Source organism: Myiozetetes cayanensis, unplaced genomic scaffold (genome assembly GCF_022539395.1).
Source record: "Myiozetetes cayanensis isolate MyiCay16 unplaced genomic scaffold, myiCay2020 scf165, whole genome shotgun sequence".
NCBI lineage: Eukaryota > Metazoa > Chordata > Aves > Passeriformes > Tyrannidae > Myiozetetes > Myiozetetes cayanensis.
The window spans coordinates 2345-74433 of record NW_026087326.1 but is presented as its reverse complement, the minus strand read 5'-3'; the positions used below and the strand labels follow the sequence as shown (position 1 = coordinate 74433).

Here is a 72089-nt window from a genome sequence, read left to right as displayed (position 1 = left end):
GTGACCATGAAATAATAGAGTTTGCAATACTCAGGGATACAAGGAAGGCCACCAATAAAATCTCCACACTGGACTTCTGGAGGGCAGATTTTGACCTGTTCAGAAGACTGGTCCAGAGCATACCCTGGGAAAAAACCCTTGAAAACAAGAGAGTACAGGAGGGATGGACATGCTTCAAGAAGGAAGTCTTGAGTGCACAGCAACAGGTTGTACCAGTGTGCCAAAAGGCAAGCCGGTGGGGTAGACGACCAGCTTGGTTGAACAGGGAGATTCTGAAGGAAATCAGGGATAAAAAGAGAGCTTACAGACTATGAAAATAGGGTTGGTTACTCAAGATGAGTTTAGGAGTATAACTAGGTCATGCAGAAAGAAAATAAGAGAGACAAAAGCCCAATTTGAAGTCAATTTGGTTACTTCTGTTAAGGATAATAAAAAGCACTTCTTTAAATACATTAATAACAAAGGGAGGGGCAAGGAAAACCTTCATTCCTTGCTGGACTTGGGGGGAAACATAGTTAACAGGGATGAGGAGAAGGTTGAGGTACTTAACACCTACTTTACCTCAGTATTCACCAGTGGAACAGATGGCCCTTGGGACAACTGTCCTCTGAAGCTGGTAGACAAGGACAGGAAGCCAAACAGCCCCCCTGTATTCCAGGGGGAAATAGTCAGTGACTTACTGAGCCACCTGGATCCACACAAGTCCATGGGACCTGGGTTAAGAACTGGTTGGAGGGCCAGGCACAGAGAGTGCTGGTGAACGGGGCTGCATCCAGTTGGCAACCGGTCACTAGTGGTGTTCCCCAGGGATCAGTGCTGGGCCCAGTCCTGTTTAACATCTTTATCGATGATTTAAATGAGGGGATTGAGTCCATCATTAGCAAATTTGCAGATGACACCAAGTTGGGAGTGTCGACCTGCTAGAAGGCAGGAGTGCTCTGCAGAGGGACCTGGATAGGTTGGAGAGTTGAACTGATTCCAACAGGATGAAGTTCAACAAGACCAAGTGCCGGGTCCTGCACTTTGGCCACAACAACCCCATGCAGCGCTACAGGCTGGGGACAGAGTGGCTGGAGAGTAGCCGGGTGGAAAGGGATCTGGGGGTGCTGATTGACAGGAAGCTGAACATGAGCCAGCAGTGTGCCCAGGTGGCCAAGAAGGCCAATGGTATCCTGGTCTGCATCAAGAACAGCGTGGCCAACAGGAGCAGGGAAGTGATCCTTCCCCTGTACTCAGCACTGGTGAGGCCATCCCTTGAGTATTGTGTTCAGTTCTGGGCCCCTCAGTTCAAGAAAGACATTGAGGTGCTCGAGCGGGTCCAGAGAAGAGCAACCAGGCTGGTGAAGGGACTTGAGCACAAGTCCTATGAGGAGAGGCGGAGGGAGTTGGGGTTGTTTAGCCTGGAGGAGGCTCATGGGTGACCTCATCACTCTCTATAACTACCTGAAAGGAGGTTGTAGCCAGGTGGGGGTCGGTCTCTTCTCCCAGGCAATCAGCAGTAGGACAAGAGGGCATGGTCTTAAGCTCTGCCAGGGGAGGTTTAGGTTGGATATTAGAAAGAAGTTCTTTACAGAGAGAGTGATCAGGCATTGGAATGGCCTGCCCAGAGAGGTGGTGGATTCACCGTCCCTGGAGGTTTTTAAGATGAGGCTGGATGTGGCACTGTGTGCCATGATCTAGTAATCACAGTGGGGTTGGATCAAGGGTTGGACTTGATGATCTCAGAGGTCTCTTCCAACCCAGTTAATTCTATGATTCTATGAATACTGGGAACATGGCCTTGGTTCCTTGGTTATAACCTGGTTACCAAGGAAGGTCTAGACTCAAAACCATTACAAAGTGGTACACCAGTACCTGTCCCCTTTCTCACAATTTCAGCTACTATGAAAATTTTATCTGAGAATGTCTGCTCACAACCTTTCTCAAAGATGTTTTGTGTGCCCCCTTTTCTGAGCACAGATCCATATTCTTTAATTTTGAAGCACACCTCCACATACAGTTTTTCATACCCTTGTGGAGTTTTGAAATGTTTGCATCCACATTCACATCACTGATAGTTCAGTGGAAGCTATAGTTTTCTCTGTTGGGGTAAGCGGCGGTTCTGCAGAACCCCTGATGAAGGATATAGAGGTGAAGGACACTTTGAAGCCGTTTCCCTGAGAAAATTCACAGGGACCCTGAAAGACTTGAAAAGGTGCCAGAACTGACCAGTGAGAAAAGAATGTAAATAAGAAGTGAACATCCAATTATATGTGAAGGTTAGTAATAAATTATAGATAGAAAACTAATAATAGAATGGCATGTAAAGTTCTGTTAAAAGTGTGAGTGCAGTATGTGTGAGAAAGAGAAGTATTAAACTGGACGAAGCAATAAAAGTTGACTGTTGGACCATCATCATAAGGGTGTCAAGTTTTTTATTTTGTGACCGTCCTAACTAACTACATTTCTCTCTTTATAAACTGTGACAACACATCAATATAGTAAAAATGTTGCATGCTGTAAAATATCTCCACATCTTGCTTTTGAGCATCCGATTGAAATGTTCTATGACTGAGGCTTTTACTTCATCATTAGTAATGGGTGAACATTACACTGCTTTAACAGCTTGTTTAAAGGCTGGTTTAAAAATTCTTTTTCTTGGTCAGTCTGTAATGTCTGAGTCTTGCACCCCCCTGCTAAAAATTGTATTAAAAACCCTAGCTATTTCAGAACTTGTTTTGCTTGTTTAGACTCATGACCCTGAGCATTCTTGGATACTATGTCTATCACCATTCAGATGTACTTAACAGCATTGTTGTGTTTGGAAAAGTTTGCACATCCACCAAGTCTGCTTGCACTGTGCATCCACCTCTGCAACAATCACCTTACTTCTTTTAAAGTGCCTTCTTGTAGGCTTGTGTAAGTTGCAAGCATCCTGGTTTGCAAACCAGGTGGTTGCTTGCCTTCTTTTCAGATTGGCAATTTTCTTTTTAGCAGCTTCAAAAAGGTGATTTATACCCCCAAAGTTTCCCACCTCCCCAGGAACATAGTAAATCTCTTTTAACAAAAATAGCAGTGTAGACATGTCTACTGACATGTTGCTACTTCACACATGCACAAAATGAAACACTGGACAATCAATTTAACTCAAAAACACAGAAACTTTATTAACAGTGTAAATGGGGAGTTAGTTGCCAGGTAGACTTCTCCAGGTTTTTTCCATTTTTTCCCTTGAATGCATTTGTCACTTCTATGCCCACTTTCTTTGGTTGATGCAGGCCCAAATAGGAAGGCAGACCAGTCACAACACACTCCAGACTTTTCAGTCAGTCAGATGGAGCTTTATGAAGCATTCTATTGGCTATTCTAACTATAAGGAATCACATATAGCACCAGGCCTATATCCCAGAATGGTCTTACAGGTAGCTGTAAGATCTGATGCAATGACTGGTAAAGGTAGCTGCCTCCCACCACCAACCCTCTGTGTGGCTCTTACCTCAAAATTCAGTTTGCAGATCATGGACTCATTGGCCAGTTGTTCTGGTTTGCATGGTCCTTTTTGGGAATCCCTTAGGATCTTTTCCTTGTTGCCCCCACTCACATGTTCTTCTCGAGTTGGCATTTTGTTCTGGCTTTTAATTTTCACAGCCAGAGTTGCCTGTGTCTTGCAGCACTGTGCAAAGCCCAAAGTCTGCTCCAGTAATCCTGCATGGTCATCCTATTGGACTGGGGCCAGAAGCAAGGCCCTCTCAGTCCATGTCAATTGACTGACCTCTTTGCACATGAAAGGGTTTGTGCAGGTGGCTTCTTAGTGGGTCTCCTAGGTCTTTCCATAGGCATGTTCCATTTTGTCCATGTTCCCCCACTCTTTGGTCACCCCTCTACCCTCTTGAAGTTCTCCCATACCCCATACATATCAGGGTTTGTCTTGTAGCCTGGTAAAGTAGGGGTTTTTTACTTTTGTTGAATTCCTTTCCATTCACATTTAAACTTTATTCATCCCACTAGCTCTTAGTAAAATGTTTAATCCATTTTGCATGTATGCTTTTACTTGGAGATATATATATATATTCTATAGCTTTATTAAATGTGTATACATATAAATATACACACATATAGAAGTACATATATAAAAATGTACCAATGTATGAATAAATAAAAAATATATATGCATTTGTATGCTCTTTTATATATATTTCTATATATGTATATATGTTATTGTATATAGTTTATAGCTGAATACTTCCTGGTCCAAAGGAAACAATCAACCAATCACAGTGATGCCTAAAATGGAAGAAAAATTCTCCAAACAATATTAGTATAGATAGAGAGTAGTCCTTTAATGAAGGTCTTCAGGTGCACACAACACATAGGCGCAACCCCTGTGTCCAGGGATTCTACAGTTTTAAAGTACTAATCCATCCAATCCAAGAACTATATGCCCTCAGATCCTCCCCAGGTCTACCCCCCTGGCAGGCCTCCCCAGAATAGAGTTGGAGGTCTTAAGACCCCCTTTTTCCTCATCTTCCTCCTCTCACAGCATGCAGTCTTTGGAACTTCTCCAAGGTTTCTGGGCCTTCAAGATTGCTTTGGCTACAATGATATCTTATTATCCTGGTCCAGGTTCATATGTCATAAACAAGATGTGTTTGATAGAGTCTTTTCCCTTGAGAAGAACATTAAGTAAACCTAAAGAATTTAGAAATTTAGAAACTTCAATATGAATCATGAGAGCAGGGTTTGGGAACTGTCAACTGCTATTCTAAAGTGTGAGAAACTTTGTAGTCATACTAAAAATCCATATTTGCCACAAATCTTAAAAATTCTAAGGCATCAGCAGGGTTACCTGACTTTCCATTTGTGCACACTGAAATTGTGTGATCCTGCTCCTCTACTCAGCCCTGGTGAGGCCACATCTGGAGTACTGTGTTCAGTTCAGGGTTCCTAAGTACGAGAGGGACATGGAGGTCTTGGAGCAAGTCCAGTGGATGATTAGGGGACTGGAGCATCTCACTTACAAGGAAAGTGATGCCTTAGAGTTTTTGACTTTTTAATTTTTATAGACTTTAGAAGTAATTATCAAGTGAATGTAGATTTTAAATGTAGCTGTATTATATTTCTCACAGTATTATATCTTTTACCAGTATTTTCCAGTAAAGGTAACGGCAGTAGCTTAACAGTTACACGTACCAAACCCCGTCCCATATCAATCCTTCAAAATTCCGTTAGTGGTTTAGTCTTCTTATCAAGGTAGAATTACAGAAAAACACCTTAACATCTGCACCAGTTGTAAACATAAGCATAACGGCCTTCAAGCCTGGAACTTTGGAAGGCCTCCAAGGACTCAACATGATGAAAGGAGGATGAAGATGAGTAAAAAGGGGTCCCAAACTCCCCCAGACTCAATTCCCGAGGGGGTGTGCCGAGGGGCGGAACAGGGCAGAACTGAGGATTTTGATGGAACTAGGTCTGTTTAGCCTGGAGAAGACTGAGAGGAGATCTTATTAATGTATATATTTCAAGGGAGAGTGTCAAGAAGATGGCGTCAGGCTCTTCTTGGTGGTGTTGAGCAATAGAAGGAGAGACAATGGGCAGAAACTGATGCACAGAAAGTTCCACCTGAACATGAGGAAGAACTTCTTTATTTGCTGGGTGACCAAGCACTGGAACAGATTGCCCAGGGAAGTTGTGAGTCGCCCTCACTGGAGATATTCAAGAACCATCTGGATGTAATCCTGTGCCATATGCTCTAGGAAAACCCTGTTTGAGCAGGGAGGTTGGACCAGAAGACCCTACCAATGGTCCCCTCCAACCTTAACCATTCTGTGATATAGACTTTGAATTAGCACCTTTCACATGTAAAGCATACCCATTGATGAAATGCAGCAGAGAGCAAATCGGCCAGTGCAAGACTGATGGATATTTTCTTCTTTAAAACAAACAAACAAAACCACACAAAAATACCAACATCACAAAACAAACTCCTTCTCATTCTTTTCATAGTTGGACCTTCTTTACTTCCCTTTTCTGGCCTTCTTTACTCTTCTGTGAGGAGACAATACTCTTCTGGAAGATTTCACTAGGAAGACATGGTTATTCACTTAAGAAAGATTTCCTGCCTAAAAGAAACATCTTTCTCAAAGGCAGTTTTGATGTTTTCTCCCCTCTGCATTCCAGAGGGGCTCTCAGGTTCTCTCTCTGGTATGCGAGGAGAGAGGTAACACTTACAGACATGTTACAGGCCTCTGCAGCCAGCAGGGAGGGTCAGGGAGGCCAGCAATGATAAAGCCTGAAAAAGAGCATGGGGTGTGTCTTTTCTCAGGCCTGGTGTGTTTGAAGTGCTGTTAGGAATTCACTTCTAAGTCTAGCGTTCTTGACTTTGGAAATAAATTTTCCTGCAGTCCTTCCACCGCCTGGCATTCTGGAAGTACCTGCGTGTTATCTTACTTCACAATTGGCATAGTTGGCTACTCTCACCAGAATAACCATGAAATGTTTGTGGAGAAGGTCGAGGACTGGGGAAGCCGTGTTGGTGATTCCCTGTGTCGTCAGATGGCCTGACGATGATTGTTGGATCCCTGTGGCCACCTTCTTAGTGACAATGACTCCTCTGGAAGCCTGGCTCTAAATACAGTTTGCGACAGAGACTGGTCTGCAGACGATCAAAGCAGTTCTGTGTAAGCTGCCATGAGACTCAGCATGTAAGTCTACTCCCATGTTACTAGGCAGAGTGGGTTGGTTTCTGCTCACTTGACCAGGAGATTGTGGTTTTGTGGGGCCAAGTGGCAGCCCTGGAAGAGCAGATCAGTGACCTGAAATATGCATGGAGTTTGGAGCAGGTTGTGTTGCCTACTGACGAATAGCACAGCCAGGAGTTGCAATGAGTCATAGAGTGCTTTGTATCCTGCATCACTGGTACACAGCCAATGGAACACGGTGCAGGTATGGTTTTGCCATCCCAGGTTCTTGCCCTTATCACGGGGTCCTGGGAGGTGGGATGGAAGCATTCTGATGGAGTCTTCGGACTCCGAATCTGAATTTGAGCCAAGCCCAGAAGATGATGGGCTAGTGCAGGCCCGATCCCTAATGCGGCAAATTTTGCTTAGCGGGGGCGGGTCCTCTGAGGCAATTGAAACAGTTGTTAGACCAGTGGGAACTTAGGGAGTGCATACTGGCATGGTTTTGGTAGGCGGGGGAATGGGTCACCACATTTGAAAAGTTTTGCCACCAGTAGAGGCCGGAGTCTGCAAGGAAATGTAGCCCCCTGTCGTGGTTTTGCTCTGGGTCAATTTGCTCTCACACCCCCCATACAATTACTATTAGTTGAGAGAAGGTTTATGCAGACAAAAGAGACTGGATTTGGGGAAAATAGTATGAACATTTACTACTAGTAAAATAAAAACTACTAAAGAACTACATCTATAACAACTCTATTTAAGTAAAAGTGATATGTATTTACAGAAAATCCCCCCCCCTTTTATCAGTCCAAGGAGGAAAAGCAGTTTCTTTCTCCGTTCTCGGAGCTTCAGGTCTCTTCAACAACTCTGCAGCACTCTCGTCGCAGCTGGAATTCTTTTTCTTTCTCTCTTGCTCTGTGTTAGCCTCCAGGGTTGGGCTTACCCCCCTCCTGGGCTAAGACTGGAGGTTGGGGGTTACCCAGGCCCTGAAGATTTTCTCTTCCATAGTTTTGCAAGGGGACACTTGCTTACCATGGATCTTCTTCCATGGGGTTACAGGGGATAATGGCTTATGAGTCCACCCCTGTTTCCCTGTGGAGGTCCCTCTCCACGGAAGAACAGTCCTTGATAGACCTCTCCAACATAGGTCTAGCATGGATCCCACACATGGATCCCAACATCCTTACCCGAGACGTTTTCTGCTCCGGCGTAAGGTTCTCTCTCTCTCAAGGTCACAAATCTTCAGTAGCAGCAGCATGGATCCCTCACTCAGATCCCAAGCTTTTTCTTTCACTCTGGCATAAGCCTCAGGGTCATAAATCTTTAACAGGACTCTGCCTCATTTCAGTCCCTCTCATGAAGTCTCGGTTCTCTGGTACATCCACAAGCTCCTCTTTGAGCTGCATGGGGGGGTCTCCTCACCCCAACAATCTTCTACAGGTGGTAGGGATTATTTTTCAGTTTTCCTGGTGAAGGGAGAGAACAAAAGGGGGAAGAAGCAGCCCCCCCCTCCTTTGAACTTTCCTTCTCTCTCCTACTGCAGCTCTGGCCTTGAACATTTCATTATCTCTTTGCCGGAATTCTTTTGCTGCGGTTTCTGTCCAAGTAGTCAGTCCTTCTCTAAAGTTTTTTCTTCACTCTCTTACATGAGAGAAGGGGGTTTTCAGTGCTACACCTGCCCCCGGCCCAAGGTGGGGGAGGAGAGGGCCTGGCCCACCTCGGGGCCCACTGCTGCCTCTCCTACGTGGCTGCTGCTCCTAATTTTAACTGCCCTACCAACCTTCTCTTCCGTTTTCTTAAATATGTAATTAGTAAAGGTGTCACTAAGAGTTTTAATTGGCTTCTTATCCAGAAATCCACCTGGAGAAAACCATCTTCAGCCCTAGGGGCTGGTTGTTGGGCAAAACCACGACATCTCCTCCCCCCATCCCCAATTCACATGCTGCTACAGCTCTGTTCGAGGGGGACAGCCCTGTGGGGGAGCCCAGCTGATTCTGGGCTCTCAGTAAACTGAAATACTGAAGATGGAACTTCTTACACCTGGCAGAGGGTTAACCACGGACAGTAGGACTGTAACACAGAGTGGGTTTCCTGTTAACCTATTGTGTTAAGACATGTGGTTGTGTGTCCAATCATGAGTTGTTATGAAGTGGTAAACCAATGCTGTGTGTACATGTGTCACCCAGAACTGCATAAAGGTAGCTGTACTGTTGCAATAAAAAAAGTTGGTATCCTGAAACCTATGCCGCCTCCCGCCTCGACCACGACATATGGTGACCCCCGACGTGATTGTGAAGGAAGATAGAAGAGAACTTGACAACAAGAAGCGAAGGAAGAATCACTCGTGCAGGACCTCGAGAAGCCTCTGCCGGGAGGGTCAGGTGGTCACTGACCCCCCCATTCGTTTCACCGCTTCTCAGTCCAAGAGATCGTACGCCGCTGAGCTGCCTTTCACTACTACTGAGATCCTTTCGTTGCTGCTGAGACTTTTTTGCTGCTACATAAGTTACTGACCACTTTGTTATCAACCCTCCTGCCACGCAACTCCGCTCTACCTCAGAGCGTTCGTCATCTCGCTCCACTCCCAGCCTTCCCACAGGGCTGTCCCACTCCCCCCTTGGAGCATTTGTTATCTCGCTCCTCATTCCAACTGCAGCCTTATGGAAACTGTGTGGCTGCGTATGCAACCAGTGTGCTGCTGTACATAAACTGCGTAGCCCCACTCCTGACATCTCGACTCAGTGTAGCGCCCCAACCTGCTCCATGCCTGGTTTGCGTCCCTCCGCTATCACCGGACATCCCTGACTGTGGGCGGAGCAGCTGAGACCGCACCCTAAACGCGCCCTGGCTCGGCAGTGCTGTTTGTTCCGAGCGGACCCTGTTTCGTTACTCCCGCAGCCTCCGGGCAGGCAAATTCCTGCTTGCCGCTCCCCCGCTTGGCTCGGAGTGTTGCGAAATCTCGGTATCCTAGCAATCGGCGTTTATCAGCTCTGGGTTGCTTAAAGGCAGCATTCCAGCCACCGTTCAGCTTTGCTTTTTGTTACTCTGCTTGTAACTTACATTAGTACCTCCTGAAGCAATCTAGAAGGTTTTCACGTCCCGAGCAAGGACAGAGAGAGACAGCTTAGAGATAGTTGTAGGGGGCGGGAAACCCTGGTGTGGTTTTTGGGAAGCGACAGTAGAAGTCGCAGATGGGGTTGACCCACCAAAATATTTTTGAGACAACTGTTTAGAACAGGTGAGCCACTGGAGCATAAGTGGGTTCCATGTTATCTAGTGAGGATGACTCTGTCGTCCAGATGTGGCAATTGCTGCTAAAGAGAAACATGGAATCAAGCTAGATGCCCTGCTCCTGCAAAAATGCTGATATGGAGCAGAGACTAAGGATACCAGTCGACTTCTAAAGTTGCTTTCAGGGGAGTCATGGAGTTATTAACTTCCTGACACCTGCTTTTTGAAGCACTGAAAGATTTTAAGAAGTCAAAAACTACCAGTAATCATATGAAAAAAAAAAAGAAAAAGAAAAAAAAATTAAAATAGAAAAAAAATTTTAAAAAATGGGGGGGAAAAAAAAAAAGGGAGGATACCTGTCGGTTCAGTTGATTTTTGAGGAACAATATTCTTATCCTCCAACAGACTGCTTTCTACCTGCCTGTTGCACACGCACAAGCTACATGGACAACTCATTTATGGACATTCATCACTGAGAAGAAGGAATACCATTCTTGTGGACTGATGAAAGAAGGACTGGTTGATTCTTTGCCTATGTGTGTAGTTGTATTGTATTGTTGATATTGCCATGTTGCTAGTGTATTAGTTGTTGCTGGTATTTTCTATAATACAAAAAAGGGGGAATTGTTGGGGAACCCAGCTGGTTCTGGGCTCTCAGTAAACTGAAATACTGAAGACGGAACTTCCTACACCTGGCAGAGGGTTAACCACGGACAGTAGGACTGTAACACAGAGTGGGTTAGGAATGTTAACCTATTATGTTAAGACGTGGTTGTGTGTCCAATCATGAGTTGTTATGAAGTGGTAAACCAATGCTGTGTGTACATGTGTCACCTAGAACTGTATAAAGGTAGCTGTACTGTTGCAATAAAAAAAGCTGGTATCCTGAAACCTATGTCGCCTCCCTCCTCGACCGCGACACAGCCCCACCTCCACTCTCCAGGCTCAGGTTGTTTTGGCATTAGGAGGTACCATTTTGTCTATGTTCAGGGTGTTTATTACCCCCTTTAAAGGCTTTATTTAAACTGCTGATGCATTGCAGATGGTTATCTGTGTGTCCTGCATTCCAGAAAGAGGTGGGGTGGACAGCAGCCCTAGGCAGGGAGATAAAAATTCCTTAATTCCTTGACTGTTTCTACTGGTTTTGTTAAGCCTGTTCAAAAATCATATAGTATAGGGGGAACAGCTGTTAATTATGACCGTTTGGACACAGTCCACCATTTACTCTCAGCTAAAATATCAGATGTGTTTACCCCACCACGAGACGGGAAGAGAGTATTTAAAAGAGAAGATGCGGGGCCCTAATGCATTATATATCGTCCTGGGCTACTGGAGAATCATAGAATCATAGAATTAACTGGGTTGGAAGAGACCTCTGAGATCATCAAGTCCAACCCTTGATCCAACCCCACTGTGATTACTAGATCATGGCACTCAGTGCCACATCCAGCCTCATCTTAAAAACCTCCAGGGATGGTGAATCCACCACCTATCTGGGCAGGTCATTCCAATGCCTGATCACTCTCTCTGTAAAGAACTTCTTTCTAATACCCAACCCAAACCTCCCCTGGCAGAGCTTAAGCTCGTGCCCTCTTGTCCTACTGCTGACTGCCTGGGAGAAGAGACCGGCCCCCACCTGGCTACAACCTCCTCTCAGGTAGTTGTAGAGAGTGATGAGGTCACCCATGAGCCTCCTCTTCTCCAGGTTAAACAACCCCAGCTCCCTCCGCCTCTCCTCATAGGACTTGTGCTCAAGTACCTTCACCAGCCTCATTGCTCTTCTCTAAACCTGCTCCAGCCCTCTAATGTCTTTCCTGAACTGAGGGGCCCAGAACTGAACACAGTACTCCAGGTGTGGTCTCACAAGTGCAGAGTACAGGGGAAGGATCACTTCCCTGCTCCTGTTGGCCACACCGTTCTTCATGCAGGTCAGGATGCCATTGGCCTTCTTGGCCACCTGGGCACACTGTTGGCTCATGTTCAACTTCCTGTCAGTCAGCACCCCCAGATCCCTTTCCACCTGGCTGCTCTCCAGCCACTCTGTGCCCAGCCTGTAGCGCTGCATGGGGTTGTTGTGGCCAAAGTGCAGGACCCGGCACTTGGCCTTGTTGAACTTCATCCTGTTGGAATCAGTTCAACTCTCCAGCCTATCCAGGTCCCTCTGCAGAGCACTCCTGCCTTCTAGCAGGTCAACACTGCCTCCCAACTTGGTGTCATCTGCAAATTTGCTAATGATGGACTCAATCTCCTCATCTAAATCATCGATAAAGATGTTAAACAGGACTGAGCCCAGCACTGATCCCTGGGGGACACCACTAGTGACCGGTCGCCAACTGGATGCAGCCCCGTTCACCGGCACTCTCTGTGCCAGGCCCTCCAGCCAGTTCTTAACCCAGCACAGAATGCCCCTGTCCAAGTTGTGGGTTGCCAGCTTTTTCAGGAGTATATTATGGCAGACAGTGTCAAAGGCTTTGCTGAAGTCCAGATAGACTACATCCACAGTATTCCCCTCATCCACCAGGTGGGTCACGTGATCATAAAAGGAGATCAGGTTGGTTAAACAGGACCTGCCCCTCCTAAACCCATGCTGGCTGGCTCTGATCCCTTGTCCATCCTGTAGGTGCTGTGTGATTACACTCAGGATGATCTGCTCCATAACCTTGCCAGGCACTGAGGTCAGGCTGACAGGTCTGTAGTTTCCCGGGTCCTCCTTGCAGCCCTTTTTGTAGATCAGCGTGACATTTGCCAACTTCCAGTCATCTGGGACCTCCCCAGAGAGCCAGGACTTTTTGTAAATGATGGAGAGCGGCTTGGCAAGCTCTTCTGCCAGCTCCCTCATCACCCTAGGATAGATCCCATCTGGTCCCATGGACTTGTGAGGATTCAGGTGGCTCAGTAAGTCACTGACTATTTCCTCCTGGAATACAGGGGGGCTATTCAGCTTCCTGTCCCTGTCTACCAGCTTCAGAGGCCAGTTGTCCCAAGGGCCACCTGTCCTACTGGTGAATACTGAGGCAAAGTAGGTGTTAAGTACTTCAGCCTTCTCCTCATCCCTGTTAACTATGTTTTCCCCCAAGTCCAGCAAGGAATGGAGGTTTTCCTTGCCCCTCCTTTTGTTATTAATGTATTTATAGAAGTGCTTTTTGTTATCCTTAACAGAAGTAGCCAAATTGACTTCAAATTGGGCTTTTGTCTCTCTTATTTTCTTTCTGCATGACCTAGTTATACTCCTAAACACATCCTGAGTAGCCAGTCCTATTTTCATAGTCTGTAAGCTCTCTTTTTATCCCTGATTTCCTTCAGAATTTCCCTGTTCAACCAAGCTGGTCGTCTACCCCGCCGGCTTGCCTTTTGGCACACTGGTACAGCCTGTTCCTGTGCACTCAAGACTTCCTTCTTGAAGCACGTCCATCCCTCCTATACCCCCTTGTTTTCAAGGGTTTTTTCCCAGGGTATGCTCTGGACCAGTCTTCTGAACAGGTCAAAATCTGCCCTCCAGAAGTCCAGTGTGGAGATTTTATTGGTGGCCTTCCTTGTATCCCTGAGTATTGCAAACTCTATTATTTCATGGTCACTGTGGCCCAGACAGCCTCTGACCACTATATCTCCCACCAGCCCCTCTCTGTTTGTGAACAACAGGTCTAGTGGGGCCCCACCCCTGGTAGGTTCATTTACCAGCTGGAGCAGGAAATTATCCTCTATGGAGCAGGAAATTATCTTTGTTCCATGACTGGCAGCATTACTGAATTACTAACAAGGATTGACCAGGATGAGCTGTTTGGCAGTGGGCCAAACAACAAAAAGCTTTGAACATTTGCAAGAATGCCTTAGATAAGTGTGCCCAATTGTACTTAATTGTATTTGAGGAGATGTCCTAGTTACAGGGGCCGGGATCAGTTTATCACTATGATGGTATAACCAAAACTGTGTATTCTATACCCCCTATGTTATTTCTGATGGACTGTTAATAAATGGATCATTTGCAGCAGCTGCCCAGGGCACACCTGACACCTCAGGTTACAAGCTGGGTGTTAAAGAAATCCTGCAAGGCAGGGGAGTGTTTCTTTGTCTTCACACCAATGACTCAGCTGTGATAACACCTCTCCAGAGAAGCATTAGCCTGAGGGGGCATCTCTGCTAATGGGGCACAATGGACTGGCATAATAGGCAGCTGACACGACCTAGACCTTTCAAAGATTCCAAAATATCCCATGACTCACAGAGTTTAATCACCCATTGTGTAACTCCCTGCCCTGAGGGAGGTACTGGGCATTCCCACCTGAACCTAAGCATATATGATCTTTGGGTTTTGGGACTTCTGGCACCACTTGTCAGATCCAGAGGAGGACCAGAACTACAACAGGACTGCGACTGCCACTCTTGACAAGACTGCGATCATTACTTCAACAGAACTGTGACCATCATCCAGACCAACAGCTTTCCTTTCCTTTTACTTTGCACACAGGGTGGTCATGTGGTGCTCAGCACTGGGGCTAATGAACACTGTTCTGTTCTTGTCCCAGGGTGCTTGGTTATACGTCTGTTTTTGGGGGTGAAAGCCAGTTTTCTCTGTATCATTACATTTATTGTAATCTTTTTAGTAAATTGTAACTCTCACTTGTAATCTCTCTTGAACTGGGTTTATTTCCTCCACCAGTTTACTTTTAAACCAGCACAGGAGATTATGTAGACCTTGAAGGATATTACAAGGGGGGGTCAGTAGGTTTGCTTCCTGGCAGGTAGCTGCACTGACCCCTCTGCCCCTATCAAGGGGGTGGGGATATACATTCACAAGCCATGGGTATAGTGTTGGGAGTACTTCTGCTGCATTCTCTGCTAACGTCAGCTTCTTGAGTTAATGTGTTTCGGGTGTTTTCCGCAACCCCCAAGGCCTTCTCCAAGAGGGGAACCACTGGACCTGTGGTTTGGGTTTTGGGCTTGCACTCCAATTGACATCCTGCTGAGCAAGACTGGTTTGTGCCTCACTAGTCTGGGTGGGCAGTCACCCCATCCCGAGCTATCAGATCTGGGTATATCCTTGTAGAATTATCCTGTAAATACTTGAGTGTAACAATACCTTTATTTCTGTTCTCCACATAGTAGATATAGAGCACCTGCAGCATGTTTGCACCTGAGAACTTACCCAGTCCAGTTGCTGCTATGTTGCCTTCTGTCTCACTGCTACACAGTCTGTTTGAGCCTAATGACATGTGCTGCTTCCACATAGCTGCCAATCCAGCTGCACTGAGAGGGACTTTGACATCAGCAAGCATCTTTTCTCAGGTCCGGTGTGTTTGCAGCACCATTAGGAACTTGCTTCTAAGTCTAGTGTTCTCAACTTCAGAAATATTTTCCTGCAATCCTTCTACTGCCTGGCATTTTGGGGGTACCTGTGTGTTATCTTACTTCACACTTCCATCTCAGCCTATACCCAGTCCAATATATGCTTATGAATAGGTTTTCATATAGTTGCTTTAAAACCTAAGATCAAGCAACTTCAAATATATATTTCAACATTTTTGTGATCAGAAACTTCTAAATATAGACAGTTACATAATTCACAAAATTTAAGGTTAAAATCCTCTTTTGAATTGCCAAAAGGTTTTTTTAAGTCCTTGTTAAACAAGAGATGCCTCTTTAGCTTAACTTCATGATAACTCTGTAGATAGTTTATGTTAGATTCTACAAGTCAGACCTGAACAGAATCATCGTCATATACAGTTAGCATAGATTATTATTTTTAACTTTGCCATACAAATTTAGTCACTATGAAAATTAAAGCAAAGGCAACCTCTTGTGGTACCTTTGCTTTTAATGAAGTCTTCCTATTTTCCCAATATACAATTTTACAAGCAAAGAGCTTTTCTAATATACCCACTATTAAATGCAAATTTATGCTCACTTTTTTTTAGACACAATATAACTAAATAATTCAGGAAACTACAGTGATAGGAAAGCAGTTGCATGACATATTTACCAAGTAGTAATATTACATTTCAAACCCTTATAACCAAAAAGAAATTGGACATTTTCAAAAGTGAGTGCCTAAAAGACTAGAGAGACAGTGGTGAGAGAGTGTACAAACATTCTATTATGCCATTAAACCAAGTGTGATGTATCTTTTATTATTGAACACAATACGTTTTTACCCCTATTACAAATTTTGTTTCATCTACTACCACTTTTAACAATTAAGGTCTTCTACAAAACCAAAAGTCCTCCTACACTGAATATGTCTCAGTGTTTTACCACTACTCAGTTACTAATTGTTATTACTAGTTGACAGTAGTTACATAGTTAAATTAATTATTAATTACATCTCAATTAGTAAACTTAGCTCAATGGTTCACTGTACAGTTTAGGTAAAATTCTACTTTTTCTTAAATTCTAATAGAATTTAACTTAAAATATTGCATCTCTGTTTTACTTACATAGGTGAACTGGATCTTGTCTCAAAAGAATGTTCAATGGAGTTAAGATTCAGTACCTTAGCAAAGCTTGGCAAAAGTGTCTCCCCTCCCTACTTCAGCTTTTCCCTTTCCATTTGACAGTGGCCTTTTTGCAAGTTATGGATTGTATTCTTAGAAGGATATACCTTCTGAATGACTAGATATCTCACTTTTTTAAAGCAAACTTCCTATAGGGCATACTATAAGGTCAAGTTGAATTAGTTACTTTGAAGATCCTAAGAGTAATTGTTAAAAAGTCGTGATTATTCTACAGAAACTACTTGCTATCGCTTCCTTAAGAGCCTCATACTCAGTGCAGTGAAAGATACTTACCCAAACAGAAGGCACTATGAAGGTCTAGTGCCTTGCAGGTTTACTATCATTGACTAGGAAACAAAAGTAATAATTTCCTACCCAAACTTCAAGTATTTTTAAAAGCTTTGATCATATAAAACTCAAATCACCATGAGATTCTATTTTAATTGTTTCATTTGTTTAATATTCTATGTTGCTTATCTATGCGATTTTGATCTAGAGGCAGAGAGGTCTGCCAACCAATATATTTTCTTGAACTTTATGCGGCATTGTGCATCAGCAGTATTTGATCTATTTACTTACTGCTGAAGTAAGAGTCAGGATTACTGGACAGTAAAAATTTCTGAGAGAAGAATACAACACAGTTACTCCCTGTAAAATCTGCATGCTTGGCTTTGCCAAGAGTTTTATTAATTTCATTGTATGTAAAAGAAAGTGTGCTCAATGCCCTCCTTTATATCCCATTATAAATTTGTTTCATTTAACTTATTAACAATTTTGAGTCAAGGTCAGTAAGTTTAAACCATTTGCAAACAATGTTTTTTTTAGAACAAACTGGCTTTATATATGTACCAAAAGATTGTTCAGATGAAGTGTCTAATGAAATACAAGAATTAAATTAGAATGTTCACAATTACACTGACACCAAAGACGAATAAAAAGCAAGTGCTATTCTGTAACACACAGAAGAATGCTTTATTTCACTACTTTCACTTTATCTAAACAGTCTTCAATATCATATGAGCCTTCCTCTCTGTCCTCCACTTTATACTCTTGTCATAGTTCGTATTTTTAGCAAGGAATTTTTCTTTCCTTTCCTCCTGCCATGTGTGTGTGCTCTGTATATGGGCCATTAGTTGAACAAAAGAATCGGCTCGAGTCCCTAATGGCCGAGATTTGTTTCCTTGACAACAAAGGGGGGGAGTTGGCTGGTGTGTGACTGGAAGGGGTGGAGGCTGGGGGGAGAGGGGAGTCTCTCTCTCTGCCAGGGTGAGAGGCTGCTGCGGGCTGCAGACACTGCCAGGTTCCTTTGTCTCTTTCCTGTCGGAGGGGAGTTCTGGCTGCTGCTCTTGGTTCAGCTGTGGCTGGTTGCAAGCCCTGCTTACAACAGACCCTAATCAGCTGAAGTTTCTGAGTTTTCTTCCATTGGGAGAACTTTCTGTTTTATTGCTGTTGTTTTCCTTCCCCTTCTTTCCCCCCCCCCCACCTGGCGGCAGCCAAGGATCTCACAGCGTCGCCTGGTGACGGGCACTGGACATTACAAGTTCTACTCCTTCAGTGATCCAACAGCGCCACCTGGTGACTACAATAGGACACTACAAGTTTTTTTTTTTACACCTTCAGTGACCCAACAACGCCACCTGGTGAATGGTACAAGACATTACAAATTTTGCATCTCCAGTGACCCGATGGCGCCCCCTGCTGACTGTGGTTGGAACTGCACCAAAGGGTGCAAGAAATTGAACTATTTTCCCTTTGCCAGTTTATCGGTTTTGTTCTTGAAGGGGATTATTGGTGGGTATAGGAGTATTACTTAGTTATTTTACTTGTTTTTTTTTTTTTTCGTGTTCCTGTTAATACACACATACCTTTTAATAAAGGGTTGTTATTTTCCCTTTTCCATAATTTGTTTTCCTTCAATCGAAGCCTCTTAATTTTGGATTTATAATTGCTTGGAAAGAGAAGTTTGGGTCTTTTCCTCCTAATCCATCCTCAGCAAAAGACCCTTGTCTCATTTAAACTGGGACAACTCTAAATATTGTTTGTTAATTTTAGCCCAAAGTCTGTAAATAGTCCCAGAGCTGACACTTGAATCATCTTGGGTCATCTTGAATGCTGGATAATCACCAATTGCAAACACACTGAAACAAGATGATTAAATACTTTTAAATTAATTTATTACCTGTGCATGAGAGGTAACTATCAATAAAATCTCAAGAGATATACAGTATTTTTTTACATGGTGGTTAAAATAATTAGAATATCGCATGACAGTGGCTAAAAATAATGCTTCCAATTAAAAATCATAATGCTTGTTAGAATCTCAATGGAACAAGCCAAAATGCCTTAGAAACATTTTCAGAGCACAAGGCAGTGCTCCTTTAATTTGCACAAAGGTAATTTACAATTAATCTGTAACAGTTGCAATGAGACAATGTTACAGTGCAAGTTTCTTTATGGCTAGATGTAAAGATATAACTAGAACAGCAATTCTAATATATTTTAAATGAACTTGCCTAAGCATTTTTTCTGAGTTGTTTACATAATATGCTGGAAGATTCTACACTAAACCCCCTGTCTTACTACTTTTTCTTTTCCCTGGCCTTTTTTGGTTACTTAAAATTTCATTCTATTGCAATGTGTAAATTTATATAAATGAGATGTCTCCATTGTATATGCCGTGTTTATACTTCATACAAATAAAAGCAAAAATGGTAGATTACTCAAAGTGGTATAAATCTTACAGCAATTTTCTAGCAGAAAAAATACATGCCTAAATCACCGTAAGCAGCACTGGTACCCACATATTATAGCTTTCAATTGTTTCCTTTTGAATTTGTATCCTACATAAATTACTACTGAAGGTTAATGGTTTAGTAGTAAATAAATTGGACAGTTGCAAGTTTAACAAAACCTGCTCAATCAACTGTGAAAGCTGATATTGTTAAAAAAAATTAAGAAATAATGAAGAACAAAAGTGATGCACACAATAACTGAGTGAAAATGCATCAATTCCCTATTTGAAGAAAACTACTACACTTGACCTTAAAATGCATGACTTAGTTATAACAAGGCAAACACAAGAGTCAGAATGAAATAAAGCAACTGTTTTAAAGATTTAAGAGCTGTTATCAAAAATAAATTACATTTTTTCAAGTTAAAGAAATAGTGCTATGAAAGCTGAGCACCAAGCAGTCTTTCAATAGCCGCACTGATATCTCCTCCTTGCAGACACTGCCGGGTTCCTTTGTCTCTTTCCTGTCGGAGGGGAGTTCTGGCTGCTGCTCTTGGCTCAGCTGTGGCTGGTTGCAAGCCCTGCTTACAACAGACCCTAATCAGCTGAAGTTTGTGAGTTTTCTTCCATTGGGAGAACTTTCTGTTTTATTGCTGTTGTTTTCCTTCCCTTCTTTCCCCCCACCCGGCGGCAGCCAAGGATCTCACAGCGCCGCCTGGTGACGGGCACTGGACATTACAAGTTCTACTCCTTCAGTGATCCAACAGCGCCACCTGGTGACTACAATAGGACACTACAAGTTTTTACACCTTCAGTGACCCAACAGCGCCACCTGGGTGAATGGTACAGGACATTACAAATTTTGCATCTCCAGTGACCCGATGGCGCCCCTGCTGACTGTGGTTGGAACTGCACCAAAGGGTGCAAGAAATTGAACTATTTTCCTTTGCCAGTTTATCGGTTTTGTTCTTGAAGGGGATTATTGGTGGGTATAGGAGTATTACTTAGTTATTTTACTTGGTTTTTTTTTTTCGTGTTCCTGTTAATACACACATACCTTTTAATAAAGGGCTGTTATTTTCCTTTTCCATAATTTGTTTTCCTTCAATCGAAGCCTCTTAATTTTGGATTTATAATTGCTTGGAAAGAGAAGTTTGGGTCTTTTCCTCCTAATCCATCCTCAGCAAAAGACCCTTGTCTCATTTAAACTGGGACAACCTCTAAATATTGTTTGTTAATTTTAGCCCAAAGTCTGTAAATAGTCCCAGAGCTGACACTTGAATCATCTTGGGTCATCTTGAATGCTGGATAATCACCAATTGCAAACACACTGAAACAAGATGATTAAATACTTTTAAATTAATTCTATTACCTGTGCATGAGAGGTAACTATCAATAAAATCTCAAGAGATATACAGTATTTTTTACATGAGTGGTATAAATAATTAGGGAATATCGCATGACAGTGGCTAAAAAAAATAATGCTTCCAATTAAAAATCATAATGCTTGTTAGAATCTCAATGGAACAAGCCAAAAATGCCTTAGAAACATTTTCAGAGCACCAAGGCAGTGCTCCCTTAATTTGCACAAAGGTAATTTACAATTAATCTGTAACAGTTGCAATGAGACAATGTTACAGTGCAAAGTTTCTTTATGGCTAGATGTAAGATATAACTAGAACAGCAATTCTAATATATTTTAAAATGAACTTGCCTAAGCATTTTTTCTGAGTTGTTTACATAATATGCTGGAAGATTCTACACTAAACCCCCTGTCTTACTACTTTTTCTTTTCCCTGGCCTTTTTTGGTTACTTAAAATTTCATTCTATTGCAATGTGTAAATTTATATAAATGAGATGTCTCCATTGTATATGCCGTGTTTATACTTCATACAAATAAAAGCAAAAATGGTAGATTACTCAAAGTGGTATAAATCTTACAGCAATTTTCTAGCAGAAAAAATACATGCCTAAATCACCGTAAGCAGCACTGGTACCCACATATTATAGCTTTCAATTGTTTCCTTTTGAATTTGTATCCTACATAAATTACTACTGAAGGTTAATGGTTTAGTAGTAAATAAATTGGACAGTTGCAAGTTTAACAAAACCTGCTCAATCAACTGTGAAAGCTGATATTGTTAAAAAAAATTAAGAAATAATGAAGAACAAAAGTGATGCACACAATAACTGAGTGAAAATGCATCAATTCCCTATTTGAAGAAAACTACTACACTTGACCTTAAAATGCATGACTTAGTTATAACAAGGCAAACACAAGAGTCAGAATGAAATAAAGCAACTGTTTTAAAGATTTAAGAGCTGTTATCAAAAATAAATTACATTTTTTCAAGTTAAAGAAATAGTGCTATGAAAGCTGAGCACCAAGCAGTCTTTCAATAGCCGCACTGATATCTCCTCCTGTTGCTATTAGAGCTTGTAAGTTTGCTTCATGGTTCAAAAAGCCCATTGCACTCAGCTGCTCCAGTTGTTGCTGAAATCTAACTTCTGGATTTTGTAACTGCTAAGAAAAAAAATCTCAAGCTATAAAAGCATAATACATATTTGGCAAAGTACAGGATTTAAACATAGTTGGTTCAGAACCACTTATTGTCTTTACTAATTTTGAATGCATCTTTTCCAAATTCCCCAAATTTCATTCACAACTGAATTGCTGATCAAACAAGTCAGATTAGCCTCAAATTTTAAGAGTATCTTCACTTATGTGACATTTCTAAACTACAAGCACAGCTGCTTGTTTGATTAAAAAGGAACACTTACATCTGATAAATGTGTCCCAAGAATAGTTTATTAACGATGCATGTGCAGACTTTTTTTTTTTATGAATGAATCTAATATAGTAGTGTGGAATAGAAAATTTTTGAGAATGTCACTGTAGGCAACAGTGGATATGGTAGGCTTTTTTTCTTCCTTGACATAAAAGTTACCTCTTAAATGCTCCAAGTATTTGTTTACTAAATTTACCAAAATTCTAGTTAAAAAGTTCAGCCTAAGGCAAAGTGACAGCTGTGCTTTATGAGTTGATCTTGCTCAAATAAATTGCTCATAAACTAATGGCAAAAATTATGAATAATCTCAGTTGTATCCTCTTCATCTCAGAGACATTTGTGAAATAGAACAATTATATGAAAATATACTTTAGGTATATAAGGTCAGAGTAATACTGAGAAGCCACTTTTTGAAATGAGTGAGACAGTTTATATATCAACACAAGATTTTTGCACCTACTGCTATTTTCCTTTTGTTCTACCTAAAGTTTCATCCATTGAGAAATTCCTATCAGTATTTAAAAACTGCATATACTTCCTAATAAAATGCAAACATACTGGCTGAAATGTAAACATTCCCCCCCACCTGAAAAACCAAATGGAATACTGAATTGGTAGCATAGGATCTAGAATGATAAAAATATCTATGAGAACATGGCTTTCTATAGCTATTCTTACCACCACTTTCTCATAGTTACAAAAAGTAACATTTTTCTGTGAGATCAGCAAGTTGAACTGCCTTATTCTGTGGCAACAGAGGAGGTAGGAACAGGACTGTCCCTTTTATCAGCAGTCTGCCATTACACTGGATATGTATCACAGTGTAATGGTTCTGTTTCACAAAGTTGCCACCTTTGTTTGACTTCTGGACCTCTCCAGAAAGCCTAAATCCCACTTGGTATGTTAACACAATGTACATTGTGCAATCTGAACCTGCAGGATGTCAGGGAAGCATGCTACAAATTCAGGCCCCAAATAACCTGAGCTACAACCAGCAACACAAAGTACAGAGATAATGATGTTCAGTATGTTTAAGTTCTTTTCTTGTCTGAGTCCACATTTCAGTTGCCAGGGAACCTGCCCTCCCTTTAACACCTTAATCTCCCTTCTTTCCAGGCATTTCAGAAACTCAAGGGTATTAAGATAGGTGTATCTATCAATCAACCATTCAGAGGACACTTTTACTCACATGTGATGTTTTCCCAGCATTTATTTGCACAGCTAGAATATCACTTTTAATCTTCCTCTGCTCTCCTTTGACCAGAAGCATTCTGTTTGTTTACTGTGGGGAAAGGGGTGTGTGTATGGATGGGGGGGAGGGGTGTGTGTGGGGAGTGTCTGTGTGTCTTTCTCACTGGATATTTAAAAAACCTCAAACAAACAAAAACCCCACCAACCACACAGACACAGATCACGGCAGAATACAGTGATCTACTTTACCTGAGCATTTGCACCAGCAAGTGCCTGCAACATCTGTTGGACAAACTGCTGGTGACCAGGATCAGTGGCCCCTGATATTGGGCTTGTATTTTCACTGGGAATTGAACTAGGTACAGTGGACCCTGTAGGAGCTCCAGTGCTTCCCAATCCACCTAAACCAGGATTGAATCTACACAAATGACAGAGAAATACATCACTAAAGTAAAAAAATGGCTTAGTTGTAATCTCTTCCCATAAGATGTAATTACTAAGTAAAAATTCTGTCAAATAAAAAATGGATGACAACTTAAGCACTAAAACAAGACCATAGACCATTGCTTAAAAGTTTCTTGCAAACAAAAGTGTATGTCCTAGTTTTGCTTGCAGGTGCTGAGAACAGGGAGGAGCCTAGAACTCTGTGGGCATGGCTAGGTTGCTATTTGACACCATCCACTTCATTACTGGAGGGCATGGCTTTGGAGGGAAGAAAATATGAATGTACACTGGAAGCAGCACCATTTTATTCAATCTTTGCTTCAGGGAAGTTACTGGGACCAGCCTTGTGGACCCTGTCCTTCTGCTGCTGCCACCCATCCCTTCCCATCCCCTTGGGAAAAAAGCAACTCCAAGCATCAAACACAGCTAAACCCAGCAGAACACATGCATGCGCCAATGCTGGAAGCAGCTGTGGGGAACGAAGCAGTGGCGAACCAAGATGAGAGGAGCTGAGCCCGAGCACAGTGGAGCAGAGTGGTCTGAAGCAGCAGTGCCATGCAGGATGAAAAAAGTGGATTGGAGTGGTCTTGGAAGTGGGTGGCGCAATGCAGACAATCCAGCTTTTTTGGGATTTGTCCAGCACTGTTTCTTGTTGTCTCAGGCTTGGGAATGGGAAATGCTAGTTGTGGGAACATCTGCCATCTCGTCTTTGTCTCAGCGACCATGCGGAACTGAGTCAAGGTGGTGAACACCTTTTGTGTATAAAGAACCTTCTCTTTTGTATACTTGTGTTATTAATATTGTTGCTGCTACTCTGCGTTTCTTATTCCACTGTTGTTTGTTTTCAGTAAATTGTTATCTCAGCCCATAAGTCTCTGCCTTTGTCCCTCTCTCACTAGGGGAAGGGGAGCAGTTTATTTGGAGTTTAATTCCCAGATGTTTTTTTAAACCACCACAGTGTGACAGATTCTAAAACAAGTTGAGTGAAACTAAAAAATGCAAGAGGAACAGTCTGTAAAAACTGGATAAACCTCTATATGTTAAAAAGAAAGACAAAAGCTGACAAAAACACAAACACAAGAGAAAAGTTCTTGTATAAATTTGTATGACTAATTCTTACCCTGGTATAAGTCCTGGTGCTTCCATTGCTAATGTCTGCAAGCCCTGCTGAATCTGTAGTAAAGCCTGCATTGCTCTAGGGTTTGACATAGCTGATAATGTGTCAGGATTCTGCATCTAAAAACAGGAAACTCATAATTGAATAATATGCAGATATTCAAAGTTGATCTTTATCACAAGATGTTTTATAGAATCTAATATCCTTTCAGAACTTGCTGGTTTTCAACTTTGTATTTGAATATTTACATTAAATCCTTCAGATTGTTTTTTTTTGAGAAAACTTTCACAGGAGATGATGAATGAGCTCTCTAGACTCCTTTTATATAAGGAGAACATAAGGAAAAGTATTTCTCATTATTTTTTCTAGTAGACTTTATCATCTTCCAAAGCCATAGGAGTTTATTAGTTCAACATAATTCTAAATTAGTCTCCTATATCATAATACTGGTAAACAACAGAGCTGAATACAGTGAAACCTAAGAAGGTATCTAATACAGAAAGTTATAAAACATCTTTTTCTATCTAAATTCAGACATCTACTCTGCAAAACATACTAGCAAACATAATATTTAAGAACCCTCATCCTTTGATGATAAGGACACACGCCTAGTAGATGAAAAGAAGGCAGTGGATGCAGTCACCAGCAGTGTTCTTTAGGGCTCAATTCTAGGGCCAGTTCTGTTCAACATATTTATCAACAATCTGGATGCAGGAATTGAACGCACCATTAGAAAGTGTGCTGGTGATACTAAACTGTGAGGTGCTTGTGACTCTCGTGAGGGACAAGAGGCCTTGCAGGGGGATCTAGATAGATTGGAGCATCAGACAATCATCAATGGCATGAAATTCATGTTATTTATTTTACTCATAACACTGCCTACATGCAATGAGATCTTGGCAGTACACATTTACTTTGAATTGCAAAGAGTGCCTAATGATAGAACTCATACACTGGATTCAATTTTTAATTCCTAAAAATTTTGCTTAGTCCTATTTAAAGGACACAGTCCTTGTATACACTGTGACAGCTAAGATAAAGCAAATAGTGGGGCTGCAACCACAATAGTGTAAGAGGGAAAGTTGGTGGCAAGGCAATCTTTAGAGGCAAACATCTTCAGAACTAACTTCACTTCTTTTGAATTAGCTTATGACTTGCATCTTTCAAGGCATGCTGTAAGATCTCTTTACCCCAAAGAATCAGGGCAGGGTAGAGGAAGTATGAGAAAAGTACCGTTAAAGCTTATCTTAGTAGTGGGAAAAGGAATAATATTTTTTCTTTATTTCGCAAAAGAAATCATGTGGGAAACAAGTTATCTCTGGCTGGTGGGCAGTAAGAACAAGTCATTACTTCTAAGCAAAGGCACAAGAGCAAATCAAAGCAGTTGTGCTAGTCACAGACAAAAATATCCACTCCACTAAAAGCCAGATTTAACTTTTGAAAGGGATGGAGAGATAAATCAAGCATTTAATTATCAAGGGATGTAGAGACAGAAAGTTTAAACGTGGAAGATATATAGATATATTCAAGGAGGAAAAAGAATTTTGCTCAAGGAGATTTTTGCTGCTTCTACTCTTTCGCCCACTGCATGATTTAGCAGTGTATTTAGGGTTTCCAACTTCAGCATAAACTTTTCCTTAATATCCTAGCTGTGGTTTGGTCATCTGGGTTTACCTGTGTGCATATCAATTCTTACAAGGGATAATGCAACTCAGTGTCTAAAGCTAATGAGAATACAGAATGTAGTTTTAAGTGAAATCAAGGAAAGGCAGCAGTTTGTTGCAAAAATTGCTCACTGAATTTCAGACATTAATTAACAAGACTTAGTATCTCATCTTACTTGTTGAAGGAAGGTAGGAAGCTGTCGTCTCATTTGCTCCTGAAGTTGAGAATTTCCAGCAAATAAAGGATTATTCAACATCATCTATGGGCCAAAAATATTTAACATCATGGATCAAACAGTAGATCAAAAAGTAAATACCAGAGTGGATTTTAAGACAACTATTAACCATATACAAATCAGATAACAAGATAACAAGATAACAAGATAATAGACTATGATAACCTCAGAGTAATTATCTCCTTTGGTCAAAACTTGTTCTGAAACAATGAACCACCACCCTGAGAATTGACTGAAATAATTGGTGGTGTGGCTGTTGTTTTTTTGTTGTTTGGTTTTTTCTTTGTTTGGGTTTTTGCATCTTTTTTTTATTTATTTTTGGGTGTAGTTTTTGTTGTGGGTTTTTTCTGGGGTGGCATTAAACTTCTGAAGTAAATCCTTGACAGATACTCACCAAAGCAACCTCAGTTATGCAACATATGCCTTTTCTAGTCAACCTCCACTACTGATGTGATGGCTTCCCTTTAAATATTGTTTGCAAAAAGCCTGGGATGTTTCCACTTAACTGTTTAGTATACAAAATAATATTATCTCAGGTCAAGATTTGACTTTGGATATTATTGCTGTAAGTAAAATTGGAAAGCACTTCTACAATACCATTTATAAAACAGCAGTATAAGCACTTTTATTGCAAGCAAGGATCACAGGTGAGAAAGGAAAACCAGAATAACAGCTAGATATGGCACCAAATCCTTCCCCTCTACTTCTGTCCTCCTAAGCTAAGGTAGATATTTATTTACTAGCAGATCTACCTTAATTTATAATTAAAGCATTTGTTTTGTTTAACTGGTTCTTATACTAGGCCACAAAATTATAGGGCTGTATGAAACATACACAAACACAAGTTGTTACAAGAAAATGCCTGACATGATGTCCAACGACAAATTGAAGAAACTTACTGCAACAGATTGCTAAAGGTAACTAGGTAATAATTTCAGCAAGTCAGACATTAACATAATTTAAAAACATTTGCAACAAACAGATTATTGTTGAGAAGTTAGCACAGTAATTCTGTATTGAAAATATAACTATGATAAATTCAACTCCTTTTTTCACTTCAGTGTATACAACTCATTCCTACATAAAAAACATTTACCTGTATTGCAAGATCAGGATTCTGGCTCAATGACTGCATCATGCTTCTCATATAGGGTGCAGACAACATATTTTGCATAAGTTGTGGATTTTCTGTTATCTGCTGGAACAAGCTCTGCATTCCTGGTGTGTTGAACATACCAACTTAAAAAAAAAAAAAAAAGTAAAAGGTCACTTTAGTAAAAACCTTGACTATAATCAAATTAATTAGACTGCCTAGAACTGGGATACAACTGTGTGGTTTTGTTTTGTTTGTTGTTTTTAATGAGCTTTAGCCCCTTAAATACATCTCAATGTGGTTCTGCTTACACAGATGCATCTGCCCTAGAAACAAAATAAGCCAGAGGTCATATCCAACAAGCAATCAGGCTAAGTATCTACAATATTAACTGTTTTCCTGTTTGTCTCCAAACAGAAAAAAATATTATCATTCATGTACAGATTCCCTACTTTTATTTTAAGGCAGTACACAAGTATCGTTAGCACTCTTGGTTTACTTTTCATGATTGTTTTCCCACAGAGGACTTTGACACTAGTCAAATATTCTATGGAAATTAACAGTAACACAAACTTTTAATCAAAACATCTCTAATAACAAAATATTTTCACCTAACTCCTGAATATTTGCCAATATATACAAGTGCAATAACAGACACACCTCCTAGTCCAGATCCCAAATTTGGTATAGTTGAGCTCTGTCCCATACTAGCAGAGGTGTTATTTCTGACATTACTATTGCCACTGTTCTCACCACTGGTGCTGGTACTTGTGGAATTCTGAGAGCTGGACTGAGGAGCCCAGGGATTTGGTAAAGGATTTCTATTTTCTGTACGAGATGGCTGACTGTCCCCTCCTGATGATTCATTGCTTACTAAGGAAGCAAATGGGTTACCTCCAAACTACAGAAGGAGAAAGAAACACATTATCTATTAGTCAACTATTTTTAAGTCTGCTAGAAATGGCAAGTTATGGTAATCAATTATAATCGCCATCCTAAAATGAGTCATTGTAAATATTCTGAAAAGATACCAACATTGAAAGAGATATTATCGCCAACAAGAAAAAAAAAGATAAGTTAATTACACTTCATTTAAATGCAGCATATGCTACTACACTAGTACTTTGATCACAGTAAGATTATATCTTGCATAGCGGTTTTCAACTTAGAAAAAATTCAAAGCCTTTTTTCTTCCCGCCTTAGGTTCCAAGTTATACACTCTTCATTTTTCCTGAACCTCAGTAACTTTATAAGTCCAAGAATTAAACATAAATTTAGAACATATATAAGAAAAATTTATTAACATTAAAACAGCTTATCAAACTCACATAACAATCTTTATCCCTTCAAGTTTAAAAGAGCATAGGAACAAACTACACTTTGACTTCAAGCTTCAAGAAATTAAGTTTTGTCAAGTACACATTTGAAAAGTGACATTATTTATCTTCTTTCATATTTGAAAATAATCCAAAAAACAACCCACAAAGCCACACAAAAAACAAACAAAACCCCAACAACCAACTAAAACCCACTTAGTTTCAGTAGCCCCTACAATCATTTCTCACCTGTTCCTGAGCTGCGTTCAACATTGGCTCCTGAATATCTGTGTACATACGTCGCAAGGCATTGTAGCCACCTGGTATGCTTTCAAGGTTGCTCAAGGCTCGGTCTTGGTTTCGCATCATTTCCTGCATCATTGCAGGGTTTCTAGCAAGTTCTAGTGTCTAATGAAATAGAACATGTAATTTGTATTCATAAAAAAATCCATTCTAAAGTGAAAACATTGTCATTTAGCAGTACCTCAGTTACTAATGTCTAACTCCATTTGAAATCAAGATTAAAGCCAAATCAAGACGTCATCTTAAGTGAGAGGGGAGTATTTTGTATTTAACATTCTGCCACAACTGTCAATATGCTAGCTGAATCACAATGCATTGACTAAACAGAAGAAAAAGCTCTTGAATGTACCATCCTGTTCTTTCTTGTCTCATCTCAACAGAATATGTTTCTCCCATTTCTAATCTCAGTACAGTATGCATCTTGAAAAACAAATACCTACATTTTCCAAAGCCTCCACTTGTTTCTTGATGCCCTCTGTCACATAAGGCACATCTTACATAACTTCAGAAGCAATCAGAAGTACCCACAGTTACATAAACTGGAAATAAGTAGTACTTTGGAGAATTATTACTTTAAAGTAAACTCACTGTCGACTAGACAACAGAAGATTTCAAGTGGCATTCGACTCAACTCAGAATATACAATTATATAGTCTTCAGCATCTTTCAAAAATATGCTTTTTTTTTTTAATTATCAGCTTATTTCAGACACCAGCAGCTAGAAAAAAAACTCATCTATTTCCTATAGTAACCTTTTACAGATTGTCTAACAAGCCTAAATTCCTCAACAATATTTCAGCACTCATGTAAGCATGTCCAATTCTTGTTCTTTTATTCCCAGTTACAATATAATCAAAGGTCATGACCTTAAGAGTTCTTTCTACATACCTGTCTCATTATATCTGGATTATTCAGCATGTGACCGATTTCTGGATTTCTCTGTACCAGTTGCTGCATTTGAGGGTTAGCCATAATTAACTGTCTTATCAGGTCAGGATTTGAAAGCATGCTCTGAACAAACGGATTTTCCATTATCTGAACCATCATTTCTGGGTTGGACATAAGTTGTCGTTGCATCTGACTTTGCAACTCTGAAAAGTTTGATGCATTTAAACCCAGGCTGCTCAGGCCTGTCAAACCTTCAAGGCCACCTTTAAGGTGAAAGGAAAAAAAATTAAACTTTCAGCTTCTAATATATTTCTAAAGACATCCAGGTTCTTTTAAGTACGAAATACATAAACATAACCCATGCTTCAAAATAATGAAATTCAATGGAAATTCTATCTTTGCAAGGCTGTTAAGGAGTCTTTCACTAGGAGTTTGCTTCTGTATGTAATAAGACATCTAGAAATCCAAACTGCATCTGAAATATAACTTGTTAGAATTCTAACAGCTTTTCTTCTACTTTACTGTAGCTGAGGTACAAGGGATGTTTGAGTTTTAAGGCCTCAGGTTAATTCCCAACACTTTCCAATACATTTGTAATAATCATTTATAGAGACCACCACCATGAGGAATCTCTTAACATGATGCATACTCTATTCTAAACAAAAAGTAGAACTCTTCTTTTTGCTGATGCAACAAGAACTAATAATGCTTTAAATTCTCCTTTGCAGAGTTTAGCAAACAAAAGTTTCACATTTTTAGAAGGTACTAGACAGTCTGGAGGACTGTTTACAACTAAGAAAAGCAATTGCTTAACACAGTTTTCTGTTGTCTCATTTTTTTGTTTTTAAAAAGAAAGCAAACAAAGAGCATGAAGAACAAAATGTTGCAACTCTGAAAAAATATATTTTTAAATTAATAGACTTCTGTCTCTATTCCTGAAAAAGAAGACCAATAATTCAATCAGAACCTGAACAATACTGGTTTGTAACATAGGAGTAACTTTGTTACTTCTGCTCCAAGTCATGATATTATGGGTCTAACTTCAGTACTCTCTTCAGGCCAATTCAAATGCACTGTTAAGGAGGGGAAGGAGACTGGAAGGAGTTTAATTACCTATAGTGCCAGAATACAAGATTAGTGGCACCTTATTACTGAAGATGAAACAGCACAAGCCCAAAGTTCTGTACATAAAAATAAAGGAAACGATTTACCTCTGATAACTTACTGATCAAAACCTTATTCCAACCAACACCATAGATTTTTGCAATCAGTAATCTTATAATTTTTTAAGTCCAGTTTACATTAGAATAAAGCTCCAGGGATACTTAACTGAAACCAAGATACCTAAGATAGCCACCATGTTATCTAACAAATATTCTTACCCAAGGCAAAAGAACTAATATTTGTTGAAGTTGGTGTTGAGGTATTACTGCTTGATATTGATGTGGTAGCAATACTGCCAGTGGTGTGTGTTTGTTGATCTGGATGGTCTTGTGATCTATAAAAAGAAGTTTATAAAAATTAAAATTTTAACAAGGTGCAGTAAGTTGACCCCAGCTAGTTAAATCCCCACCCGGTTACAACATTATTTTCCCCTCACCCCAGGCAGGATGGGCGAGAGAATCAGAATGGCAAAAGTGAGAAAAACTCATGGGTTGAGATAAAAACAGTCTAATAAGCAAATAAAAAAACCACAACCCGACCAATAGAATGAGAAAAGTGATGCAAAGACAATAACTCACCACCTCCCACCAGCAGACCACTGTCCAGCCAGTCTCTGAGCAACAACTACTTTGGAAAAGTTTCCCCTCAGTTTTATTGCTAAGTATGACATTAACTGGTATGCAATATCTTTGGTCAGCTTGGTTCAACTGTCCTAGCTGTGTCCCCTTCCCAACACTAGCCTACTCACTGGCCATTGATGCTGTACAAGTACTGTTCAGCAATAGTTAAAACATCAGTGTGTTATCAATGCTGTTAGGTCAAGAATCCCAAACACCTCACTATACAGGCTGCTATGAAGAAAGTAAAACTCCATCTGAACCAGATCCAGTACACAAGGTCTGGCATTTAATATAATAATGACATTTAATACAGGAACAGTATCATACTTGAGAATCCTAATTTACATTTTTTATTATTTCTAAAACCTCCACAAACTCTAGGTGTCTTCCTGGTCAAACTCAAACAGGAAGTATACAGAGGTGGAAGCAAGGATGGGCAACCTGAGGAATACAAAGATATTGTCTGAGTCTCTCTTTCTTATATCGAGTTATGAAAGACAAAGCCCAAATGGGATTGAATTTGGCAAGGGATGTCAAAGACAACAAGAAGGGCTTCTATAAGTACATAGGTAACAAAAAGAAGACTATGGAAAACATGCAACCGCTGCTTAATGAGACATGGGACCTGGTTACACAGGACACCAGGACACAAAAAAGGCCGAGGTACTGAATGCTGCATTTGCCTCAGTCTTTACTAGCAAGACTAGCTTTCAGGAAAATCAGGCCCTTGAGACCAGGGAAAAAGGTTCGAGCAAGGAAAATGTACCTTTGGTGGAAGAGGATCAGATCAGAGAATACTTAAGCAAACTGGACATGCATAAGTCCATGGGCCCTGATGGAATTCACCCATGAGGGCCAAAAGAGCCGGCAGATGTCATTGTGAGGCCACTCTTGATAATCTTTGATCAATCATGGTTACTGGGAGTAGTGTCTGAAGACTGGACAAAAGCAAATACCACTCCTATCTTGAAGAAGGGCAAGGAGGAGGACCCAGAAAACTACTGGCCAGCCAGCCTCACCTCGATGCCCAGGAAAGTGATGGAGCAGCTAATTCTGGAAACCATTTCCAGACAAATGAAGGCCAAGAAAGCCATCAGGAATAGTCAGCATGGATTCACCAAAGGGAAGTCATGCTTGACCAACTTGATAACCTTCTGTGATGAAATGACTGGCCCTGTAGATGAGGGGAAAGCAGTGGACTTCTACCTGGACTTCATGAAGACTTTCAACAGTGTCTCCCATAGCATCCTCATAGAGAAACTGAAGAAACAGGGGCAGGATGAGAAGAATGGAAAACTGACCAGTGACTAGCAGTGGACCCCAGTGGTTCTGTTTAACATCTTCATTAATGATCTGGATGATGGGGCAGAGTATACCCTCAATAAGCTTGTAAGACAACTCAGAACTGGGAGAAGTAGTTGATATGCCATAAGGTCATGCTGCCATCCAGAGAGAACTTGATAGGCTGCAGAAATGGGCTGACAGGAACCTCATGAAATTCAACAAGGGGAAGTGATGCAAAGTCCTGTACCTGGAAAGGAACAACCCCTAGGCACCAACATAGGATGAGGACCACCCAGCTGGAAAGTAGCTTGGTAGAAAAGGCCCTAGGTCTTGGTGGACATGACCCAGCACTGTGCCCTGATCAAAACCAGCAACTTCTTGCCCTGTACTGGGGCTTGGCCTGTGCCTATGGAGCCACAGTTCAGTACTCTCAGAGGATTGTAGTGGAGGCAAGGACCCAAACTGCTCTGGAGGACACTATGGCTGAGATAGGGACTCAAACCACAACAAATATAGTATTTGCCCCAGTAGTGAAAAGAAAAAAATGGATAAGGCAAGTTACAGGTCCATATTGATTATAAGGGAGGAAGAAGAAGGAAAAGAAGGAGAAGGAGAAGGAGAAGGAGAAGGAGAAGGAGAAGGAGGAGAAGGAGGAGAAGGAGGAGAAGGAGAAGGAGAAGAAGAAGAAGGAGGAGGAGAAGGAGAAGGAGAAGAAGAAGAAGGAGAAGGAGAAGGAAAAGAAGGAAAAGAAGGAGGAGAAGGAGAAGGAGCAGATCAAGAAACTGGTCCATCAACAAAGAAATCAAAAGGAGTGAGACAAATGTAACAGGAAACTGAAGTCAGCCAGTCCTTGACCTCATCAGAACTTCAAGACGTGTGGAAAGATTACAGTTGCCAGGCAGGTGAGTGGATTCCTACCAGGCTGCTTCAATGCTGGGATAACAGGGCTGATAGTCAGCAACTAGAAGGTCATGAAGCCAAATAGCTGGGATCCCTTGCTAGAGATCGGGAAATTGAAAGAGGAATTGGAAAAGAAAGAACAATTTGCAGTCTTTGGAGACAGCTCCTCTCAGGCATGAGGGCAAGGTATCCATTCAAGGAAGATCTAATGAACTCCCCAGGAAAGTGTACCATGGCAGATGAAGTTATCCAGTACTTGAGAGAATTAGCAGTGCTGGAAATCATCTATAGTAACCTGAGAAGTGATAACACCCCTAAAGATCCAGAGGATGTTCCTTGCATGATGGTCACGTGAAGGAAAGTGGTTCAAAGCACCTCTGCATCATATTCCAATAGCCTGGTAGCATTATATTACCCGAAGATGGATGCACCAACTGTAGGGGTGACATCCTCCTGGCTCCAAAACTTGGAAGAAACTCTAGGAACTTCCTCATTCCCACGGGCCAGCACCTCAGCTCTCAGGGACAGCCCAAGAGATTGGTCCTCTCCTGCCCCAGTCAGGGGGAAAGGAACCCCTAAGAGCAGGCCACGTGGTGAACTCTGGTTCTTTCTGCGTGACCAGAGGGAAGATATGAAGAAGTGGGATGGTGAACTCACCTTTAAACTGGAAGCCCAGGTACATGAATTAAGAGGGAAGAGAACTGTTAAGAAGGGGTCACCCAAGAAAGCTGTCCATGTAGTTGCTGTAGAAACCCAGGAAAGCAATCAGCGACCTCCCAGACATAAAGGGACTGAAATCAACTCCTTTGATCCTGGTGAGGGGACTTCTGATCTGGCATCACAAAGGTCAGACAGTGAATACTCTGACCAGAAACAGGAATAGAGGTTCCCTGCCTTTGGCCAAGAGAAAGAAAGGGATGACTGGGCATACTGGACTGTGTGGATTCGATGGCCTGGCACATGGGATCCACAGAGGTATAGAACTTTGGTGGATACTGGAGCACAGTGCACACTGATGCCATAAAGGCACAGAAGTGCAGAACCCCTCTGGATCTCTGGAGTGACAGGGGAATGCCAGGAGTTGTCTTTATTAGTGGCTGAAGTTTAACAGGGGCCAAGTGGGAAAAGCACCCCATTGTGACTGGCCCAGAGGCCCCTTGTATCCTTGACATTGACTACCTCAGGAGGGGAGACTTCAAAGATCCAAAGGGGTATCAATGGGCTTTTGGTGTAGCTACAATTATCTATCCTGCCTGACCTCTCATAAGATCCTTCCATCATGGGATTGTTGCAAGTCGAAGACCAACAAGTGCCAATTGCTACCAGAACAGTGCACTGATGGCAATATCGCACCAACTGAGACTCCATAACTCCCATCCATGCGCTAATTCGTTGACTGAAGAGGCAAGGAGTAATCAGCAGGACCTGATCACCCTTTAACAGTCCCATATGGCCAGTGCAAAAGTCTAATGGAGAATGGAGGCTGACAGTGGACTACTGTGGCCTGAAAAAAGTCATGCCACCTCTGAGTGCTTCTGTGCAGGACATGCTGGAACTTCAATTTGATCTGGAGTCAAAAGCAGCCGAGAGGTGTCTCAATTGGCATCGCTAATGCATTTTTCTCCATCCCTCTGGCAACAGAGTGCAGGCCACAGTTTGTCTTCACTTGGAGGGGTGTCCAGTATACCTGGAATCAACTGCCCCGGGGTGGAAACACAGCCCAACCATCTGCCATGGACTGATCCAGACTGCACTGGAACAGGGGGAAGCTCTGGAACACCTGCAATATATTGATGATATCATTGTGTGGGGCAAGACAGCAGAAGAAGTTTTTGAGAAAGGGAGGAAAATAATCCAAATTCTTCTGAAAACTGGTTTTGCCATAAAACAAAGTAAGGTAAAGGGAGCTACATGGGAGATCCAGTTCTTGGGAATAAAATGGCAGGATGGATGCCATCATGTGCCTATGGATGTGGTGAACAAAATAGCGACTATGTCTCCACCTCTGGCAGAGAACATCAGGTGAAACCCAAGGTCGACCATTAGGGTTTGAGAGCCGGGGTTATCGAGGATCAGAAGCCCACTACATGTCAACTGAAAAGGAGACATTAGCAGCCTATGAGGGGGTTCGAGCCGCCTCAGAAGTCAATGAGACAGAAGCTTGTCTCCTCTTGGCACTATGATTGCCCATGCTGCACTGGATGTTCAAAGGGAACATCCCCTTGACACATCATGCAACCAGTGCTACATGGAGTAAGTAGGTAGCTTTGATTACACAATGAGACCGAATGGGAAAACCCCATTTCCCAGGAATCCTGGAAGAGATTATGGACTGGCCAGAAGTCAGAGATTTTAGCGCATGGCCTGAAGAGGTGACTCATGCCCAAGAAGAATCATAAAATAACGAGTTACCAGAAAATGAAAGAAACTACGCTTTGTTTACTGATGGATCTTGCCATGTGGTAGGAAACTATATGAGGTGGAAAGCTGCTGTGTGGAGTCCTACACAATGGGTTGTTGAGGCTGCTGAAGAAGAGGGTGAGTCAAGCCAATTTGCAGAAGTGAAAACCATCCAACTAGCCCTAAAGATTGCTGAATGAGAAAGGTGGCCTGTACTGTATCTCTACACTGACTCCTGGATGGTGGCTAATGCCCTATGAGTGTGGCTACAGCAATGGAAGAAGACCAATTGGCAATGCAGGGGAAAACCCAGATGGGTTGCTGCATTGTGGCAGGACATCACTGAACAGGTGGAAAATATGATGCTGAAGGTGTGTCACGTTGATGCTCACATGCCCAAAAGTTGTGCCACTGAAGAACATCAGAACAATGAGCAGGTGGATAAGGCTGCCAAGACTGGAATAGCTCAGGTAGACTTAGACTGAGAGCAGAAGGGCAAGCTATTTATAGACCTATGGGCCCATGAAACATCTGGACATCTAGGAAGAGATGCGACATACAGATGGGCTCATGATTGAGGGGTGAACCTGACCGTGGAGGCCATCACACAGGTTATTCAGGAATGTGAAACACTGGTGGCAATCAAGTGGGTCATGAGAGTAAAATCTCCCTGAATTAGAGGGTAGCGTCTGGGTTTCCAATATGGGGAGGCCTGGCAAATTGACTACATTGGACCACAGCCACGAACACGCCAGGGCAAAAGCTACAGACTCACCATGGTGGAGGCAACAACTGGCTGGCTGGAAACATATACTGTAAACCAGGCCACTGCTCAAAACACCATCTTAGGCCTCAAGAGGCACATTCTGTGGTGACATGGGACCCCAGAGAGAATTGAATCAGATAATGGGACTCACTTTCAGAATAATCTTATAAGCTCTTGGGCAAAAAAACATGGCATCAAGTGGATCTATCACATCCCTTATCACCCATAAGCCTCTGGAAAGATTGAGAGATATAGTGGACTGTTGAAGACTACGTTAGGAGCATTAGGTAATCATGGAAGCATTGGCAGGCAAATTTAGCTGAAGCCACTTGGCTGGTCAACACTAGGAGATCTGCCAACCACCCTGGTCCTGCCCAAACAAAACTCCTACATACTGTGGGAGGAGATAAGGTCCCTGTACTACATGTGGTGAAGTGGCTGGGGAAGTCGGTGTGGGTTTCCCCTCCCATGAGAAAAGGCAAACCCATTCGTGGGATTGTCTTTGCTCAGGGACCAGGGTGTACCTGATGGGTAATGTGGTGGCTCTCCCCCAGCTGGCCTGGGGGATTCGGGAAGAATTAAAGTTAGCAGGAACCTTTGTTCAGGGGAGAATTACGCCCGGACCCGGAAGTTGTAACAATATGGTTTTCCGGTAAAATGTACTGAACACAGCAAAATGTGTTTCGTGACATGCGCAGTAAGCAGAGTTATATAACACCGTTAGTGGCCAATGGAAGAATATTTATGTATGTGGGAACCAGTGGAGAGTTGACATGTGTAGCCTAAAAAGTGTATAAAAGTAGCAGACGTGCAATAAAGTGTTCCAGCCTCTGGATCCACAAGGGTTTTGTGTCGTGTCCCGCCTCAACCGCGACAACTGGAGACCCCGACGTGATAAACGGAGGAAGAGCAAAGAGAAGAAGCAGCGAAAAAGAAGACCTGGACTTTGCCGCCGAGCGAGCCCTGACCGGCGATCTGCAGAAGATGAAACAGAGACGCAGCACGGCAGACCCGGGGCTTGGGGCCCGCGCCGTTTGCTGTGGCAGCCTCTGCCGCTGCTCTTCTGCTGAACCGAAAGAGGAGAGGTCTCCGCCTTACCTCTGCCTCCGGTTTTTGTTACGGAGCAGCCAGGCTTTTTGCAATCGTCTGCCGCAGCAGCTTAGCTTGCTAACTCGGAGCTGAGGAGATCGAACTTGGAGTCTGCACTCGCTGCTTGCCTTTTTGAAAACTCCGCCTTTGCTTTTGCTGCCGCGTCTGCCCCCCGCCTGCTTTCGCCAGCCAAGCCGAGCTGAGGAATCTGAGCTGAGCGGCGCCTGCTGGCCCATTGCTAGGTAACAACGATAGTTGAGTAACAAAGTTGTGGCTGGGGTTTTTAACCCCTGCGGCTGTGAACTTTAGTTGCTATATTGCCGTACTACTGTTTTGCTATTCTGCCTTTGTTGCTGCTTAATTTTCTCTTCGCTAAACTGCCTTACAGTCTAAAGTAATTTCTGTAAGTCAGTCCTCTAACTTGGTCAAGTAAATAGTTACACGTCCCGAACGAGGACGGAGAAAGACAGCTTCGAGATAGCTGTTGGAGGCGGGAAAACTCCGGTGTAGCTAGTAAAGAACGACAAGGGAGTCGTTCATAGGCCGGCCAAAAATATTTTTGAGACACCTGTTTAAAAAACAGGTGAGCCACTGGAGCAAAAATGGGTTCCATGTTGTCCAAAGAGGATGAAACTATCATTCAAATGTGGCAAATGTTGTTGGAAGAACATGGGATTAAGATGAGTGGCCTTGTTCCTACAAAAAATGTTGAAGTGGAGCAAAGACCAGGGTTTTCAGGCAACGTCTGAGGTTGCCTTTAGTGAATCTGTGTGGGATGATTTAGGCCGTCGGTTATTTGAAGCATCCACACACGGAGATGAGAGAGCAGTACAATTACTAACTACATGGCGGGTGTTAAGGGAAACACTGCAAGACCATAAAAAATCAGGAGGTTCTGGGACAGTTGCTGTCCCTAGAGAAGCTTCTACAGGAGCTTCCACAGAAACTCCTAGGGAGACCTCTGGGAATGCTCAGGGGGAAAGTTCTGGGAACTCTGTAACTCCTGATATCACAAATCCTCCCCCTGTAAATCCTGCTGCTGCCAGCTCTCCTGCTGTGACTCCCTCGGCCCCTCCGCTCGAACCTTGTGAGAGTGAAACTCCCTTAGTTTCGCCTCCTCCCCCTCTAAGGGCGGGGGGGCGAAACTTTCAAAGGTAAAAGGGTTTTGTTCAGCAAAATGGGGGCTGTTGTGGGACGATTCAGATGAGATATATGGACCTAGGTCCCCTGCGGTCAAGAGTAGGTCCTATAAATCTCCGCAGGAATTGGCAAAAACTTCTCCTGCAAAAATCAGCAAGGCCAAAGGCAAGAAGGCTCATAAACACCTTCCAGAGCCTTCTGATCCTCCTATGTATCCTCCTCTGCCATCGGAATCTGATAACCATTCTGATGAAAGTGAGGAGGAGACATCTGAGGAGGACGCTTTCGTGCCTGTACAATCACAAAAGGCACAAAGCAGTATCGTCCGTCATAAGCCTTCTCGAAAGTGGAAGCTGCCCCCTGCACAAGTTACCCTCCGACCCCGTGATCCTTTAACATTCTGGCAAAAGGTCAAAGCTCGGGCGATGCAAGAGGGAAATTGGGAGTTAGCAGATCAGATTGATGCCCCGTGGGAGGGTGCTTCTCATCAGGTAGCCTGCTTACCAGGCTGGGGCTTTCCCAGTGGTGAGGGGGGATCCAGCTAGTGGACAGCCTGATGAGCACCGCCCATTTTCATGGAAAGTGATTCAGGAGTTACAAAAAACAGCAGTGCAGTATGGGTCCAACTCGGCCCCTACTATGCGTATGCTTACAGATGCTTGCCCAGATTCTATTTCCCCCGGTGCAATTCTCAGTATTCCAGTCAGTCTGGTTTAAAAGGGCTGCAGCACAGGGATTAAGAAATTTGCAATGGCCTCAAGATGACACCCAATATGGAAATGGTGGTGATGTCCTTACTGGCACAGGACAGTTTTCTAACCCTCAACATCAGGCACAATGGCCTCCTTTAGTATTAGAGCAAGTTAAAGCTGTAGGCATGGAGGCAATTTTTCGTACTGCTGAGCTGTCGGCTCCTAAACCCAGATATGCCTCTATCAGGCAAGGTGCTAATGAGCCATATTTGCCTTTTGTTGAGAGACTACTGGCTTCTGTGGAGAAGCAGGTTTATGATGCTAATCTGCATGATGCCATGGTGAAACAGTTAACAAGAGACAATGCCAATGCAGACTGTCGGAAGATCCTTCATACTTTACCAGATGATGCCTCACTTGATGATATGATTCAAGCATGTTCAAAAGTAGACTCAGTGGACTACCAGATGGCTGCATTGGCTAAGGCTATGGCTGCGGTTAATACCACAGGCCATCGCTGTGTCTCTTGCGGTAAAAAGGGCTCCCGAAATCAAAAAAGAATTCACCCACACAATCAGCAATAACAACTTGCCTTAGATGTGGGAAAGCAGGGCATTTTGCTAAGAACTGTCGGTCAACTCATCACGCTGATGGACATGTGCTGTCGGGAAACGGGAAGACGAGCGCGAGGCAGCGCGCTCTGACACAAGCACCTGCTCCGATCAATCAGCTAACCCAGCACTTCCAGAGACCACAGGCCTATGCGACCGATTGTCAGGAGAGACGAGGGAGCAGCCGGGATGGATGTATCCACAGCTTCAACAGTAACCATTTCCACCATGGGGGTTCATAAAGTCCCTCTGGATGCTTGGGGACCTATTGGGAGGGGCTTAAGTGCCTTGCTAATTGGTAGGTTGAGTGCTACCATCCAGGGGATCATGGTGCATGTCGGAGTAATCGATGCCGATTACACTGGACAGATATGTGCCATGGTATCGACACCCACCCCCCCTCTTTGTATTGAAAAGGGAACGTGCATTGCTCAACTTATACCCTTTATGAGCTGTGTTCCTAGGACAAAAGATGTCACCCGAGGCACAGGAGGATTTGGATCCACTGGAGTTCCTCAAGTCCATTGGACAATGACTGTGAAGGACTGTCGGCCTCAAATGACCTGCGTGCTGAGTATGGCACACGCTGCGTCTCCCGCTACAGCAAAGGTATCTGGCTTGCTGGACACTGGATGCGGACATTACCATCATTTCCCTAAAGGACTGGCCTGCTTCTTGGCCCTTGGTCCCGGCCTCTCAGGCTGTTATAGGTCTGGGAAGTACTTCCACTGGGTCTCTTGCAGCTAAACCAGTGCTCATCACCAACCCAGAGGGCCAGGCTGCCACCCTTCGGCCCTATGTGGTTGCAGCACCTTTGAACTTGTGGGGACGGGACTGCCTTTCTCAGTGGGGAGTCCGTCTCACTACGGATTTTCCCTAGGGGTCACTGTGATGCAGGGTGTGAGACAACCCACAGTAGCTTTAAAATGGTTATCAGAGAAGCCTGTGTGGGTTGAACAGTGGCCCCTTAACAAAGAGAAACTTATCACCCTGCACACTCTAGTTAAAGAACAGTTGGAAGCAGGTCATATCGAACCATCACACAGTCCATGGAACACCCCTGTGTTTGTCATAAAGAAGAAATCAGGGAAATGGAGGCTCCCGCAGGATTTACGTCAAGTCAATGAGGTGATGGCTACCATGGGAGCATTGCAGCCAGGGTTGCCCTCGGCAACAATGATTCCCATGAATTGGCCTATTGTTATCATTTACTTGAAAGACTGCTTCTTACCATTCCCTACATGCAGACGATAAGGAAAAGTTTGCATTTACTGTTCCTTCGATAAACCGTGCTGAGCCTTCTAAATGGTATCACTGGAAGTTTTTGCCACAGGGCATGAAAAATTCACCCACAATTTGTCAATGGTTTGTTACCCAGGCCTTGAGCCCTGTTAGAGAGACCTATCCGGAAGGGTATTGTTACCATTATATGGATGATATCCTCCTAGCGGCTCCTTCCAGTGAGATGCTGTCTGCCATGGAGTCCAACACCCATGCTTCTCTGAAACAGTATGGTTTGATTGTGGCTCCTGAGAAAGTACAGCGTGCTCAGCCATGGCTTTACCTTGGCATGAAGGTACTCGAACGTACCGTTCAGCCACAGGCCCTCAAATTGGGAACAAATATTAGGACTCTAAATGATGTCCAAAAATTGGCAGGGACTATAAATTGGTTGTGTCCCTACCTTGGCCTGACTCCATCCCAAATTCAGCCTTTACTTGATCTTCTTAAAGATGATTCTCACCTTCGAGCTCCTCGGAAATTGACCCCCAAGCAAAGCAAGTTATTGCTTTAGTGGAACAGTGTGTGCAAACTAAACACTTATGGAGAATTGCCACTGATGTTGCAATTCATGTGTATATTCTTATCGAAAGCATGGTTCCTTTTGCCATGATTGCGCAATGGAACCCTGCCTGGCAAGATCCCCTGCATGTGCTAGAATGGCTTTTCCTGTCAGTGCGCTCCAAGAAAACAGTTCCCGGTTTGTTTGAGCTTCTGGCACAGCTAATTGTCAGAGCACGTACCCGTTGCACGGAACTTGTTGCACGTGACCCTGAGGTCATCGTAGTTTCTGTGCAACTAGACTATTTTGAATGGTGCATGGCCAACAGTTCCACCTTACAAGCAGCACTGACCAATTATACTGGTACTATTAAGTACCATTTACCCTCCCACCCCCTGTGTAAATTGCACGAACAAGTCACATTAACTCAGAAGCTGCTTTCTTGTACAACGCCTGTGCCTGGACCCACTGTATTTACTGATGGGTCTGGAAAGACAAACAAGGCTGCTGTGACTTGGCACGATGGTCACAGTTGGCAACACATTGTCAAACTCCAGGAAGGTTCACCCCAGGTCGTCAAATTACGCGCAGTTACTATTGCGTTTCAGCATTTTTCCTGCCCCCTCAATATAGTCACTGATTCTGCATATGTGGCTGGCTTAGTTCGATGCCTGGATAAAGAGGTCCTTTGAGAGGTTTCAAATGCCCTTTTGTTTGGGGTCCTTCGTCTGTTGTGGGAAACGATTCAAAAACGTACTAATTCTTATTATATTTTACATGTGCGCAGTCATACCACTTTGCCAGGTTTCATCGCCATGGGGAATGCTCGCGCAGATCGCCTTGTTTCACCAGCTGCTTTGGGTCCAGTGCCCGATCTCGTCAACAGACCATCACGTCGCATCAATTTCTTCACCAAAGCGGCGTGCCTTGGAACGGCAGTTTCATTTGACGTCTGCTGAAGCCCGCTCCATTATTGCTGCATGCCCTGACTGTCAAGGTCAATCGGTACCTGCCTTTTATGGCACTAACCCGAGAGGGCTGCAAGCTTTACAGATCTGGCAAACTGATGTGACCCACATTGCGGAATTTGGCCGTTTGAAATGCGTACATGTATCTGTGGATACCTCCTCCTCTGTTATAGTCGCTACTGCCCATGCAGGTGAAACTGCCCGGGATGTCATTCGCCATTGGTTGCGGGCCTTTTCTACGTGTGGAGTGCCATACCAAATCAAGACTGATAATGGCCCTGCTTATCTCTCTTCCCGGTGCAATCTTTCTCCGAATGTGAGGAATTTCTCACGTCACTGGTATTCCTCACTCTCCCAGGGTCAAGGTATTGTGGAACGAGCACATGGTATCCTTAAGCGTCAATTAGAAAAACAGAAGGCGGGAATGTCTGGGGAAACCCCCGAAGCTCACCTCGCTAAGGCTACCTATGTGCTCAATTTTGTTAACATCGCGGAGGGCCAGCGGGATCCACCCATGGTCCGGCATTTTGGCTCCTTACAAAGTCCACACCTGTCTCCCCTGGGGTGAAAGTCAGGTAAAAGATTTGCACACAGGGCAGTGGTCTCAACCGTGCGAACTATTAACTTGGGGTAGAGGGTATGCTTGTGTTTCCACAGATGAAGGACCACGCTGGGTACCTGCTCGATGTGTCCGTCCTGTACTGGATGAACCACGCCCACAAGTTACGTGAAGTCCATCTATGGCCACACCTGACAACTGAATGCTACTGCCATGGACTAATAACGAAAGCACTGTCTGGGCTGTAACTCTTGCCTGTTCGTTTAGTTGTTTTTGTATTATTGATATTGCCGTGGTTTGTGTCTCCCTTGCAAGGGGCCCCGCAATGGATGACACTCGTTGGCGGTTTCTTTAATACAAAAACAGGGGGAATTGTGGTGGCTCTCCCCCAGCTGGCCTGGGGGATTCGGGAAGAATTAAAGTTAGCAGGAACCTTTGTTCAGGGGAGAATTACGCCCGGACCCGGAAGTTGTAACAATATGGTTTTCCGGTAAAATGTGCTGAACACAGCAAAATGTGTTTCGTGACATGCGCAGTAAGCAGAGTTATATAACACCGTTAGTGGCCAATGGAAGAATATTTATGTATGTGGGAACCAGGGGAGAGTTGACATGTGTAGCCTAAAAAGTGTATAAAAGTAGCAGACATCGTGCAATAAAGTGTTCCAGCCTCTGGATCCACAAGGGTTTTGTGTCGTGTCCCGCCTCAACCGCGACAGGGTAATGTGGGAGGATGGGGAGACCTGGTGTGTGCTTCAAGGAGATTTAACCTTGTGGGAAAAATAATCTGTGGTTTAAGTCGTATGTAGCAGGAAGTAAAGTAGCAGGACAGTGAAGAACAAATTTTGCGAGGAGGAAGAAGAGTGTGACAATGACCTGAGCCGGGCTGGTGTCAGTGCCCAATGACCGATTGTGTTGCTTTTCCTGTCCTGAGTACCCATCCTGATGGAATGGAGCCCAAGATCTGGAGGGGTGGAAGAAGGTCATAAAATGGAAAAAATAATATCTGTGAAACTATGGGAGATAGAAGATATATATATATATTATGTGGGATCTGAGTATGGTGCAAATGGTATGGAATAAGGGGTGGAGATTGTATTGGGTCTGGCTGAGATGGAGTTCATTTCCCCATAGCAGCCCTCACAGTGCTGTGCTTTGCATTGATAGCTAGAAGGGTGTTGATAACACACCAGTGTTTTGGCTACTGCTGAGCACAGCACCAGTAGTGTAACATTTCTTCCCCAATCAAGGGCAAGATTCTGGGAGGGGACACAACCAGGCCAGCTGACCCAAACTAACTAAATGGATATTCCATACCATATGACATCAGCTCAGGTATAAAAGCTAAGGAAAGGAGCAGGAAGGGGGGCATTCATTGTTTCCAATGGCTGCCTGCTAAAAAAACATTACATGAGCTGAAGTCCTTCTTCTTGGGAAGTGGCCAGACATCACTGTTGATGGGAAGTAGAATATTAATCCTATTATTTTTCACTTTGCTTTTGTGTGTGCAAACTTTTGCTTTAATAAACTGTCTTATCCCAACCCACGAATTGTTTTCCATCTTATTCTCTCTCCCCTTTATGGCTGGGAAGGGGAGTGATAGAGCGGCTGGGTGGGCACCTGGCGTCCAGCCAAGGTCAACCCGCCACAGCTGCAAAGAAGGCAAATGGTATCCTGGGATGCATTAGGAGTGTTGTCAGCAGGTAGAGGGAGGTCATCCTTCCCCTCTACTCAGCACTGATGAGGCCACGCCTGGAGTCCTGTGACTAGTTCTTGGCTACCTAGTACAAGCAAGACATGGACATACTAAAGGGAGTCCAACAAGGAGCCACAAAGATAATGAAAGTACTGGAACATCTCTTCTATGAGGAAAGGCTGAGAGAGCTGGGACTGTTTAGACTGGAGAGGAGAAGGCTCAGGGGAGATCTCATCAATGTATATAAATATCTGAAGGGAGGGTGCAAAGAGATGGAGCCAGGCTCTTGTCAGTGGTGCCCAGTGACAGCACCAGAGGCAACTGGCACAAATTGAAACATAGGAGGTTCTTTTCTGATCAGAAGGAAAGACTTTTTTTCTATTGTGAGGGTGACTGAGCACTGGAATAGGTTGCCCAGGGAGTTTGATGAGTCCCCCTCCTTGGAGATGTTCAAAAGCCACCTGGACATGTTCCAGGGCAAATGGCTCTAGGTGGCCCTGCTTGAGCAGGGGTGTTGGACCAGATGACCTTGAGAGTCCCTTTCAACCTCTATCATGCTGTGATTCTCAGATATCTATAATCTCATCACTTCTTCAGAACAGTAATTTCTAACACTAAGAAAATGGATGAGTATCACTGCAACTGTTAACATCTTTTTATACTATCCTTAAAGGAGAGAAGGCTACCAAGATCTATAATACAGGATCTATTCCATACCATACCGTTAGTAGGTCACCCCACTGAACATCAAATTAAGTTAAAGTCTTATTTTATCACTAGAATAATATCAGAAATTCAATATTCTTTAATACTGTAAGAGCATGGTAACAATGTAGTTACACAAAGTTAATGCCATCATAAATTAGCACAAGCACTAGAGGCTGCTTGCCCAATTTGTATGCTCACCACACCTGTCTACTGTAGGGGCATAAGCATGGATGCTACCACACAGTGAAACAGATCAAGGACTGTTCAGATTGTATTCAGACTGCTATTCTGCACCAACTACAACTAAGAAGCCAATTCAAGTGATTTAATAGTAATGGCTCAGTTTAGAAGATGACATTAACTTTCAAAAAGTGTATGCATGATATCTAGGGACACAACCGTACACATTTTGGGGTTGCTTCTCTTGTTTAATAGTAGGAGTATTTGCACTGCTTTTGAAAACATTTTAGTCTAACCTAGGTTTGCCCACCAGAAAGCTATCACGTTAGAAATTTTTTTACTACTTTGAGGTAAAAATAAGATTGTTCATCATCAGTCAGGTTACCTGTTTTGCATTTTGATGACCAGGTGAACAGTGAGTCCATCATGAATCCCATGTTGAATCAAAGTATCTTGATCTTTTAAAATTTTTCCAGCAAATATCAAAACAAGTTGATCAGTGTGGGACTTGAAATGCTTAGAGATTTCTTCCTTGAACTAAACAAAAGTTAATATAATATAGTTATGTAATTGAATACTGAACTATTATTTTTTTAATAATTTGAGGCAGAACTATTTTGCTCACATTTATTATATTAATCCACTTCCACAATATGTTTTGCTTTATACAACCTAGAAACATGCTATTGAAACAATCCATTGCTGACATGCTGGGAATGCAACAAAACATTATGTTAATTCAGTTCAAATTTGTACAGATACTGAAAGGAGCAGTATCCTTTCTTCTTGGACATATTATTGCTACCTTTCACGTGTCAAAACTAGCAATCCTTTACACGCAGTCAAAAATTATTTCTTGGGTCACTCTGCTCTCTCATCCAACTCATGATAGCTACATAAAATGTGCTTCCAGCCCAGGGCATAGTGAACAGACACATAGTTCAGCTGATCGTGAAATCATACCTTGATTAAAACAACCAAACCCAGAAAAGCAATTGTATTTCCTCCTGCCTTCTTAACCAATAACAACCATGTTATGCTTTGACTGACTTCTTACTCAGATTCATTATTCTACATGAAAGTACTCTCACAGAAAAAAAAAATATAGAAAGGCAAATATAAGAAAATCAAATAAATTTGTTCAACGTGACTAGTCAGTAGACTAAATGTTTCTGAACAGATCTTAGGCATTTGGAAAGTCATCCAGAAGTTAACAATATTTAACATTTTTCAAGTAGTACAGTCAACTTGATTTTTAGAAGAATCGTATTCCAAACATCCTAGTGAACTCTCATACAGGAACTCCAAACATTTATCTTGCAATGACTTATTATTAAATAATTATATAAGAGACAAGGCTAAAATAAAAACAAAATAGAAACTCCCACTGTATTATTACTCTGAAGGCAAGTCCCTAATTGAAAAGGTTTATAGTATAGTAAGAGACAAAACAGAACCCCAAAAAATGAACCCAAGATACAACAGAGGTAGGAAATCTCTGTGCCTGGGTAGCAGGTAGCATTTGTTCAGTTAGCAGTCTGCTCACACAGAGTTGGTTCCAGTTCTCAGAGAAACATCTTTTAAGTCAACTTTATACTGGTGTCCTGGTTCCAGCCAGGACAGAGTTAATTTTTTGCAGTAGCTGTAAGGGGGCAGAGCCTGGAGCCATGTGGGCATGGCTAGGAGGTTATTCTATACCACCTCAAGTCATTGCCAGGGGTGGGGGTAAGGGACTCTGGCTTCCAGGAAGGAACCAAGAAGGTCGGGGCTTCTGGTGGAGAAAGTGTGGCGGAAGGGGGAAAGCTGTCTGCTATTTTTTCATTGTTGCCCGGGGTCTACGGTGAGCATTTCTGCATGTGAATCACCCTCTCTTTTCTATACTTTTGTTATTAATAGTGTTGCTGTTACTGTTCATTTTCTTATTTCTGTTTCCAGTAAATTGTTCTTATCTGAACCCGAGATCTTTGCCTTTTGTGCCTCCCATCAGAGGAGGGGTCATGGTCTTTTTAGTGGGAGTACTAAATTGGGGAACACCATTCCTATACCATGAAAACTGGTAACATTTAGACTTGCAAACATCCTAGAAAGCCATTTAATCTGTTCCTGCCTGAAGTAGATTACTTAAATTATTCAGTCATTGCAGTGGGTTTACCTTGGTGTCATGGTTTAGCAATAATACTCCCCAATTTAGTGCTCCCACTGAGACTCTCCAAACCACCCTGCCACTTGCTCACTCCACCTCCCCCTGCCCCCTGTGTGTGGCTGGAGAGGAAAGTTGGAGGCACAAAAGGTAAAGATCACAGGTTGAGATAAGAACAATTTACTGGAAATGGCAACGAGATTTAAGAAAAAAATAGTAACAGCAACAATATTAAAAACAAAGTGTACAAAAAAGAGAGAGTGAGTCACATGCAAAATGCTCACTGCGGAGCCTGGCTCAGCCCGACCGCAACCACACTACCCTGATTGGAAGAGACCCCTTCTCCCTAGAAGATTCCCTTCCCTCCACCACCAGCAATGACTGAGGGGATATAGAATAACCTCTGGGTTCTGGCCATGCCCCCTTATGGCTACTGCAAAAATTAACCCTGTCCTGGTATAGTGGGTTTCTGTGGCTGGGTTTTGGTAATGGGGAGGCTACAGGGGTGGCTTCTGTTAGAAGATGCTAGAAGCTTCTCCTGTCTGGTGGAGCCAATGCCAGCCAGTTCCAGGACGGGCTTCCTGCTGCTGTCCAAGGCTAAGCCAATTAGGAATGATAGTAATGCCTCCACGATAACATATTTAAGAACAGAAAGTTATTGCACAGATGAAAATTGCAGCCAGGGAAGAGCGGAGTGAGAACATGGGAACAACAAAGTAGACACCAAGGTCAGTGCAGAAGGAGGGGGAGGAGGTTCTCTGGGTGCTGGAGCTGAGGCCCCTGCAGCCTGTGGTTAAGACCATGGTGAAGCAGGCTGTCCCCCTGCAGCCCATGGAGTATCATCAGGGTACAGAGACCCACCTGCAGCACATGGAGGAGCCTATGTTGGAGCCTCTGAAGGAGGCTGTGACCCCGTGGGAGGCCCATGACAGAGCAGGGTCCTACCAGGGACCTGCAGCCTGTGGAGAGGAGCCCACACTAGAGCAGGTTTTTCCTGGGTAGGACTTAAGGCCCTGTGGGGGACCCACGCTGAAGCAGCTCATTCGTGAAGGACTGCATCCCATGGAGAACTGACCCATGGGACAGCAGTTTTGTGAAGAACTGTTGCCTGTGGGATGGACTCATGCCAGAGAGGATTGTGAAGGACTGTCTCACATGGGAGGGATCCCACAGGAAACAACTGACCATAACTCCCATTCCCTATCCCCCTACACCACTGGGGGCGAGAAGAGAGAACTTGGGAAGGAGGGAGGCACAGTGGGGAAAGGCATTGTTTTATTTTACTTCTCATTATCCTGCTCTGATTTTGTTAGTAATAAATTTAAGTAATATCCCCACTTTGAGTCTGTTTTGCCCGTGATGGTGATCAGTAAGTGACCTCTCCCAGCATTAATCTCAAGCAGTTTGTGAAGAACTACAGCCTGTGGGAAGGACCCACATTGGAGAAGTTTGTAAAGGACTGTGTCGTGTGGGTGGGACCTCAATGCTGGAGTAGGGGAAGAGTGTGAGGAGGAAGGAGTGGCAGAGACAATGTGTGATGAACTGACCTGCAACCTCCATCGCCTGTCCCCCTCTGCTGCTTGGGGGAAAAGGTAAAGTCTGGAGTGAAGCTGATCTTGGGAAGAAGGGAGGGGTGGGGGGGAAGATGGTTTTTAGATTTGTTCTTCTTTCTCATTATCCTACTCTGACTTTGATTGGCAATAAATTATATTAATTAGCCCAAGTCAAGTCTTTTTTGCCTGTGACAGTGATTGGTGAGTGATCTCTCCCTATCTTTATCTTGACCCAGAAGCCTTTCATCGTATTTTCTCTCTTCCCCTGTCCAGTTGAGAAAGGTGAGTGACAGAGTGGCTTGTTGGGCACCTGGCGGCTAGCCAAGGTAAACCCACTGCAATGTCTGAATAATTTAGGTAAGTAATCTACTTCAGGCAGGAACAGATTAAATGGCTTTCTAGAATGCTTGCAAGTCTAAATATTACCATTATAAGGTTGACTTCAAAGATGTTTCTCCAAGTTCTGAATAGTTAATCAAACAGGGTTTCTTTATTTCAAAGAAATGTCTCAAGTGAAAGAATGAGAGGAAATGGCCTTAAGTTGCACCAAGGGAGGTTCAGATAAGATATTAGAAAAAAAATTTTCACTGAAAGAGTGGTCAGACATTGGAATAAGTTGCCCAAGGAGGTGGTGGAGTCACTGTCTCTGGAAATGTTCAAGAAGCATCTGGATGTGGCACACGGAGATATAGTTTAGGGATGATTATAGTGCTGTGAGGTTGACAGTTGAACTAGAAGGAAGGTCCCTTCCAACCTCAATGATTCTATGAATAATCAGAGCATATTACAAGGTTGATTTTATAAACAATCACACAGATGTATCACTGATGTGCTTCAGTGCACTGAGATATATGATGGTAAAAAAAACCAATGCTTTAACAATTCCTGCACTCAAGTTCCTTTAGTGCCAACAGAAAGATAGATCATCATATTAAAAAAGAACAACAGATTGGACTATGTGATTTCCAACCTCTTTTGGTCATACCATTCGATAAACTCTGTACTACAGGCAAGACAGAACTGGTTATGTTAAAAGAACTAATATTAAGTTGTCCTTATGAAATAAAACATTATAAGAAATATTAAAAGCATACAAAAGTTAGGAAAGATGTTCTACTATCAAATCACCCAATGCTCTCCTTAACATGTACACATGAACTTTATATGCCAAACACGGCCAACTTGTGATTGTAAAAACCAGGCACAAATCTGAAAACCTGGATTTCTGGATTTAGAGTTTCAAGAATAATATTTATTCAAATTTTAAACAGAGAATAGAACTCTAACCAGATCATGTCAGAGTCCCAACACAATGTATACATTTACACATATAGTTCAGTAGATGAGTTTATTTATAATTCAGTGCAGTACAGGTATATAATTAGTTTAAAAATATACTACATGCTGATAATAATTTATTACTACTGAAAACTATATTCTTCACTGAAGAAAGGTTGACATTAAATAAAAATAGAGAAAAAATAATTTAAACTGTTTTCTATGGTTATATGGATGAAATTTGATTTCACTAACATTTCAAAACAGACATTATCCTGAAATTTTCAGATAATCATAGGATTGACAATAATTCTCTGCAATAACTGCAGGCTTTTAAAATTAATAACATACATTTGCTATATCCAAACTCTGTTAGCCTAATAATTAAAAATATAAAGCAATCAATGTTATTCTCTAAGAGTGTTCACAAAATGCATCATTTGATACCTTAAAGTCTGCATACGTGCTGGTGGATAGTAACTCTAAATCAATTACAATAACATTTTGAACTTTGCCATTGTTGCTATGTTGGCATTCCAAGAATGCCTACAGGGTAAACAAACTAAATTAAGAAAGTAAAGCTGCTTTTAATGGAATTGGTTCCAACATCCCATCACTCAATGAATTAAAGCCATTCACTAAGAGGAGACAGCAGTGCATGAGTAGTCTGTAATATGACTGCCCACTCTCTCTGTGTATGAGTTTTACCAAAACACAGTTAAGTCAAGCCCACAGACCCCATAAAATAAAACAAAGGAAAAAAAAAATGGAAGACAAGCAGAGCTAACTGAGCTAGTCTCCTGCATATTGGGATTTCAAACTAGTAGACTTATAGGTATTCATCTTTACTTACCATGAATAGAAGTCTTTGAACAGAGCAGTGTATGGGCCTGCAAGTTCAGTATCATACCAATTCAAGAAAGCAAATATTTGGTCCTTGTCCTAATACTGAACCAAGCTGTGCTCAACATAATCAAATAAGTTCCATGGAAAATAAAGACTGATGGGAGGCACTTACAATAAACTGACCTCCCAGAGCAATTTGGTACTTGAGGGTTATTTTCCATTCTAACCTACATAACTGCCTGTTCTTAGAGACCCAACATAGGATCAGCAATAACAAACCCTTTGTTACTGAAGTCTTCTAACATAGGAAAATCTTCCTCAAATTTGAACTGCTGCAAACCTGACTTACATCAGTGGAGAAACATAAAATACACTTTGTGTAGCCCTAAATTTAGGCCAGATAACCCAAAATATTTATCTAAAAGACTTAGGGTTGTTTTTTTGTTTTGCTGTATTCTGAAGTGACTGTAAACAAAACCAAGTCGCTAAGTGATATTATTAGCTACAGGAACACACAGCAAACTAAAAGCTATTAGGTTGTATGAATTTAGACCTTTCCTCCCCTCCAATAGGGCAGACATTGTCAGTTTGCCTATACCAACAGAACAATCCACCTGCTGATCCCATATGCATTTGAACAGATGCTCAATTTGTTTATCTGAGGCTAATCTATTTTCAGGGCTGGCTCTAGAAACCTCACATCTATTGTTATTATGCCAATATATTGTTATTATGCAACATATTTGTTTTTATTAACAACAGCTTATTTTGACTGTTTAAGAAATACAGCAAATTCTAGTCACACTACAGTCTTGTATATTTTTTTGTACTAGCTGTAACTTTGTGCAGAAATCAAAGCAAATGGTGGACCTACAGGGGCAGCAGCAGTCTTACTTCAGAGGAAAATTCAACTGCATATCTAATCTGTTAATATCAGCTCAAAGGGACACCAAGACAATATTTAAAGTTTAAGATATCTACAAACAATGAAGATATTTTAAAGCAATATGTTCTATTAATCACTTAATTTTTATTAGTTTTTTCAGTAAAAAAATATGGTTTTGTTAGCTTGCATAACTATTTCAGTTTTTAAGACAACCATCTATTAGAAAAACCTGATATTCCTATTGGGATTCACATTTGAAATCATGCTGTTAGATATGTTATGAATTTACATCTTAAATTAATTTAGTTACAATTCCTGAAGTCCCCAATATTATTGCAATCAAACTGCTTTTCAGGTCAAATGTGATCTTTACATTAGAACTAGCATATTATATAAAAAACCAAAATGCAACAACAAAGAATTTTAAAATTAGGTGGCACACCCTGGCTAGAAGATCACTCAGAGCTTTTTAACTCACGTTTTGCATTCCCCTCCTGAAAACAAATTCTTCTGACTCATCAGCAATTAACAATGTAAAGCTCCATTTCAATACATTTCAATTTCACTCTTATATATGTAATCATTTTTGTGAGGTTCGCAGTTATCAACTGCACAAAAAAATAACATGATGTCAAGCTGCACACACTCACTGAGAAATTTTATAGAAAATGAAGTAAGCTCTAAATATCCTTCAGGGACCTTCACCTTTTCAAGTATTTTAGCATAGCAGTATCTACATCCTTCACAAGTAGGAGAGAGTGGCTTTATAGATATCTGCCTTATGTTTTGACCACACCTTTCCTATGATTTGTAGCCTCCCAATCTAAACTAATTAAATCCTGGTAAATACTCCCATGGAAGGCCTCAGTAGGTGCCACTGTTTCTCTCGAAACAAAGGCACAATGAGATACTAACTTTCATAGAAACTCAAAGCAAAGACCCTAACAATTCAGAGTAATCAGACACTACTACATTGAAGCACGGCAGAAGCTGTGCTTTATTTGTAGTGGAAGTTTTGTACAGTCTAAAGACGTGGCTTTTCTAAAATTAAGATATCATTACCATAGCCTACTTGCTGTTTCTAAAGCAAATATTAAATCAAGATAGTTATTGACACTATAGCGCCGCCACATAGGTGACTACGTTTTCTACAGTTGTACTAGTTAGCCAGCGAGCCTCCTATTGCCAGATCGAGTCATTTCAGCAGGGCAACTCAGAATTATGAAACGAGCTACGTCCACCTCCCAGGCCGGCTCTCAGAATCGCAAAAGGGAGGAGCCGCGGAGGAGACGACGCAGAAGGTTTCTTCACCACTCCCAATAGCCTGTTAGCAGCGGCCCTCCACAAGGCCGGGTCAGCCCCGATACTCACCCAACAGCACTGAGAACAGCTCAGATAAGCAGAAGCTGCTTTGTCATCGCGAAGGGCCTTCACCCTCCAGCATGGGAGGTGGAAACCACAGGCCAAGGCTCTTGCCCCTGGCCGCATTCCCCACCCACCGCCCCCAACCCCTCACCTGTTGGATGCTACTGGTCTCGGGCACAGCGAACTCTTCCTTCTCCTTGGGAGTCTTCACCGTGATTTTGATGATCCGCGGCTCGGCAGCAGCGAAGCCTTGAGCGGAGGACTCAGAAGAGCTGTGGGCCTCCGCCGAACTCTCCGCACTATCCGACATGGCAGGTAGGGCCCGAGTCGCTCCAACCACACAGTTCCAGGCGAGTCTTCCGCGCCGCGGCCTCAGTCCTAAAGCGGCGGACAGAAACAACCCAACTCAGCCGCGGCGCGCACTGATGACGATCCGAATCGGGGAAGTTACTAGAAAGGGGGAGCTGTCTCCCGGGGCGTGAGTTCACCTACGGCGCGCTTGCACGCTAGGGGCGATAGTTGGAAGATTTTAAATCTGAAAAAGAGACAGTAACAAATAATTCCTTAAACAGCCATATGGAAGTTTTAAATTTATTTTCGATATAGGTGACTTCAGTACTCTGAAGATCCAAATAAATACAATAAAATGTTATTATCAGTTTTAGAATATTAAAGTGTTGATGTCTTACATATAATTACACTATTACTTGCTTATAACAATGCACAATGATATTGTATGAAGTAACAAAGCCATATCATGGCCTGTATGACTTTCATATTAAAAAGAGGGAGAAAAATTACATACAGCTTCTGAACCTATGTAAAGAGAGATCATAAAATTAACTTTTGCTTCTAGGTTACTTGTTTAGCATCAGTTTAAGGGTAAAACTTAATATCTCAAATAACAACCTTTTACTACTTTAGAACTATAATTACTATGGAAGCATGCTGTAACCTTTTTCCACCCCTCCTTCACCCTTGTGATACTGCCTTCTTTCTGGCACAAAGCAGATCTTGGTCCTGCCTCCATAATGGCCACATCAAGTAGGCTTCTGTGCATCATAGATGGCAGAGTACAGCTCTATTGATCAATCTTCCTCTCAGACTCTCAAATACTCCTCAGTCTGCTGCTCACTTCCTCATGCAGCTCAGCCACCAAGCAGAGCAGTTCATCAATCTGGTCACAGCTCCCACAGTCTTGCTTGCAATCACTTTCCACCTCTAGGAATATCCCTTCACACATCCCACAGCCAGAAACCTGGGTGGTTGCATCCTTGAGTAGGAGCTCTGAGGATCTCTGTCTGTGCAGCTCTGTTGGTTCTCCTAGATGCTAGAAGCTCAGGATAAGCAGAGAACACTGCTTTTTGCCAGGTGGTCACCATGCTGCCGCATGCCTGCCTGCTGGGAATATATGTGCTCATTTGTTGCAATCAGCTGGACTGATTCTTTTTCCCTGCTTAAATCTCCTGTGCTGCCTGGTGCAAGCTCTGCCCCTTGCTGTCTCTTCCAATCAGTGGGTCTGGGGTCAGTTGCTTGGGGAACACTCCTTGTTCAGACAAGCCTCTACTTGTCCACATGTATCCCTCATGGATTTTTTTAAATTATATGAGTAACACATCCTAATCCAAAGCTGTGTTTACCTAGAGGCTTTCAAAGAAAAATATTGTTTCCTAGATGTTTTCTAGATGCACAGAACATTCACAAGATTGGTTGGAAAGACTTTTTAAAAGTTAATGTTGAATGTTAACTTATAGCTCCATAAGCAAGTCCTCTTTTCCTAATGAATCATGTACACTTTCTGATGATGCTGTCATTTAACTCTATATGTAATATACAAGAATAACTGTCATCGGGGACAAATAAGTTTAGACCATATATCTCAAATAGTGTCCAGAACATTGAATTAATATATACTGTTACACAAATATTTTTACCTCGTGAATAAGCAAAGAAAGTAAAGTTAATGAATAAATATCTAGAAAGTTTAATGATGTGATTTTCAAAACTATATTTGTATATTTAAATTTGTCTTTTCAAACTCTGGATTCTCACAGCACAGATTTGAAAGGCAGGCTTAGGGCAAGCAGCTACTTGAGAATTACATATGAATGAAATACTTCTCTGCTCAGAGAGCTCTGATAAAGAAGCTTTATATTGGTATATTCAGCTGTTCTGAGTTTTAAATGCATATAGGAAATAGCATAATGTGTATATTCAATACTTTTTTTAATAAAAAAGATTAAAAAATTATTAAAAACTGAAAAACTTTAAAAATAATATCTACACTACAATCGCAGAATTGTTAGGGTTGGAAGAGACCTCTGGAGACCATCTAATCCAATCCCCTGACAAGGCAGGGTCACTTAGAGAACGTTACACAGGAACGTGTCCAGGTGGGTTTTAAATGTCTCCAGAGAGGGAAACTCCACAACCTCCCTGGGCAGCCTGTTCCAGTGCTCTGCCACCCTCAATGTAAAGAAGTTCTTCCTCATGTTGAGGTGTTTTTAGTTTATGGCCATTACTCCTTGTCCTGTTGCTGGGCACCACTGAAAGAGTCTGGCACCATCCTCTTGGCACCTGCCAAGATATTTATATTTGAGATCCCTTCTCAGTCTTCTCTTCTCTTCTCTAGACTCACCAGGCCCAGCTCCTGCAGTCTCTCCTCATAAGAGAGATGCTCCAGACCCCTCACAATCTTTGTGGCCTCTGCTGGACCCTCTTCAATAGCTCCTTGTCTTTCTTGTACTGAGGAGCCCAGAACTGGACACAATACTCCAGATGTGGCCTCACTAGGGCTGAGTAGAGGGGCAGGATCACCTCCCTCAACCTACTAGCCACACTCATCCCAATGCACCCCAGGATACCATTGGCCCTCCTGGCTGCAAGGGCACACTGACATCTCATGATCAACTTGTCATCTGCCAAGACTCCTGGGTCCTTCTCCGCAGAACTGCTTTCTAGTAGGTCAGCCTCCAACCTGTCCTGGTACTCGGGGTTATTCCTCCCCAGGTGCAGGACCCTACACTTGCCCTTGTTGAACCTCATTATGTTTCTCTCTGCCCAGCTCTCCAGCCTATCAAGAATTGCTACAAACAGTTTTTATTAAAACATGAGCCTTGTAGGCTTAAAACAGGTATATGAAGAAATAAGCATCCAATGAGAGAGTTTATCGACTATGGAAGAGAGGGCTGGCTACTTACGAAGAATTCAGGAAGACAGCTAGATCATGCAGAAAGAAAATCAGGGATACAAAAGCGCAATTTGAAGTTAAATTGGCCACTTCTGTTAGGGATAACAAAAAGTCCTTCTATAAATACATTAATAACAAAAGGAGGGGCAAAGAAAACCTCCATTCTTTGATGGACTCGGAGGGAAACATAGTTAATAGAGATGAGGAGAAGGCTGAGGTACTTAACACCTACTTTGCCTCAGTTTTTACCAGTAAGACAGGTGGCCCTCAAGGCAACTGGCCTCTGGAGCTGATAGACAGAGAGAGGAAACCAAATAGCCCCCCTGTATTCCAGGAGGAAATAGTTAGTGACTTACTGAGCCACCTGGATCCTCACAAGTCTATGGGACCAGATGGGATCCATCCTAGGGTAATGAGGGAGCTGGCAGAAGAGCTTGCCAAGCCGCTCTCCATTATCTTCCAACAGTCCTGGCTCACTGGGGAGGTCCCACATGACTGGAAGTTGGCAAATATCACCCCAATCCATAAAAAAGGCTGCAAGGCTGACCCTGGTAACTACAGGCCTGTCAGCCTGACCTCGGTGCCTGGCAGAGTTATGGAACAGATCATCCTGTGTGCAATCACACAGCACCTACAAGATGGACAAGGAATCAGACCCAGCCAGCACGGGTTTAGGAGAGGCAGATCCTGTTTGACCAACCTGATCTCCTTTTACGATCAGGTGACTCACCTGGTGGACGAGGGGAAGGCTGTGGATGTGGTCTATCTGGACTTCAGCAAAGCCTTTGACACTGTCTCCCATAAGATACTCCTGGAAAAGCTGGCAGCCCATGGCTTGGACAGGGGCACTCTGTGCTGGGTTAGGAACTGGTTGGAGGGCCGGGCCCAGAGAGTGCTGGTGAACGGGGCTGCATCCAGCTGGTGGCCGGTCACCAGTGGTGTCCCCCAGGGATCAGTACTGGGCCCAGTCCTGTTTAACATCTTTATCGATGACCTAGATGAGGGATTGAGTCCATCATCAGCAAATTTGCTGATGACACCAAGTTGGGAGGGAGTGTCAACCTACCAGAAGGCAGGAGGGCTCTGCAGAGGGACCTGGATAGACTGGAGAGATGGGCTGACTCCAATGGGATGAAGTTCAACAAGGCCAAGTGCCGGGTCCTGCACTTTGGCCACAACAACCCCTGCAGCGCTACAGGCTGGGCACAGAGTGGTTGGAGAGCAGCCAGGTGGAAAGGGACCTGGGGGTGCTGATTGACAGGAAGCTGAACATGAGCCAGCAGTGTGCCCAGGTGGCCAAGAAGGCCAATGGCATCCTGGCCTGCATCAAGAACAGTGTGGCCAGCAGGAGCAGGGAAGTGATCCTTCCCCTGTACTCTGCGCTGGTGAGGCCGCACCTTGAGTATTGTGTTCAGCTCTGGGCCCCTCAGTTCAGGAAGGATATTGAGGTGCTGGAGCGGGTCCAGAGAAGAGCAACCAGGCTGGTGAAGGGACTCGAGCACAAGTCCTATGAGGAGAGGCTGAGGGAGCTGGGATTGTTTAGTCTAGAGAAGAGAAGGCTTAGAGGTGACCTCATCACTCTCTTCAACTACCTGAAGGGAAGTTATAGCCAGGTGGGGGTTGGTCTCTTCTCCCAGGCAACCAACAACAGGACAAGGGGACATGGGCTCAAGCTCTGCCAGGGGAAGTTTAGGTTAGATGTTAGGAAGAAATTCTTTACAGAGAGGGTGATCAGGCATTGGAACGGCCTGCCCAGAGAGGTGGTGGATTCACCATCCCTGGAAGTTTTTAAAAAGAGATTGGACATGGCCCTTAGTGCCATGATATAGTAATTAGAGTTGGATCAGGGGTTGGACTTGATGATCTTGGAGGTCTTTTCCAACCCAATCTATTCTATGATTCTATGATTCTATGATTCTAATGTTTTAATGCAGAGATTTGCTATGGAAATATCTCCTGAATTACAACACTCGTGTTATAAATATGATATGATAGAAATTACTCAGGGAAGAGAAAACAGCAATTAAGAGGACTACTTCCTAGCCCTTGCCACTAGCCTTCCACATTCAGTACAGCCTACCACCCCTGCTGCATTAACATCCCTTGATGTAACTACAAAACAACATTTTCCCAAAACTCTCACTGCTATTTCTCTTCTTCACCATGGTGCTTTATGGTACAACATATTGGGAGAAGGAGGGGTGGGTGCATGTATTTTTGTGGCACCATTTGAATTGGAAGCTAGCACACTGTCCCTCAATCCTTAGCATGCTACCCCTAGACTTATCTCTAGCAAGCCTGATTTTATCCCTTTCCCTATTCAAATCTAGTTTAAAGCTTCATTCAGGCCACAATAGTCTACTGTCAGTCTCCACTCTCCATTGGACTTACGCACTGGCCATATAGGACTATTAAAGAGTGAGCAAGTCTTGCTGACCACTCTCTGCCTCTCCAGTTCACGAATCATCTCATGGATGGGGGTCATGGAGTCACAGTTGATGCAGTATTGTCGACAATGCACTGTTGTGGTAGCGATCGGTACCTGTTGTTCTTTGACCCTCAGCAGTCCACAGCATAAGGGTCCTCTGAGAGACCAGGCAAGGTATTCAGCTGTCTAATTTCTTCTGTCTACACAGTAGCTGTCACAAAAGCCCAACAATGCCCTTTTGGGTCCTTGAAATACCCTCTCCTGAGGTAATCTATGCCAAGGATACACAGGGCCTCTGGGCCAGTCACAATGGGGTGTTGTTGCCATTTGTTCCTGGTCAGGCTCACTTGAGCTTCCAGTACAGTCAGCTGTTGGGATCCCCCTGTCACCCCAGAAATAGAGATGGATTCTGCCCCTACATATTTTAATGGCATCAGGATACACTGTGTGCCGGTATCAACTAAAGCCTTATCCTCTTGTGGATCTGATGTGCCAGCCTATCAGATCCACACAGTCCAAAATATCTGAATGTCCCTTTCCTCCTCCTGGCTGGAGGCAGGGCCCCTCTAGTCCTGGTCATAGTACTCATTGCTCACTTCTTGTAAATATGCCCTGGAGGTCCCTTCAAGAGGACTGTAAGTAACATCAGCCCTCCTATTCTGTCTGAAGAATTGGCCGCTGGAAACTGGAGTGGCATTTATCCTTGAAGAGTTTCTTCCTCTCAACTCACATACCCATGCTGCTAGGGAGAGGTGAGTTTTCCATCCCACTTCCTCATGTCCCCTCCATGGCCATGCAGGTTAAACCACACCTCATGGTGTCCCCTCTCTCGAGCAGGGGGGCGCTTGCTCCCAATAGCAGAGACTCTGGTTCATACTGGCAGGACAATGAGACATTTCCTCTTTTAATTGATGGAAGCCCTTGGACCGTCTTTCCACAGCAGAGGAGCAGGCTTGTAGGGAGGAAGAGAGACTTTCATCATAATTGCTGGAGTTGGGCAACCAAATCATCCACCATTTGTTCTCCTTCTTTCCATGGCATCACTGCCAATGAGTTGGCATACGATAATGGCACGGTCTGTACAAACTTCTGCCACATTCATTGTGTACACTGAACTTCATCTGGATCTACAGGGGACTGCTCGTTATTTGAATCCTTATAGAGTTCCTCCAGCACAGCTCATTGTCTCAGGTACTGCATACCTTGTTCCATGGTGTTCCACTTGCCTAGGTGCACTACTAGGTCATCCTTGAAAAGATACCTTTTTCTCATGCTTGACAGGAATCACCTCCAGACACTGAGAGTTTCTATCCTTTTCCCAATCCCCTGGTCAATATCTGCATCCTGGGACAGGGATCTCAGACGCTTGGCTTCACTACCCTTTAGTTTCATGTCATGGACCACGATATCCAAGCATTGGAGCAGCCAGGTCACCAGGGACTCACCCAACAGGCGGATGAAATATTTTCATGTATCTCGCAGCTCACCCGTGGATAGTGTTGCCTAAATGGCTGTGGGGAAAAAAAGACTCCAAGCCAAATTAGGTAGGAGGTAAGATAAGGATACAAAAGTTTTAATGAGCCCCCAGGCTTTCTGGAATACCCCAGTGCGCTCCCGAAATACAGATGTCCACAGTTTTTATAATGATTTTTGCCCAATCCAGTCCAGCCACCACCCAGGTTCTGCCCCCGCCACGCCTCTTGGGAATTGGGTCTGGGGGCGTTTTGGGACCCCCTCTTCTTCATCTTCATCTTCCTCAGAGCACGTAATGTCCTTGGAGGCCTTCCAGAATTCTAGGCCTGAAGGTTGTTGGGTCTACGGCTGTATCTTGTTCCGTAGGGTTAGGGTGTTCTTTTACAATTCTACCTTGAAAAAGAGACTAAACAGGCTATGGAATTTAGAGAATTGATATGGGAATGGGTAACAGGGGTTTGAGCTGGTGTGTTAAGGGTAAAGGGATAATATGCTGCTACTCTAAAATCTACATTTACTACATAACTACTTCTAAGGTCTACAAAAATAAAAAAATTAAAACATCAAAACTCCAAGGTATCAGTCCCCCCTTTAGAGACTGGACAAAACTCAAAAATTTTGTCCAATCTCTACTACTTACTTCTAATCATTTTCCAAAAAGATGACCAACATCTACAACATTGGTTCATGCAATAAGCTATTACACAAACACTAATTATGTACGTTACCAATAGAAACAGTTGTTTAATCCAGGTCCAGTTCGGTAACCATGAAGTAAGTTTGTGGAGAGTGTCTCCCAAACCCAGTGAGACATTGTCCAGAGACACCTGATGTAGAATTTTAGTTTGATTCCGAATTGTAGCCAAATTCATAGTGCAAATTCAGCACTTACTTTCACAAAGAATATCAGGTGCATTTTACTAAAGCTAAATGTAAATTAGGCTCCAAACTTAATTCATAGTTACTGACTGTACAGTTAACATGTACAGCAGAAACAGTTTATGGCACATCCTCTTCATCTGAGTTGGGTTCTGATTTGCTGATAGTTCCAGGAACTGAAGCTTTCTTCACTCTGGAGTAATGAAACTAGGGTCCTTTGTCAGTAACTTTGACGGCAGTGAGGGAAGTCAGTAGGACTTGGAAAGGTAAAGTAGAGCCGGTGTTGTTTCTGGCTTGAGCGTGATGTTTACGGGTTCTGCTCGCTTGGACTTCCCAGGATATTTGTTAGTCCACATTAAAGGGGTCACAGCATTCTCAACCTCTGCAGGGATCTCTCCGTGGTTCTCCTGTATGAAAAAGGTGGCTGCCTCGATATATTTAGTGTCAGGGATGATAACTTTTATTCCCCCCCCCTTACAGAATTTAATTTCAGCTTCCAGTTTTTCTAATAAATCTCTACCCAATAAAGGCATAGGAGAATTTGGCATATAGAGGAATTGATGAGTTACCCAGTGTTTCCCTAATTTAAATTTCAAGGGTTTGAAGAAAGGCCTGATTTCACTTACCCCTGTGGCACCAACCACAGTTACAGTATCTTGACTCAGTTTCCCTTCCAGGGTGTTTAACACAGAATATGCAGCACCTGTATCAACTAAAAATTCCACATCTTCTCCCCCCAGCTTAGCTACAACCAGAGGTTCTGCTGGGGTAGAAACCTCTGGTTCCCTTCATGCATTTTGGCTTAAAGTCAGTTGGGAGGCTGGAGGAGGGGGTGGAAATTCACTTTTCCTTTTCAAGTCCGGACAATCTCTTTTCCAATGTCCCTTCTTTTTACAAAAAGAACATACATCATTAGTCTTATCATGCTGGTAACTAGATCTATAATTTTCACGGTGGACATTGTGTTTGCGATATTTCTGGTAGTCATTATCATGCTCCTTTCCTCCACCTTTTTGGTCTCTATTTCGATAGACTGTCCAAGCTATATTCATTAATTCACCAATAGTCTTGTCCTCACCCGCTTTTTGTAGCTTTTTCCTTATGTCGTCTGTAGATTGGCCTATAAATAAATAAATCAAGTGCCTTTTCCCTGAGTCTGATTCTACATCTATGTCTGTGTACTTTCGTATGGCCTCTGTTAGTCTGTTCAAAAAATCTGTAGGCGATTCATTTTTATCTTGTTTCACTGTATACATTTTTGACCAATTTACTGCTTTTGGAATTCCATATTTAAGACCATAAATTATCCAATCCTGATAGCGTTTCAATGCTTCTCTTTTTTCTGGTAAATTGGGATCCCATTTGGGATCCTCTGAGGGAAACACATCTTGCAGTTGTCCTTGCATCTGCCCAGATGTTATGAGCCTCTCTATTTCATCCTGGGCAGCTTTCTTAACCATGTCTATTTCACTAGAATCTAATAATGTGTCTAGCATTATTTCCAAATCTTCCCAATCAGGATTTTGTGTTTTTATTGCTCTTTTCATAAACCTAGTTACCTTGTCTGGGTTTTCCCTATATGTTCCAACTGAAGTTTTCCACTGCTGTAACTCACCTAGAGAAAAGGGAGTTTTTATCAAAACTGGACCCTGATTGCTCAGGGCTTGCCTTAAGGGGGCTTCTATTGTAGGCTTTTCCTTTTGTGATCTTGTCCTACTAGCCACCGGACTGGGGTCTGACAGAGCTTCTTGTACTTTCTTCCCCCTATCTTTGGTCTTACTCTAAGTGGTTTCTCTTCCCTCCTCCCCAGTCTATCATTTGATTCATCCTCAGAAGCTTCTGTGTCTGTATCAAAAAAATCACTATCCCGAGTTTTAACGTTTGTGTTCGAAGGGTCAAAAGGGGTAAGACCCCATCTTTGTCTCTTGTCGATAGGAGGAACCGAACTGCTCCTCCTTAACCGGCTTCTCCCCCATTGCTGTAATTCTAAACCCTGGGTCCCCCATTCCTCCGTAGGATAGGGTGGTGCCGAAGGGATGGGGGCGGGTTCGTTCCCGCCCCTCATGGCAGAGCTAAAGGGTCCTGTGTCAGGCGGGGCAGGGACTCTGGCTGTAGACACCGCCCCCGCTCCTCCTCCCGCAGTGCTGAGATTCGAACCTCCCACCCCCATTGCCCCTGCAACCGCTCCTGCGCCTGGCACTCCCGGAATGGCCCAGGAGGGAGCCAGTGCAGCCCCCCCTTGACCGAGAGGACCTGCTGTCCCGGCCAGGAGCGGCCCCGCAGTCCCGGGGAGGGTTACCGCCCCCCTTTCGGCACCGGCAGAGCTCGCAACTCCAGATGGGATCGGCCCCCCGGCTCCGAAAGGGGCTATCGCCCCCCGATCACCGACACCTAGGGAGCTCACAGTTTCAGACCGGACCGGCTCCGCGGTCACGGGAGGGGCCAGTTCAGCTGCTCCAGGAGGGGTAGGCGGGACGTGGACCGCCCCCGATCCTCTTGTTCCCGCGTCGGCCGGAGCAGCCGGCCCCAGCCCCGCGGGTCCCGGAGCACCAACATCAGTTCCCAGGACCCCCGCTCCTCCCGGAGCAGTCCCAACTTGTCCAGCCGTTGCAGATCCAGCTGTCCCTGCCGAGCTGGCAGGACCCGCCCCAGGTGCTACCCCCGCTCCTGATGGACTTAGTCCTGCTGCGCCCGCAGCCTGAGCCAAAGCGGGGGGTGGGCTTCCTATTCTCATATTTGGGGGAATTAAAAGGTCCAGATTTTCATCTCCAGGGCTTTCAAGATTAGTTTCCTCCTCAGGATCATGCTTAGCACGATTTTTCTTTTTCTCCTCTAATACCATTTCTGTGTGTTCTGCTTCTATTTTAACTTTGTCCTTTTTATATACCTTTCTCAATTTCGGACGGGTTAAGAAAAGGTAGAATAATTCTGCATAATGCAATTCTGACCACTTTTCCTCCTTATGAAGGATTGTCATAAGATGAAACACTGTATTTGCCTCAAAAGAGCCAAATTTTGGCCAGGCTATTCCTCTAATTTTCCCGGTATAGGACCAAACATCCATAGAGAGTCTAACTACCTCCCGCCTTTTTAAAGATGTCTCAGGGCCAGTTAAATCATCCCAATACTGTAAAACCAAAGCAAGAGGGGTTCCCTCTGGAATTTCCTCTTTACCTTGTGTACATCCCATATTAACAAACAACACACAAGGAAAATGACAGATCTAACTTAGAACTCACAGCCACACACACACCGCAGACCTTGTGTCTAATCCAGACACTACCAGGTTCAGGCAGAAACACAGAGTTTCAAGCGGGGGGCGTCCCCCCCTCTCCGGCCACACCTGGCCAACAAGAAACCCGAAATCCTCCTGCCTGCCCTAACTTAAACTTTCCGGGCAGTTCCACTGCCCACTCCGGCAAAAATCCCTTTGCAAACAGACTGGGAAAACACTGACTTTTGGGCCCAAGTCCAAGTTTCCCTTCCCAGTCTCACTGTATTCCCTAGCCCTGGGGAAACCCCTTCCCGCAGCTGCTAATTAAAATTCTCTAGGAGTTTTGTTCTTTATCTTACCTCCTCCACGTGCAGTTCTGAGAAGCTGGGTCCCCCAAGATCAGAGCAGGAATTCTTCAAGATACGCCGGCCGGAAAGAAATCCCTGCAAAACGGAATACCGATCCAGAGGAGTCACAGGTCTCAATTCCCCGTACGGAGTCACCAAAACTGTTGCCTAAGTGGCTGTGGGGAAAAAAAGACTCCAAGCCAAATTAGGTAAGAGATAAGATAAGGATACAAAAGTTTTAATGAGCCCCCAGGCTTTCTGGAATACCCCAGCGCGTGCTCTCGAAATACAGATGTCCACAGTTTTTATAATGATTTTCACCCAATCCAGTCCAGCCACCACCCAGGTTCTGCCCCCGCCACGCCTCTTGGGAATTGGGTCTGGGGGCGTTTTGGGACCCCCTCTTCTTCATCTTCATCTTCCTCAGAGCACGTAATGTCATAGAATCATAGAATCATAGAATCATAGAATAGATTGGGTTGGAAAAGACCTCCAAGATCATCAAGTCCAACCCCTGATCCAACTCTAATTACTATATCATGGCACTTAGGGCCATGTCCAATCTCTGTTTAAAAACTTCCAGGGATGGTGAATCCACCACCTCTCTGGGCAGCCCATTCCAATGCCTGATCACCCTCTCTGTAAAGAATTTCTTCCTAACATCTAACCTAAACTTCCCCTGGCAGAGCTTGAGCCCATGTCCCCTTGTCCTGTTGTTGGTTGCCTGGGAGAAGAGACCAACCCCCACCTGGCTATAACTTCCCTTCAGGTAGTTGAAGAGAGTGATGAGGTCACCTCTAAGCCTTCTCTTCTCCAGACTAAACAATCCCAGCTCCCTCAGCCTCTCCTCATAGGACTTGTGCTCGAGTCCCTTCACCAGCCTGGTTGCTCTTCTCTGGACCCGCTCCAGCACCTCAATATCCTTCCTGAACTGAGGGGCCCAGAGCTGAACACAATACTCAAGGTGCGGCCTCACCAACGCAGAGTACAGGGGAAGGATCACTTCCCTGCTCCTGCTGGCCACACTGTTCTTGATGCAGGCCAGGATGCCCTTGACCTTCTTGGCCACCTGGGCACACTGCTGTCTCATGTTCAGCTTCCTGTCGATCAGCACCCCCAGATCTCTTTCCACCTGGCTGCTCTCCAGCCACTCTGTCCCCAGCCTGTAGCGCTGCATGGGGTTGTTGTGGCCAAAGTGCAGGACCCGGCACTTGGCCTTGTTGAACTTCATCCCATTGGAGTCAGCCCAACTCTCCAGTCTATCCAGGTCCCTCTGCAGAGCCCTCCTGCCTTCTGGTAGGTTGACACTCCCTCCCAACTTGGTGTCATCAGCAAATTTGCTGATGATGGACTCAATCCCCTAATCTAGATCATTGATAAAGATGTTAAACAGGACAGGGCCCAGCACTGATCCCTGGGGGACACCACTGGTGACCGGCTGCCAGCTGGATGCAGCCCCGTTCACCAGCACTCTCTGGGCCCGGCCCTCCAGCCAGTTCTTAACCCAGCACAGAGTGCCCCTGTCCAAGCCATGAGCTTCCAGCTTTTCCAGGAGTATATTATGGGAGACAGTGTCAAAGGCTTTGCTGAAGTCCAGATAGACCACATCCACAGCTTTCCCCTCATCTACCAGGTGGGTCACCTGATCGTAAAAGGAGATCAGGTTGGTCAAACAGGATCTGCCTCTCCTAAACCCGTGTTGGCTGGGTCTGATTCCTTGTCCATCTTGTAGGTGCTGTGTGATTGCACTCAGGATGATCTGCTCCATAACTCTGCCAGGCACTGAGGTCAGGCTGACAGGTCTGTAGTTTCCCGGGTCCTCCTTGCAGCCCTTTTTGTAGATCAGTTACCAGGGTCAGCCTTGCAGCCTTTTTTATGGATTGGGGTGATATTTGCCAACTTCCAGTCATGTGGGACCTCCCCAGTGAGCCAGGACTGTTGGAAGATAATGGAGAGCGGCTTGGCAAGCTCTTCTGCCAGCTCCCTCATTACCCTAGGATGGATCCCATCTGGTCCCATAGACTTGTGAGGATCCAGATGGCTCAGTAAGTCACTAACTATTTCCTCCTGGAATACAGGGGGGCTATTTGGTTTCCTCTCTCTGTCTACCAGCTCCAGAGGCCTGTTGCCTTGAGGGCCACCTGTCTTACTGGTAAAAACTGAGGCAAAGTAGGTGTTAAGTACCTCAGCCTTCTCCTCATCTCTATTAACTATGTTTCCCTCCAAGTCCATCAAAGAATGGAGGTTTTCTTTGCCCCTCCTTTTGTTATTAATGTATTTATAGAAGGACTTTTTGTTATCCCTAACAGAAGTGGCCAATTTAACTTCAAATTGCGCTTTTGTATCCCTGATTTTCTTTCTGCATGATCTAGCTGTCTTCCTGAATTCTTCGTAAGTAGCCAGCCCTCTCTTCCATAGTCGATAAACTCTCTTTTTATCCCTGATTTCCTTCAGAATCTCCCTGTTTAACCAGGCTGGTTGTCTTCCCCGCCGGCTTGCCTTTCGGCACACCGGTATGGCCTGTTCCTGTGCACTCAAAACTTCCTGTTTGAAGCACATCCATCCCTCCTGGACTCCCTTGTTTTCAAGGGTTGTTTCCCAGGGTATGCTCTGGACTAGACTTCTGAATAGGTCAAAATCTGCCCTCCGGAAGTCCAGCATAGAGGTTTTATTGTTGTTTCTCCTTGAATCTCTGAGTATTGAAAATTCTATTATTTCATGATCACTATTTCCTAGGCGGTCTTCAACCACTATATCTCCCACCAGCTCCTCTCTGTTTGTAAACAGCAGGTCTAGCGGGGCCTTACCCCTGGTAGGTTCATTTACCAGTTGATGAAGGAAATTGTCCTCTATACACTCCAGGAAATTCCTAGACTGCCTCTTCTCTGCAGTATTGAGCTCCCAGCAGATATCTGGCAGGTTAAAGTCACCTACAAGGACAAGGGCTGACAATTTCGAGACATCCGCCAGCTGCTTGTAAAATAATTCATCCCCTTCGTCATCCTGGTAGGGCAGTCTGTAACAGACACCCATGATGATGTCCTTGGAGGCCTTCCAGAATTCTAGGCCTGAAGGTTGTTGGGTCTATGGCTATATCTTGTTCCGTAGGGTTAGGGTGTTCTTCTACAATTCTACCTTGAAAAAGAGACTAACAGGCTATGGAATTTAGAGAATTGATATGGGAATGGGTAACAGGGGTTTGAGCTGGTGTGTTAAGGGTAAAGGGATAATATGCTGTTACTCTAAAATCTACATCTACTACATAACTACTTCTAAGGTCTACAAAAATAAAAAAATTAAAACATCAGAACTCCAAGGTGTCAATAGGGATCTGGTGGGATCTCTGGCCTTGCCTCTTCCTCCTGTTCTGAGAGCCCTACTTCCTCTTCATCCCTCACTAAGGGAACTGATTTTGTCTTGAATTTTTTCCTCTGTATAGGGGCGACTGCTACCAGCATGGGTTGTTCCTCTGGTTCAACTGCAGTCTGAGAGGCCACAGTGCCTGTTGGTCTGCTTTCCTCCTCCTCCCCCCTGAGGGTACTGTCTAGTGATGAGCAGTATCTGATAAATAGTAGCCAGCACATTGCATAACTCGGCACCTCTCTGGAACTGCCACAGCATTTTCCTTTCAAATATTCTGATACTTTATCAGGGTTCTGTAGTTGTTCATGGGTGAACTTCCAAACCATTGGAGAAGTCCTCCAAAAACTGGCGATGGGCTGGAGAGGAGAATTGGAGGCACAAAAGGTAAAGATCATAGGTTGAGATAAGAACAATTTACTAGAAACCACAATAAGAAAATGAACAGTAACAACAACAATACTAATGACAGAGTTTACAAGAGAGGTGAACAATTCACACGGAAGTGCTCACCAAGTGGAACCCGATGACACACAACTGCACAGTTCGCTCACTAGCCAAACCAGAAGGGTACCCACACCCATCCATCCCCTGCATGTGATGTGAGGTGGTATAGAATAACTCAAGGGTCCTGACTGTGCCCCTTCTGGCTGCTACAAAAATTTACCCTGTCCTGGCCAGAACCAGGACAAAGCTATTTCCATGACCCTTTCTTACTCCTGTACAAAGATCTGTTTCCCCCTTTGACAAAGGTGTTGTTACCAGCAAGCTTGGTGTCATGTAGATCAACCCATGATCAAAAAACCCAGAGTTGTGTTGGTGAAACCAGTCTCAGAGTTGGGTATTGATCTGCTGGCTCTTCCTGTTTCTTCCCTCATCTTTCCCTGCAACTGGAAAAATAGAGAACACTACTTATGCTCCTGATCCTTCAATCAGTTGTCCCAAGGCCTTGAAATCTCTTTTGATTGTCCTTGGACTTATTGCAACTTCATCTCTGCCTACATAAAAAAGCAATAATGGATAATAATCTGAGGCCTGTAGAAGGGTATTTAGTTTCCTTACCACATCTTTAAGCTGGGTCCCAGGAAGGCAACAAACCTTCCTTCAAAAATTTGACTTTATGTTCCCTTTAGAAGAGAGTCTCTTCTGACAAGAACTCATCTGTTTTTTCTTTATGGAAGTGGTTTTGACACAGTTCATAGGCTGACTTAACCTTGGTGACACATCTAACCTAGATGATCTATTGTCCTTGTCATTGTTTGGTTCCACTGTTTGTCCTCCTATTGTTTGGTGATGTAGTCGTGGAAGAGACATACCTACTGTGCCAGGCAGGAATTTGTGGCCATTCCCACCTATCCCTTAAATCACTGCATTCTGCCAGGTGGAGAGAGGATAGGGAATCCTCTGCATCATGTGTCCTGTCTGCCTAATAGGCCTGTCCCAGGGAACATAGGGTGCAATTCCTGTAGTCTATCTCAGACTCCCTGATACTCTTCAACCTACTCACCTCCTGCTGGACCTCTGTTACTAAACCGAGGAGTTCTTCTACCTTGGTGCACCTCCCACTGGCATGCTCACTACTGCTGCCTGGCATAAGAGTAGGGCACATCCTGCAGCCTGACACCTGGGTATCAGTGTGTTCCCATTGGAGTTGTGTCAGTTGTGGCAGGTGCAGTGTTTAGAGAACCATTGCTTCCTGGTCAGGCTGGCAGTGTTACAGCGCCATTCCATGCAAACTACCTCACCATGTCCTGTTTGCCTGCCCTAATCACTAGTACTCCCTAGAAGCTTTTTCTAAGTGTGTGGGCTTGGCTGCCGTTGCTCCTGGTCCAACCTGAGTCTCATCAGCTGCTGTTGCATGAGCCCTGGTTCAGGAAACCCCCCTGTGCACAGGGGCACGAGCACTCTGCTGCAGATCATGCCGTCATTGGAGCTGCTTGTCTCGGTAACCATAGACTGTGTATTTTAATTTGATTGTGAAGAGATGAGTTATTACTCTCTACTTTGCACCTTATTCTAATTAAAATCTGTTATCTTTCTTGGGTATATGTTCTCACTAGGAAGTAATTATGGCTTAACATCTTCAAGAGTGCTTCTTTATTTACAGTGGATATGTTCTCTTTAACTGTTTTATATTTACATTGAAGTGTTGTTCCTACTTTGTCTAATAGTTAAGTGGAAGTCAGTACTTCTGCGCTTTTCTTGTGAAGTACTGAAACAGGATAGAGCCAGTCTTGGATAATACTATCAAAGGAAGCAAGTGATTTAAAATTTTATCTCAGACTGATGTCCTTGAAATGCTATTCCTGAGGTCTTTTCATAAGCCTGAAGTCTTTTGTATCCTGTGTAAGTGTAATGTGAACTTTCCAATGTTATTTTTACCTGCTCCTAATATTATTGGGGAGTCAAATGGAAAAGTCTTT

At 43.4% G+C, this 72089-nt stretch overlaps 1 protein-coding gene across 5 annotated transcripts; it reads right to left on the bottom strand.

Moving 5' to 3' along the window:
* Nucleotides 1-17887: 17887 nt before the first annotated feature.
* On the bottom strand, nucleotides 17888-55204 carry LOC126638136 (ubiquilin-1-like). 5 transcript variants are annotated; one of them, XM_050311782.1, is made up of 11 exons: nucleotides 54927-55204; nucleotides 47093-47244; nucleotides 31531-31646; nucleotides 30149-30411; nucleotides 29207-29365; nucleotides 28302-28542; nucleotides 27645-27787; nucleotides 26489-26572; nucleotides 24652-24767; nucleotides 23337-23505; nucleotides 17888-18513 (listed from the first exon to the last, which is right to left on the bottom strand). In XM_050311782.1, exons 1-11 carry the CDS (start codon nucleotides 55083-55085, stop codon nucleotides 18496-18498), a joined length of 1620 nt encoding a protein of 539 aa, XP_050167739.1. In that variant the 5' UTR covers nucleotides 55086-55204; the 3' UTR covers nucleotides 17888-18495. The 5 variants fall into 5 exon arrangements, with proteins under 5 accessions (XP_050167739.1, XP_050167740.1, XP_050167738.1 ...); XM_050311783.1 differs by lacking the exon at nucleotides 17888-18513 and adding an exon at nucleotides 20349-20436; XM_050311781.1 differs by lacking the exon at nucleotides 17888-18513 and adding an exon at nucleotides 20822-21628.
* Between the last annotated feature and the right edge of the window lie 16885 nt (nucleotides 55205-72089).

What these genes read in the sequence shown, in the direction of transcription:
- LOC126638136 (XM_050311780.1), bottom strand. Translation starts at nt 55,085, where the DNA reads ATGTCGGATAGTGCGGAGAGTTCGGCGGAGGCCCACAGCTCTTCTGAG. An exon ending in AGACCAGTAGCATCCAACAG is followed by an intron (nt 47,245 to 54,926) that starts GTGAGGGGTTGG and finishes ACTTTTGTTTAG; the next exon opens with TTCAAGGAAGAAATCTCTAA. An exon ending in TTGCTGGTGCAAATGCTCAG is followed by an intron (nt 21,632 to 23,336) that starts GTAAAGTAGATC and finishes TTTTTTTCTTAG; the next exon opens with CAGTTACAAAATCCAGAAGT.